The sequence below is a fragment of the Dipteris shenzhenensis genome, chromosome 28, assembly GCF_047967505.1.
Source record: "Dipteris shenzhenensis isolate YYH24624 ecotype China chromosome 28, Dip_SZ_1.0, whole genome shotgun sequence".
Classification (NCBI taxonomy): domain Eukaryota; kingdom Viridiplantae; phylum Streptophyta; class Polypodiopsida; order Gleicheniales; family Dipteridaceae; genus Dipteris; species Dipteris shenzhenensis.
In genome coordinates, this window is record NC_141623.1 from 6,961,096 (window position 1) to 7,027,859 (window position 66,764).

The following is a 66,764-nucleotide window of genomic DNA, read 5'->3' on the forward strand; positions in this document are numbered from 1 at the left end:
AGCACTTGACTAGTAGGCTGCTCTAGAGTCTCATGACCAAGTTCTCGGTGAGTAGGGACCTGGCTACTAGGTTCCTGACTAGTAGGCTAGCTGCTCTGGAGTCTGTAAGGTCATGGTTGAAGAACCATCTATGCCTCTTGGTAACTCCTCCTAGTCATGCTTTGCCTTGTCCATACCTTCTTTGAGTAAGGCTTCATTGCTTGATCCACTTGCCTGTCCTTCACCCAAGATCAAGGGTGCCTTCCGCACTTTTAATAGCCTTACCTTTTCCTATGATGTGTTATTTTACTATAACTTCTTGCTGTCGCAAGCCTTCCCGTATGATGAGTGGAACCTCCTTGACTCTAGTTGACAATTGATCACCCTTATTCTTTGTGTGGATTTCTTCTTGCTGTAAGTCATCGGATGCAGAGCTTTCATCCTCATCATCACCTGAGCTAGAATCATCACCCTCAAAATCACTACCCTCTTCTTTGACATTTTCCTCTTCAAAGAAGGTAGTGCAACTGTGATATGTGTCAAAGAACTCAATTTAATGGGGGGTATCAATGACATTTACATTTCTACCTTGGCGTAGCAATTTCTAAGTAGCAAAACCCATTCGATACAATGCTACTTCCCACCTATCATTCAGTAAATTCTTTGTCATCTCTAGTATCACATCAGGATACATCGGCTTTTTGTAATCCACCATTGCTGCATCAAGCTTAACCTTATTGTCCTCAAAGTAATGAAGCTTGAGAGTCCTTAAAGGAATTTGGATTAGATTGCCACCACCCCTGGATAAGAAGCACATCAAGAAAGGCTGCAAGACTTGAATGGCAGTGCCTTCCAAGACAATCATATGATTACGTAGGACTATAGTATGGTATACTTTTGAAAGTAAATACCCAAATGCAGATGTCAAACTCGCATACAAGGCATCCCTTTGTGATTCTGTCACAAACAGGACCAACGTTGATCTTTTCTTATCTACCATAGGACCTTCTACGATAAACCGCACAAGTTCAACTATCCATGACACTGCAAGGTCTTGCAATTCATGTATGAAAAATATGCATGGCTTCTCCCAAGCATGACCGCTCATTGTTATGAAATGCTCTGTATCAATGCCATTGATGTGTGCAAATTTTGTATCATTCTCTGATAGCAGGATATCATAGGAGAAGCTGAATGGAGAACCACCATCATCTAAACCACCAATTGTTCTACCTTGGGTAGTGGACTGCAAGGCCTTTTTCTTGATGTCCATATATTCTGTCTCAACAACCTTTGGCATTTTAGTTCTTAGATCCTTTTTTGGTGTGGCATCTGCATCCATTGAAGCCAACCACTTTCTAGCCCATGTCTTATCAAGGAGTTGACCTAGGCTAAGTGCTTTCTTCTTATCCACATCAATTGACTTGCTAGCTAACTCATCATTAGATTTCAATAAAAATAATAGTGCCGAGAGAGCAGCCTCACTTTGAATCATTCGGGTGACCACTTCATCCAAGTTGCTATGCTTGCTCTTCTTTCCAAAGAAGCAGTCACCACTTAGGATCTTCTTGCATACTTCTTCTGTTATTGCATCTGGAACAAACCTTAATGCTCTCCACCAAACAATAGACATCGGTTTCTTTATTTCTTTCCTCTGAGTTGCAATGTGCTCTGGTGCCTCAAAGGATATCTTCCCTATTTCATATGCTTGGCAAACATCCACGATGCTATGAAACATTGAGTCCTTGCAAAAGACAATGCAAGTAACATCCCTGTATCTTGCAATGGCGGTGTTCAAATCCTTTGCCTCAACCTTATTACTTGGTATGCCTTGCGTATTGCTTACAACACCTTTCAAGCATCTATAGAACTGAGTCCTCTTTACCATGTACTCAGATGTAGGTCTCCTACCCTTCACTGTTTGTGGCTTTCCACAGCCTATCCATAACTCCCTTGCCTTTATCAAGATCTCAGAAAGAGAAGAGCTTTTTTTCAACCTAAATGGAGCAGAATTCAGCCTTTCTGATTCTAGAATGTACTTCGAGTCATCGTTAAATATGCATATATGACAAATGATCCTTTGAAACTTTTCCATCCACTCAATCTGTGGCAAGTTTCCTTTTCTTTCCTCATCAAGGGCGATCCTGCAAGCTTCACAAAAGTGTTGCCCATCAATGGGCTCAAACCTGCATCTTTCCAAGAATCTATTCTTAGCCAGCATGTATCTCTTCTCGATGTCAGTCCCATATCAGCTTTGGTACAAAGCCTCTCCACGAACAAAGTCACTCCTTCTAAAGTTCTCAAAAGCATCAAGAAAGTCCACGCGCTTTTGAAATGTGACATCAGGCAATGTAGGATCATCTTCTTGAAGTCTCTTAAATGCCATAGGACCAAGAGTGATATTAGTGGCAACTGGAGTTCTTGGTTTCCTCGTATCTTCATACAATTTGCGTGCAAATGTCTTATCTAGCTTTCTTTGATTTGTCAACAACGAAGCTCGATCAATAAGCATTGTGGCCACAGTGAATTGTGAAAATCCCCAAATGTATCCCTCATCCTCTGGAGGATGTAAGTCTGCCACACTTATAGAAAAGTCTTCGAGACTTGTATCTTCTTCTTGCAGATCCTCCTCTTCATCGCTATTCAATTTTTCGCCTAGTTTTAAATAGCCTGTACTTGAATGATCTAGACATGGAGTAGGAGTTATTTTTGCTCTCTTTCTGGGAATAGCTGTAGAACTTGAATCTGCTCCATGATCACTCCTCCTTGTTCTTGTAGTTGCAACAGTCGATGGTGTAGGTACAGTTGGACATACTGTAGTTACTCTTGCTGGAGTTACTATAGTTATCTCCACAGATATTGGTGGTACTTGAGGGTTATATGTTATAGATGGTGTACTTATTGCTGCTGAAGGTACAACATCACCACTTGGAAATGCATCCCACATTTTCTTCAATGCTTCTAAGACACTAAGTAATTCTTGGGATCCCTCAATTGAATTTGGTAAGGGCTTCAAGAAGTGCTTGTGAGTAACTCATAACTTGTAAACCACCTTGTCATTCTTTCCTTTACACACAACTTCTATCAAATTGTTTTCTTTAATGCTGATGTTTGAGACCATGCCACCATTTCTTACTGCCTCTGTAGAATATTTCACGCTTGATACATTCTCTGTAGTGATCACCAAAAAATACTTTGATTTGCGCTCCATAAAATACCAAGCATGTTCAAGGTATTTGAAAGACACCTTGGAACTAAAACTAGAAGCCATAGTTTTCTGAAAAACAATCAAAAATAAAAAATGAGAATTACAATGATTTTCCAACTCAAAATATTAAACAAATTTCTAATTAAATATTATTTTAAGTTTTATTTATTTTTAATTTTTAAAATAAAATAAATTAATTTATTTTTTTTCTTATTTAATTATTTTATTTTAATTAATTAGTTTATTTTTATATTGAAAATTCAATTTAATTTTTTAATTTTTTAAAGTTTTATTTATTTTAACTTTTTTATTTTTTAAAAATAAATTAAGTTAATTAATTTTTTTCATCTGCCTCCCCCTTCCCGCCTCCCCGCCCCATCCCTTCCCCGTGTCCCTCCCCTTCCCCTTCCCTCCCCGCCCCCTTCCCCCTGTTGCGTGCACAACAACTGGGGGGTTAACCCCCCTCCCCTCCCTCGTCCCCGCCCCTGGCTCTACCCCTCCCCTTCCCAACCCCCCCAACCTCCCCTCCCCGCCTCCCCTCCCCCTCCCTGCCCCCGCCCCTTCCCCGCGCCCCTCCCCTTCCCCTCCCACTCCCGCGCCTCCCCCCTGTTGCATGCGCAACAAGTGGGTGGGGGGGAATTTCCCCCTTAACCCCCCTCCCCTCCCTTCCCCCCTGCCTTCCCTGCCCCTTTCCCTCTCGTGCCCCCGCCCCCCCTCTTATTGCACACGCAATAGGAGGGGGGTCCCCCCACCTGTTGCATGCACAATAGGTGGGTGGGGGGGTTAACCCCCTCCCCACCTCTGGGCCGCACCCCCTCCCCTGCACCCTTGCCCCCCCCTCCCCGCGCCCCCCTCCCTTCCACCTCCTCGTGCCCCTCGCCCTCCCCCCTCCCCCCTGTTGCGTGCGTAATAGGTGGGGAGGGCCCCCCTCCCCACCTGTTGTGCACGCAATAGGGGGGGACCCCCTCCCCACCTCCCCTCCCCACCCCCTCCCCCTCCCCCTCCCCCCCCTCCCCGTTGGCTCCCCCTCCCCTGGGGGGAGAGGGAGGGGTAGGGGAAGGGGAGGGGGAGGGTGCGAGGAGCAGGAGGGGGCGGGGCGAGGAGGGGGCGGGAGAGGGGGGATCCCCCCCTCCCCTCCCCTTCCCCTCGCCCCCGCCCCCACCCTGGCCCCGCCCCGCCCCCTCCCCTTCCCCTACCCCTACCCCTCTCCCGTGCCCCTCCCCTCCCCCCCTCCCCGTCGGCTCGACGGGGAGGGGGGGAAAGGGGGCGGGGGAGGGGGAGGGGGGGCAGGGCGAGGGGTGCGGGGGAGGGAAAGGGGCAGGGGGAGGGGGAGGGTGCAGGGAGCGAGAGGGGGCGGGGTGGGAGGGGAGGGGCGTGGGGGAGGGGCAGGGGCAAGGGAAGGGGAGGGGGTGGGGGCGGGGCAGGGGTGGGGGTGGGGGCGAGGGGAGGGGGAGGGGGCGGGGTGAGGGAGGGGAGGGGAAGGGGGCACGGGGGGAGGGGAGGGGGGCGGAGGGGAAGGGGGCGGGGGAGGGGGGGTGCGGGGGAGGGGAAGGGGGCGGGGCAGGGGCGAGGCGGGAGGGGAAGGGAGGGACGATGGGGGAGGGGCCACGGGGAGGGGGGGGAAGGGAGGGATGATGGGGAGGGAGGGGCCTGCGGGGAGGCGGAGGGAGAGGAAGGGAGGGGGAAGGGCCGGTGGGGAGGGAGAGGAGGGGAAGCGAAAGGGAAGGCAGGGAGGAGAGGGAAAGGGGGAAGGGAGGAGAGGGGAAGGGGGAGGAGAGGGGAAGGGAGGGGAGAAGAGGAAGCCGGAGGAGGGAGGGGAGAAGCGGGAGGAGAGGGGAAGGGAGGGGGAGAGAGGAAGCAGGAGAAGAAGGGGAAGGAGAGGGGAAGGGAGGGGGAGGGGAGGGCAAGGGAGGGGAGGGAGGAGAGGGGAAGGGAGGGGAGAGAGGAAGCAGGAGAAGAGGGGATGGGAGGGACGAGAGGGAGGGAGTACCTAAGTGGAGAGGTGGTGGAGCTCCAGGAAAGTTGTGAGAGAGAATGAGGAGAGTTGTGAGAGAGAATGAGGAGAAGTAGAGTTTTATAGAAAATGGGTAGCTTTTAGGTCAAGTCAGCTTTTTTTAGTTTTAAAGGTTTTTTTAGTTCTTTTAGGTTCACTATAAGTAGAACATTCTTCATTCTCTCTTTCATTCAAAGATTATTCGTTTACACTCCACGCTTCTCTCCTCTCATCAACCTATTGCAGGATTCTCAAAAATTTTCAAAATGTTGCAAGAGGTGAGTTCATTTCTAACATATTGCGTATGTAAGAACTTCTAAGAATCAAGTTTTTATAAATTTGAATTTTTTTTCAAATCCGATCCTTTTCTCAAAAACTTGTGTGTACGCAACAACTTAAAAAACCATTTTTGCATTAAATCTTTTTTCCCACAAATTTTTCTCTTTACCTCAAACTCTCACAACCTATTTTCAAAAATTTCTCTCCTAACCTATTCTATTACAAATTTCTCTCTCAACCTCAAAACCACTCAAACCTCCCTACCTATTGCGTATGCAACAACTTTAAAACAAAATTTAATCATAAATCTCTCCAAAAAACTCCTTTAAAAAAAAAAACAATCTATTACAAGTTTCTCTCTCAACCTCAAAACCACTCAAACCCTACCTATTTTGTACGCAATAACTTCAAAACAAAATTTAATCATAAATCTCTCCAAAAAACTCATCAACAAAAAAAAACAATCTATTACAAATTTCTCTCTCAACCTCAAAACCACTCAAACCTCCCTACCTATTGCGTATGCAACAACTTCAAAACAAAATTTAATCATAAATCTCTCCAAAAAACTCCTTAAAAAAAAAAAACAATCTATTACACATTTCTCTCTCAACCTCAAAACCACTCAAACCTCCCTACTTATTGCGTACGCAACAACTTCAAAACAAAAATTAAATCATAAATCTCTCCAAAAAACTCTTCTCACGACACTTTATTACAAATTTCTCTCTCAACCTCAAAACCACTCAAACGTCCCTACCTATTGCGTATGCAACAACTTCAAAACAAAATTTAATCATAAATCTTTCCAAAAAACTCTTCTCACGACACTTTATTAATATAAGAAATCCATTTATAATATTTTTACTCCATAATATAATAAATTTTTATTAACTAATGTTAAAATATAATTTTGCTAAAAATATATATTATTAATCTATAAATTAGTATAAATATTATATAATTATTATATAAATAAATATATAAATACATTAATTAAAAAAATATAACTTGAAAGGGAGGTCTTCTAGCATATGTGCTTTATATAATACTCACTTTTAAAACAATGAAGAATTAGTGAATATATTGCTATTCTATATATTATTAACTTAAAAACTAATATAAATATAAATTAATTATTATATAAATTTAAATAAATATATAAATAATTAATATTATACATTAATAACATTTCAAATTATATAGATTATATACTAATAATCTTTCAATTTTAAAAAGTAGTCAATAAAAGAATTGAATTAATTTAAAAAATAAGAAAATATTAAAATTTACACACTTACTTTTAGCATGTATGCTTTTATTCCATGTGTATAATACTTGTTAGTTAGTCGAAGAATGAAAAATTAGATAATGTATTTGTAAGGTCGGTATTTAAAACCATAGAATCTAGAAGACTACAGTATCATTACATCCGTATCATTTTTTTACTTTAGCAACCACCAGATATCCATGGTATCCATGATATGGAATACATATTTCTTCTGAATATTTCTTATCACATACTTTTTCATTTCTTCTGATACACCATGCAGTATGAATGTAAGAAAATATGAATCGGTGTGCTTTTAGCCTATGTACTTGTCCCTAATCAGTAGGATACTTTGACTAGGTAGACTTATAACTACTTAAGGTAAAGCCTTTGCAAAGGATCGTACCTTCTGATACACCATGCAGCATGAATGTAAGAAAATATGAATCGGTATGCTTTTAGCCTATGTGCTTGTCCCTAATTAGTAGGGTACTTTGACCTTCTGATACACCATGCAGCATGAATGTAAGAAAATATGAATCGGTGTGCTTTTAGCCTATGTGCTTGTCCCTAATTAGTAGGGTACTTTGACTAGGTAGACTTATACTTACTTAAAGTAAAGCCTTTGCAATGGATTGTACCTATAAACAAAACACTTTGGAAAGCATATAACATATAGTCTATATATATCTAAACTAAATACTTTAGAATGCATATTTTATATAGTCTATATATCTTAAATCTTACACCCTAAATCTTAAATCCTAAAGCTCCCTAAATTTTAGGTTATACAATCTAAGCTCTTAAACTTATATAACAGTTATAATCCCTAAACCTTAAACCCTAACCCCCATAACTTAAATTCTAAAACCTAATTTTCAATTTTAAACCCTAGATTCTAGACTCTAAGCTCATGATCTTATATACTAAACCCTAAAACCTAAAACCTAAATCCTAAATCCTAAACCCTAAAACAATAATCATAAAACCTAAATGCTAGATCCTAAACCCTAAACCCTAGATTTTAAACCCTAAACCCTAAACCCTTAATCCTAAACCCTAAAAACATAATCATAAACATGAAACCCTAAACACTAAATCTTAAATCCTAAGCCCTAAATCCTTAACCCTAAATACTAAATCCTAAACCATAACCCTAAATTACAATCAAAATTTTATGATTTTTTTCAATTTGTGCAATAGGTTTGATATATCCTCCAAACTGTTGCAAGTCAAATAGGTTAATGGTGCACTCAACCTATTGCTCAAGCAACAAGTTGGGGTATATCCAATTTGTTGCACAAATCAAGAAAATTCTCGATTTGTGCAACAGATTGGATATTCCCCCCAACCTGTGAGCAACAGGTTGGGGTATATCCAATTTGTTGCATAAATCAAGAAAATTCTTGATTTGTGCAACAGGTTGGATTGAGCAATAGGTTGGGGGGTATATCCAACCTGTTGCACAAATCGAGAATTTTCTTGATTTGTGCAACAATTGGATATACCCCCCAACCTGTTGCTCAAGCAACAGGTTGGGGGATATATCCAATCTGTTGCACAAATTGAGAATTTTCTTGATTTGTGCAACAGGTTGGATATACCTCCCAACCTATTGCTTGAGCAATAGGTTGGATATACCCCCCAACCTATTGCACAAATCGAGAATTTTCTTGATTTGTGCAATAGATTGGATATACCCCCCAACCTGTTACTCAAGCAATAGGTTGGGGTTGAGCAACAGGTTGGGGGATATATCCAACAACAGGCCTCCAACCTGTTGCTCAAGCAATAGGTTGGGGGGTACCCCCAACCTATTGCACAAATCAAGAAAATTCTTGATTTGTGCAACAGGTTGGATATATCTCCCAACCTGTTGCTCGAGCAATAGGTTGGGGGTATATCCAACCTTGCACAAATCAAGAAAATTTTTGAGTTGTAGGTTGGATATATTCCCCAACTGTATATCAAATTGTTGCACAAATAAGAAAATTTCTTGATTTGTGCAAGAGGTTGGATATATCCCCCAACCTGTTGCTTGATATATCCAACCTATTGCTCAAGCAACAGGTTGGGGGATATATCCAACCTATTGCACAAATTAAAAAAATTCATTAAATTTTGGTTGTATTTTAGGGTTAAGGTTTAGGGTTTAAGATTTAAGATTTAGGGTTTAGGATTTAAGATTTAGGGCTTAGGATTTAGAGTTTAGGGTTTAAGGTTTAGGATTTATTGTTTAGGAGTTTAGGATTTAGGGTTTAGGGTTTAGGAATTAAATGTTTAAAGTTTAGGATTTACGGTGGTTAAGATGTTTTGGTATTAATTATTTAAAGTTTAGGATGTAGGGTTTAGGTTTGATGCCTTCTCTGCTAGTTTTGATATAGAAGTTATTAAGTAATAATAAGCTCAATGATTATTTATTATGTTCATTTTGAGTTGCTAATCTACTTTTGTACATAAAACAGGTATTCACCCTAACAGAGGGTATGGATGTGGTGTTATATAAGAAGAATGAAGTGGTGGCTTTTGGACAAATTCATAGTCTTGATCCTATGAATGTGTGTCATTTCCAACGCTGTGGTGAGAGAAGATGTGTAGTGATAATCACCAACGTTATAAATCCTAAAGTACATTTAAAATATCCACATGGAGACTTTGAAACATTGGGAGATATCTTACAATGTGACATATTTGATATGCAAGCACACAGAACACTCTGGGACCAAGACAAAATTGTTCCAAAGACATACTTCCAAGATATCAAGAAAACTTATTTTGAGGGGGAAAAAGTAGACATGTTATCTTGCTCCGGAGAAGTTTTAGCAATTGGCAAATTTAAGGGCTATGCTAAGAGTTTTCTCTGTATAGTGGAGATAATTAAGTTGACTAGTGCAGGTGTCATTCAAAATGCAATGGATAGTACTTCACAATTAGATGTCCATAATAGTACATCTCAACTACAAGTTCATAGTACTTGTAAATTGGGGTTAGCTTTCTTGAAATCAAGTTTTCCCAAGACAGTTTCCTTCAACGTCATGGAAGACACAATGGAATATTATCAGAAGAAAAAGACTATAACACAAATGGGATCCAAATTGATAAGAAGCTATAGTAGTAATCAACAGTATCATAGTGGCATGCTCACAGGTATTGAGGACATTATAGTAACAGATGTTGATGTAGAAAAGGTTTCTTGTGTTACAAGTGACTCAAATATACTCACTGGTATAGAAGACTTGTCTTGTGTTGCAAGTGACTCGAATAGGCTCACTAGTATAGAAGACTTGTCATGTGTTGCAAGTCAATCGAACAAGCTCACTGGTATAGAAGACTTGTCCTCTGTGTTGCAAGTGACTCGAACAGGCTCACTGGTATAGAAGACTTGTCTTGTGCTGCAAGTGACTCAAACATGCTTATTGATATAGAAGACTTGTCTTGTGTTGAGAATAATAAGATGGGACCACAAAGAAAAATACACGCAAAGATCGATGGGATAACTGATGCAATAATAGGAATCGATGATATTAGTGACAATGATCATGATGTTACCACTCGAACACAAGGCAAAAGGGGCAGAGAATCTGAGACTTGTCATGTTGTTCGTAATATTGTTGCTAGCAAGCCAGAGAATATAGATGAGAGAATCTTGAGTTACGAAGGAGAAATAGTTCAACCACAAAAGTCAAGAGGCATTGGCAACAAATTGACATCAATGAACATGTCTACCAGATTGCCATTTCTAAGATATTATAAGGTATCAAATAATTCTTAAGCCCACACAACATTTGATTATAAAGATGAAGATTCAAGGGAAATGGATTCGAGGTTTGATGGTCTTACAAGTAGAAAACGCAAGACACTATTTACAAAAAGAGAGTATGTGAGTGTGAAGAGGCGAAGAATCATGGCATCAATTCAGAACCAAAGAGACGTGGTGCTATCCGAGGAGAATATGAAAAGGATGCTTATGCGAGTTTGTTGCAAGAGAATTTGCATTAGAAAAGTTGGGAAAGATGATTGTGTAGCCATACACCTTGGTATTTGCAGTAAGACAGTGCCTAATAGACATAACTATCTTCTTCAAGAGTTTTCATGTTTTCTTCATCAAGGCACTAATCAAGATTTGAGCACAAGACACTATAAACCTAGATTGAAACCCATGGTTAATGGGAGACCCATTTGTAATTGAGGATATCAATGGTTAATTGGACTATCACATGGCACATACTGGACCATCTGGGCAGAGGTGAAAGAAAAAGTTATTCATACAATTCATGGAAATACCTACAAGCTTAAATGCCATGCAAGCACTATAAATGCAACTGCAACATCAAAGCAAGTTCTCAAAGACCATGCATTACTGCAGCCTCATCTTCAACAAACAATGCTAGATGGATGTGTCAAATGCCAACAACATCTTCCTTTGGGAATGACAAAGAAGGTCGTCCTAGAAACTGTCAATAAAACTTTACAAGACAGAGATGAGAGCATTATTTCACGATCAACCTTGTACAAAATTTGGCATAGATATTTTTGCCATGTCAAGACACCATCAAAGCAAAGGATGTCAAAATGTAAGACATGTGATGAATTAAAAAATGCCATTGAACATAGTAAATGTGAGCAGCAGCGAGGAAGATATATTAAATGGCAATCAATCTATTTATGTCATGTGCAGGATGCTTGAAAGTTGTATGCTTCTTAGAGAGAGGAAGCTATTTCACATGTCAATAAGTCCATGTGCATCACCATTGATGGCATGGACCAGAATACAACCACTTTGCCATGATATAGACGTATCCCACCGGCATTGGAGGGCAAACATGGACTAAAAACACACTTGTGTGGAGTATTAGTACATGGATACCGAATCTTTTGTGATGTATGGATTGATAGTTTGCATGACCATGATAGTAACAAGGTTGTTACATCAATCATGAAAGCAATAAGAAAGGTCAGAGATGCTCATGGATGTTTGCCTAACACATTGTGAATACAAGCTAATAATTGTTGGAGAGAGAACAAGAATAAATATATATTTGCTTTATGCTCTATGCTGGTTGGTTTGAAAATATTTGAAGAAGTGGAAGTTAGCTTTCTTCTTGTCGGCCATACACATGAAGACATAGATCAAATCTTCAGTGTTATCTCTGGTGAGTTGAAGGCAATGGATGTTTTGACAATGGAGGATATGCTATTTCGAATTGGGAAAAAAATTAGAGGTTCTTGCAAGGAAGAATCAGAAGTGGCTATCTTAGAGAGGATGGTAGATTGGAGAGCATTCATAGAGCCACATTTACAAACAGGAGATGATGCCCTAATAGGACACACAAATCCACACTACTTTTGGTTTCACATGCATAACAATATTCCAGTGATGCAATGCAAGCACTACTCAGTAGATGGAGATAATTAATGGAGTGAGTCATATGCTTTATTACAACGAATAATTCCATTGGAGGAAACTAGATTTGTTCTTGCAAAAAACAAATCACTTGACATAGATGAAATGAAAGGCTTGAAAGCCTTCATTAAACATCTTCAAAGTATGATGCAGAAATATCCTGAGCAATCAACTAAGAATTTGGAGACAATTAAATCAACTGAAGCACTTATCCAATCTCTAGAAAGACAAGAAAACTTAATGAGCATTGAATACACTGAATCCTTTTGGCTGGAACAAGCTAGGTCACCAAGTTTTCCTTTGGATATAAATATGTTAGTAGATATGGAGGAAATAGAGGAATGCCTTTCACCTCGAAAATATTGTGGCAGGAAGGGAGACAAACCCTTACTAGAGTTTATACGATCTAATGAGATTGAAGAGGGTCTATTTATTGCAGTTTGGGCATCTGATCCAGGTTCAGAGTTGGATGACCAAGGTGGCCCAATTTGGGTTGCAAAGGTTGCTAAGATGAAAGGGATGACAAGGGAACTCCTATAACATTTACAGCTTTATGGTATGAACCAAAGCCATTTAAAAATTTCCCGAGAAGGTATACAATAAAACAACTCTATGAGGGATGCTTGCAAAAGAAACGTGAATGGGTTCCAAATAATGAGGGATTAATAGAGGTGGAAGTCAATAGCATTATTCATTGTTAGAAATCGAGGACATGAAGTTTTAAAAAGAAGCATGGATACAATGTTGAAAAATGTATCACAATCCCTGATCCAAGTCGTGTCCATATTAAACATCATTTGGCAAGACTTGACCGGGGACGAGCATTTTCTGAGCGAAATCTTCCGAGCGTCCGAGCGAAGGAAAAAAAAAGCTTCCAACTATGCATAAATATGGCAAAAATCGATAAGAAGAAAACATAGTTTCACTTAGAAATATGCAAAGTATTATAGCAATGCCTATTTTATACAAAAATCTTTAGGTAAATCTGTAGGAATGGTGAGAGCATAATGGGATGGCTTTTGAAGAAACCCACATGTAGAGTAGACTTTTCTATGAAAATTCCCTTATGATCCTTCTTACAACTTTTACTTAATAGGGGGTGACATTGAAAACCCTCTCTCAACCTATCTTCATGAAAGAGTTTCTTCAAAGAAAACTCATTGAAGCAAGCCATCCAGGTAGTTTCGCCAGCGAAACCCCTTTGAAGCAAGTCTCCCAAGGTAGTTTCGCTGGCGAAACTACCTTGGACAACACTTTTAAAAGTGACATAACTTTCATATCCAATGTCCAAATATAGTCATTCAACCACTCAAATTGATCGAAACACCCCATTTGAGCACATCTATGGAGTTATATTTTGGAAAATCTTTCATATATAGTATTAAATATTACATATATTTTATGAGAGTGATATATAAGCCCAAGTTAATACTTATTTATAGTAATTTAAACTTCTTTAGAAACATGTCCATAAATATGCTATAAAAACACTAAAAAGATATTGCCATATGATATAAATGTGTTAATAAGTAATTATATATGCATAGTATTATTACATTGAGAGTGATTATGAGGAATGTTTCTTAAAGGAATCAACACTTTTTTAAGGTAATAACAGGGGTACAAAGGGATGTCTCTAAATAAGAAAATTATGTTGTGTTAAAATGAATGAGTGACTAGTCTGTATATTTTTATGATAAAGGGATCTAGTTCTAGTGAAAATAAAAGTGTAAAAACCATGTTTCCTAAAGAAAAAAATTTTTAAAAATCTCTTGAAAAACACGCTCGGATAAACCTGCTCATAGGCTTTTGCTCGTAAAATTGACGCATCCGACTTGACCCATCAAGCACAAATACATTACATGAATCTGATTCAGATGCATAAGATAATGTTTTGTATGCTTTTTTCCATACAAATGGTGTATCTATACACCACCAATAAGATAATTTATTGTATGGTTTGTTTTTCAAAAAAAGGGTGTATCTATACACCACTTATATATTGAATTCAACAAACTCTTTTTTTTCAAAAAAATGGTGTATCTATACACCACTTATATGTTGAATTCAACAAACTCTTTTCATATGGTGTCATATTTTCACTTCATAGTGTTAAAATTGAACTTGAGTTAGGAGACTACTATTATTATTATTATAGTTATTGGATGGGGGCACCATGCATGAGTTTGGGAATTATAGCTTCATTGAGCCATTTTTTTTTAAATTAGAGGTCACCACTTAACTTTTTAGCTTAATAAGGCCATATTTGTATATAAGTGACCCATTTAGTGCTCTAAAAAACCCAATTTTTTAGCTCACTAAGTGAAGTTGAGTGGAGAGGATATGCTCCAAAAAAAAGTCCAAACCAAGAGAGAAAGCTCAAAAATTTTGAATAGTGTGTTAAATACAAATAAAGTAGAGTAGAGGTAATTAAGGATACTAAGTGTATGAGAATATGAACATATGAAAGATGTGATTCAAGTGTATGATAAGGAATGAATTGCAAATGTTACTAAGTGTATAAAGCAAAAGAAATCACCTATCTCGCAGTACTTTGATCGGATGGAAAAAGGGCTAGAGTGTGAGATTTGTGGCCGTTGATGTAACTTGCAGACGCTTTTGTGTGCAAACACTCTCCAATTTATTGCTTGGTGATTTGTGGATCCAGATATCATTCTTGGTTTGAGCTTTTAGATTTGGCTGTGCTCCTTGCCTTTGTTGATATTTTTTTTTTCTTGGAGTGGCCTTGCACCTCATTGAAGAGAGTCTTCTTGGATAAAATTTAAAAGGACTTTTAGGAACCTATGGGCTTATTCAAAGGCCATGAAATCCTTGAGTCTTGAATCTTAACCCTTTGTGTATAGTCAAAGGGATCTTTAACTTGGTAGCATGACGCGATGATGATATGCTTCATGATCTCACCCCCCCGAACTATTGGTGTGAAGAGAAATGAGCCAATTGATGAATCATTGGAGTAGTGGTGCATTCATTAGGAAAAAAGGGAGCTCATTTTGGGGCCTTTTGGCCAAAATGAAAAATAGCTCTCAACCAATGGCCATAGGGCTGATGTAATGTGGGGAAATTCTAAAAAATTTTAATTATTTCTAGATTGTCAATGCAAGAAATAATATTTTATTCATGTACAACTCTCAATAACAAATAAAAAATTTGGTCAAGCTACTCACACGATTCTACTATCTGACAATGTCTTATTCAAAATAGATCACCAACTCAAATGTGATTTCCCTCCCAAACTACTCTCCCCTCCCAAAATACTCTTCTCTCTCTCTCTCTCTTTCTCTCTCTCTTGCTTCCTCATATGCGTTCCTTCAACCTGTAGATTGGGTTGCCTTCTGCGAGTTTTTGGTGGTGATGGCAAACTAGCAACTCGAAGTACCTCTAGGAGCAAGGTACAACAACGAGCTCTTTGCTTTGTCAATCTCTCTCTTTGAATTTTGAGAAGTTTAGATGAACCAAGTTATGCTTTTGTGAAATCGTGTGTTTATCAAAATGCTGCAGACTAGAATGTAACTTTTGTAAGTTTTTCATGGGTATAGATAACCATTAAGAGGATCTCACTCTTTGAGAAGCTTTCTTTATCAAAATATCATGGAGCAAGGTACAAGACCAAGCTCTTTGCTTTTTCAATCTCTCTCTTTGAGATTTCAGAAGTGAAAGTGTTAGGTTGGATAATATTTGTTCAGTTTTTTATGAACAAGAGTGTATTTGTAAAGTGTATTTGATGAACAAGAGTGTATTTATAAAGATGCTACGGGTTGGAATATAACTTTTTAACGTTTTTCATGGAGATGAAAACAAAATAACTGGTCCTACTTCTACGAGAATCTGTGTTAATCATAATATTGAAGAGCAAGGTACTAGAACAATCTTGTTGCTTTGTCAATCTCTCTCTTTGATAATATTCTTAAAGTTTTGACTAAGAAGATCATGCTTATGCAAGACTAGAATATAATGTGTACTCCTTGATATGTCCATTGAGTTTTTAGGTGTTCAAGTATAAGTTTGGATACTAGTCTCAATGGCACGCATTGATAATCAAAACCGTTCTTCTGCAAAACGTTGTGTTGATCAAATTGTCGAGGGCAAAGCTATAGATGTGAGCTCCCTCCCTCATCAACCTCTTTCCTCTATATCTTTCATCGCGGTTTCCAACAAGATTAGTGTGGATGGCTGCTGGCAAAGATTGACTGTATCAAAAGGAAGTTGGGTGCTCATGCAACCAAACAGGAGGAAGAAGCCATGTTCAAGTCATCCCTTTTTGGCATCTTGGAAGGGTAGGGTGAAATATTTTAGAACCAAGAAGGGGATGAAATTAATAATGGAAATATTGGTTCAACATGTATACATGCATAGACAACTTGTGTTCAACATGTATACATGCAAGAGAGCTTGTGTTGTGAGAGAATTATCCAAATTATCTTCCACAACACAAACCAAATTGTAAGTGACTTCATTGAGAATTCATATTTCATAATCAGAGAATTTCTTGACCCTCAATGTCTTGATTTTTATTTTCAAATATATACCCTTCATCTTATGAGCAGTGGCAGCCTACTGAATGCATTTTAGGATTCATGGATGTGTTACATGGGTCCATAGGAGAATTGCAATATCAAAGTAGATCGGCAACATAGTTAGCTTAGTCAGGAGTCTTTTCCTATGATCATCTTTACCAACTATTGGATAAGGCCAACACACATGGTGTGTTGAAGAAACTAGCTCTCCTAGCATTTAATACCATTGACTGGCCAATTCCACATGGTACTGTAATAGAGTCATATAGAGCCAGGTCGTTTTTAGAAGTACAACGATCCTTATAGCTAAGTATTGCAAGTAGAATCAACAAAATAACTATTTGCATGCCAATAAGGGTATTTGTAGATTTATTCAATAAAATTTCTATCAAGATTTGCAAGATGATGCTCACTTATAATGCAAATGGTGCTAAAAGAATTCTTGACTTCTTGGATTATGGTTGGGACATGATAACATCCAATAAAGTATAGTATGAGGTTTTACACAACTCCATTAAACTTAAGTACATGATTTCCACTCACCATTTCATATTATCCTTTTACTATAGATGCAATAGAATGATTGGGAACCAATTGGTTCCAATGGATCAAGATTTGAACTCTTTTGGTCCTGAGAATGAAGCACTTGATATCACCGTTAACGAGAATGAAAATCTATTGAGAATTATATCACTCAGACAATGCTACACACACTCAATTATGCTAGGACTTTAGGTGGAGATAGCGGGTAGTGTTGCAAAAGGATTCTCATTCATTCTGAATAACAAGAAGGTAAACCAAGAGTTGAATATAATTCAATGTTTTTTCTTTATTATTGAAATGAATCATTGATCAACACTACATGTTGACAGGTATTGCAACAAAAGGGAAGGAGAATTCTGTGCAGAGACATCCCAAATGGGATTATTGAGATAATTCATAACTTATGATTATAGATACTATATTAATACAATACGCAGGTACGAAATGATTATTTACATAGTATACAATTGTGACGGAACAGATGAAAATTATACATTATAATGTCAAACAAATGGTTGATTCTCAAGCAATCGTTGCCTTAGGCAATGGTGGCAGATGCTGTGAAGGGTTGGCATTCACAATGCCTAGGATCCTATGAAGAAGGTTGATCAAGGAGCTTCTCTTGTGCCTTTTTCTCGTCCACCACCTCTACCATGTTTTGATCCAACATCTCTACCAGAATAGCCTTTGCTCTAGTTGTTGAACTTTTTTGGCTCTACAAGTTGGTGTAGAAAGAGCACGTCAGAGAAGCTCTACAATAATTATGGCTCTAAAGTTATAGCCATAATTTGCATTATAACTGTATTTTGCATCATTTACAAACAACAATGGAGACACAATTTCTTTGATATTGTAACAATTTGTCATAAAAGTTTGTAATAGATATATCTCTATTCATGAGCCTCGCACACGCACACACACACACACACACACACACACACACACACACACACACACACACACACACACACACACACACACACACACACACACACACACACACACACACACACACACACACACACACTCACTCACTCACTCACTCACTCACTCACTCACTCACTCACTCACTCACTCACTCACTCACTCACTCACTCACTCTATGTATTACAAACCAGAGTCTCATACATAGATAAATTTAATTAGACGTCATTATGTATTACAAACTTCCAAGATTACAATGCACCTCAACTCACATAGGAGGCTCTAAAGTAGTTTAAAAAAATTCAGGTCCAACCTCAGTATATGGATGTGTAAGGGGATGTCCAAATTTAGTAGTTAGAGGAGGAATTTTAGTGGATGGTGGAGGCAGTTGAGGTTGGGCCTCAGGGTTCTTAAGTCCCATCAGAGAGTCCTCATCCTGCTCTCAAGTGAAGTCCTACATCAATTTTGAGCTTTGTCACTGATATAATTTCTTAGAGCTTTCCTCCTCCCTAGTTTTCTCTTGTGGTAATGAAGAGGCATAATGAAGGAGATCTACAATCGTCCTAGCTTTGGAGTTTAACACAAATTAATAATCACAAACAAAACTTTAGTTTCAAGTTTACTGTTAAGATTAATGTTATGTATAAATTTTAAATGGATCAATAATGGTGCTTACAGGACCTAGTGTATCCTCTGACAAATAAGCCTCAAAATTATACTTGGTGTTTATAAGGACCCTATATCCACAAGAGTGGGCAGCATATTATTGTGGTGTCTCTGAACCATCCAGTCACGGTTGCAAGCTTAAAACTATTTAAATTAATTTTTAAAAAGTATTGATAGCGCAAAGGATTTTTTGTCTTATGTCCAAGTGCAGTGGCTCAATTGCACCCAACTTAGATGGTTTTTTTTAGTAGAAATTGATTGCAAAAGCTAGTCTCTTCAGAGCACAGTAAGTTGCATATGTCAATGTCAACAACTTTCTACAAAATAAATCCTTTGTTATTTCAAAAAAATAAGATAATTCTTTAAGGCAATGCAAGTTCACTTATAGATCGATCTCTTGATGAGTACATGTAAGTAAATTGAAGCAGAAGCATGCTTTTAATGGCAGATGTATTATAGCTAAACTCCAATGTCAACCTCATTTGACAATTCCTATAAAGATTAGAATTTGTGGATTGAAAAGAGCAATTTATCTCCTTATACAATGTACTCTACTCATCACTTACTCTGAAGGCAATATGTACCATACCTTGAATCTCTTCATGTAACTTTTTTTTGAGTAAGTTGCAAATCAACAAGGTAATTCAGAATAGTATTCAAAATAAGTGGTTGTCTAAAGAGATATATAAAAATACAAAATTACTTGATTCCTGCAAGGATGATTGTGTTGGTAACTTGTCCTACTCTATTTTTGATTTCTTTGAGACAATCATCTGATAGGGTAAACTCTCTTATTGAATTTGCATTCGCAAAACTTATTCTTACAATAGGTCCTAGTGTATTTAGACGCTCAAAAACATGTAATTCTAGCTTTGGAGTATCTAGATTGGTGGAAGAGGTACAAAGATGCCTGGTGTCCTTATATTTTAGGAAGGCTGTTTCACTCTTGTTTTTTTTCCATGAGTCACTTCCTCTATAGTCACTTCATCTTGTTTTGGCATTCGTGTAGGTGGTATTAGCAAAATGTCTCTCATCTTCATGTCTGTCATATATGTAGCCTTCAAGAGGATCTCCATCTAACCATCTTTATGCCATCCTGTGGCTATGGGCTATAATAAAAAATGTATTCTAGAAAAAATCTATGAAAAAGTCATCGGCACCCACCTATAATGCCCAAATAGCTATTCTTTTCCATCAGTATCCAAGGCCCACAAAGTTCATATCATTACAAACTTACCTAACTAGTCTTTGAAAAGAGCCTTGGGAATACACAGTCCCATGGCTTTCTGAGCCCTTCTTATCTCCATTAGTACACTGACCTTTTGTGTAAATATTTTCTTTTTTGCTTGTTTGAGAAGATGCATTGGCTTTCCTTTTCTTGGATGTGAATCTCGTCCTCTTGATGCAGCCAGTTTTGCTAGGGGTGGAACCTTGTCTGTCTTCTTGGCAGTAGCCTTCATCCTTGCCATAGTAATTGATGCTAGAACACAAAAAAAATTCCTAGTACTCTCTCTCTCTCTCTCTCTCTCTCTCTCTCTCTCTCTCGCTCTCTCTCATGAAAGGCATGATGTAACACAATGCAGGCATGATGGAACACATTGCAGGGAAACAAGCAGATGGGATTTGGGGAAAATACTCTTCCACACAAAATGGCCCTACTCTAAGTTAATCACTCCTACCTTGAAGTGCTACTTGACAAAATATGAAGAGGGGAGAGGAGAAAAGTGGAGATGAGGAGAGAGGGCACAGCTAGAGAGCACACTGCAAATGACTAATTGTACACTAGATTTAGTTAAAAATGTAGAATATATACAAACCCATTTAGGGTTAGGGTTAGGGTTAGGGCATCTAACTCTTTCCTTTATAGCACTCTATATGTGTTAGTGCTATGCACATGTAATAACATGATGTTGAGTGTTGTGTCTTCACACCTTCCCTGAAGATCAACATCATGAAGTAGGCCTTCCCTCAAGATGATGATTCTAGGGAATTGAAGAAGGATTGAACATTACATTCCATCACACCTCTTTAATGGAAATGTCCTTCCTCTGTGTTAAACCAAGAGCTTGTCAGTGTTTCTCAAAAAGCTCTTTACCAAGTGGTTTGATAAAGATGTCTGCAACATTCTCTTTGCTCTCACAATGCTGTAGTGTGATGTCACCAAGTAACACTCTTTCTCTGATGAAGTGCTCTCTGACATCAATGTGCTTTGTCCTCGAGTAATATATTGGATTCTTGGCCAATGCTTGAGCCGATTAATTGTCACAATTATTGTTGTTGGCTTTGATTTATCAAAGTAGTGTGTTTCAGACAATAGTCTTCTCAACCATATAGCCTCACATACACCTGTAGTGAGTGCTCTATATTTTGCTTCAATCGAAGACAAAAAAATAGTTGGCTATCTATTTAATAACCATGATATAGCACCTTGACCAAGGAAAAATGCATATCCCTATGTCAATCTCTTGGTCTCAGTATCACTATCACTATCACAGTATCCATGCAACCTTGGATGACTTCCTCTGTATTTTGTCCCAAACTCTCTTGTACCTCTAATGTATCTCAAGGCTCTTTTAGCTACATTCCAGTGAGACTATTTTGGATTTTCCATAAACCATGCAAGTGAGCTTACTATATAATAAATATCTGGCTATGTGATAGTTAGATATATAAGAGATCTAATAAGCTTCCTGTAGTACCTATCATTGACTATAGGCTTTTCTGAATCTTTAGTTAGTTTTAAACTCTATTCCATGGGAGTGACTGCAATCTTGCAATCTGCCATATGAAACTTCTTTAGGAGATTGTCAACATACTTCAGCTGACTCATAAAGGTGCTGTCTAAATCTCTCTAGAACTCAATTCTAAGACACTAGTGCATAAGTCCAAAATCTTTCATGTTAAACTCTGTAGATAAGTCTTGTTTTAGCTTTTTGATAAAGCTATCCTTGCTTCCAGTTGCAATCAGATCATCTATGTACGAAAGTGTAATAGCGATGTCTTCCCATTCAACTTTGTAGTAGAGAGTATGATCCAAGCAACATGGTCAGCCTTTGTTGGCTGACCAAGCTAGCCAGGTAGGTGACCAGATCTAGTCGGATGGATAGACCAAAAGTTGGCCCAATAGGTCCTTATAAATGGCAGTTCTAGACACTCTTTGCAACATGCATTCTAAGCAGGTAGCACATACAATCTAGCCTTTCAACTCATAGCTCCTAGTAGATTATCCAGCAAACAATTCAAGGGAAGTTCTACAATTAACCCATGCAAATAGCCTTGCCAGTTGAAAACCACCATATAGCAGTTCAAGCCCTTAGATTTAGGGTTCATTCTACTGCAATGGTTGTTGCAGTAGATAGTAATGATGTCAGCACATATTTACATCAATCATCCACAAGAGGAATCTGTAGCTTACATAAAGTAATCTATTTCTGACAATAGTCTTTTGAGCCATATATCCTCACAGGCAATTGTAGTGAGTGCTCTATATTCTGCTTCAGTCAAAGACAAAGAAACAAATGGCTATTTATTTGTGACAACCATGATATAGCACCTTAACTAAGGAAAAATGCATATCCCTATGTCAGAGTATCAATGGAGCCTTGGATGACTTCCTCTGTATTCGATTCCAAACTGTATTGTACCTCTAATGTATCTCAAGACACTTTTGGTCGCATTCCAATGAAATTGTTTTGGATTTTCCATAAGCTGTGCTAGTGAACTTACTGCATAACAAATATCTGGCCATGTGATAGTCAAACATATAAGAGATCCGATGAGCTACTTGTAGTACCTGTCATTGACTGTAGGCTTTTTTGAATCTTTTGTAAGTTTCAAACTTTGTTCTATGGGAATGGCTGCAATCTTGCAATCTGCCATATGAAACTTCTTCAGAAGACTGTCAACATATTTGAGTTGACTCATAAAGGTGCTGTCTGAATCTCTCTAGAACTCAATTCCAAGACAACATTGCATAAGTCCAAGATCTTTCATGTCGAAATCTACAGATAAGTCTTGCTTCAATTTCTTGTTGAAGCTATCAGATCATCTACGTATAAAAGTGCAATAGTAATGTCTTCTCCTTGAACTTTGTAGTAGAGAGTATGATCTGCATTCGATTTCATGTATCCCAGATAAGCAAAATACTTGTCAATTCTATTGTACCAACTTTTGGGTGCTTGCTTTAAGTCATAGAGACTTTTCTTAAGATGGCAAACGTGATTCTCCTTTCTTGGTTCAACATAACCTACTGGTTGTTGCATGTAGACTTCCTCATCTTGGTAAGCATTGAGAAATGTGTTCTTGACATTGAGCTAATACACATTCCACTTGCTGAGTGTCACTAGTGATATCAAGAACCATATGGAATCCATATTTGCTACTGAAGCATAAGTCTCATCATAATCTTGACCATGTTGCTATGCAAATCCTTTTGCAACTAGTCTAGCTTTGTATCTTTGAATACTTCCATCTGGATTGTACTTCACTTTGTAAGGCCTTCTTTCTTGGTGGAAGGTTGCATAATTGCCAAGTATTATTCTTGTACAAAGCTTCCATTTCTTGATTCATAGTAGTTTGCCATTCTGGCTTGTGAACTGTGTCTTTACACTGGCTCTTCTGTAGCCATGATGGTAGTCATAAGAGCAAGTTGGTGGTTTTAACCTGAATTGGTTTGCCTTTCTGAGCATATGTCAATCTTATTGTAGTAGACCGTCTGAGTTGCTGTGGTTGTTCTCAGGGTGTTTTTGGCAATTCTTTCTCTTCTTCATCAACCTTTTCTATAGATGACTGAGTAATTGGTGTGTCTATCTCCTGTGTAATTGAGGTTTTCAATTCTGATTCCTGATCAAAGATTACATCTCTAGAGATAATGAACTTCCAGTTGATGGGATCATACAACGTGTATGCTTTGCTTTCTTCACTATAGCCAACCATGATGCATTTGTGTGACTTCACATCCAATTTCCTGCAATGATCATCATGTATGTGGGCATATACTATGCAACCAAATATGGGAAGATGCCCAATGTGTGGCTTGTGTCTAGTGAATGCTTCACGTCATACCCTGAATCAGTTTGGTCGGAAGCCAATTAAGCAAATAGTTTACACTAGCTATCGCTTCTTCCCAATACTGATTTGGAAGATGCTTCTCACTAAGCATTGCTCTAGCACAGTCTGCTGCTAAAGTACCATTCTTCCTTTCAGCTCTTGCATTCTTGTGAGGAGTATCTGCATAAGTGAATTGTCTTCGAATGCCGTGACTTCTGCAAAAGTTCATGAATGTTGAAGACATGTATTCATCTCCTCTGTCTGATCTCATGACATTGATCTTTCTACCTGTCTCATTTTCTACCATGGCTTTGAATTCTTGAGATTTGGAAAACACTTCAAATCTCTCTTTCAAAAAGTAGACCCAACAATATCTAGTCGTCAATGAAAGTCAAGTATTAAAGTGAACCATTGATGCTGTAGGTCTGGGCATAACCCCATACATTTGTATGTATTAAATAAAGAATACCTCTTACTGGAGAGGTGCTTCTACCGAAGTTGGTTCGCTTTTGTTTGTGGAATCAGCATGGTTTGCAAACTTTTCCAAGAATCTGTAGCTTAGGGATCCCAATTGCCATATTCTGATTGATGAGATCTATCAAGCTCTTGAAATTGACATGACTATATCTCTTGTGCCATTTTGCGGATAGTGGCATCTATTGCTGTTTAGGTGACATGGCAACAAATATAGTACTGTAGCTAGCATTTGGTATAAGCATCCTTCGTTGACTCCTTTTCCTATTAGCTAAAATCTTCTGGATTTGTCTCTGATAGTGCATTCATCTCTGACGAAGATGACTCGATAGTTTTGTTCTGTCATTTGACCTATTGACAAGAGGTTCTTGTTGAGATTTGGAACATAGAGTACATCTTTCACCAATCCTTTCATACCAATCAAATTGTTCATAGAGATAATGCCTGTCCCTTGAACTGGATTTGGTGTATTATGTACTGTGTAGATGACATTCTTTTGACCTTCTAATGGTTTCATCTCTGTGAACCATTCCTGATGATTTGTCTTATGAGATGATGCGTTGTTGTCGATGCACCAAGGATCTTAATCTGCTTGGTCGACTTGATAACTGAAATCCTCTTTTGAATTACAATCAGTGTCTAGGTACACTGTCTAGGTACACTGTATTCGTCTTTTGGATTTCCTCATTTGCAAGAAACATATTCCCATGTTCATTTGCAGAGAGGCGTGTTGGAAGAGCCACTGTAGTTGGTGCGTTAAAGGCCCATGGACTATTGAAAACACTACTCAAGTGTTGTTCTTGTAGAGCCAAGAGCTACATGTTGTTGGAGCCATCGTGGCTCATTGTGCATGCGTGTTTGGTTGACTGGATGAGCCTTGGAGTGCTGTCATTGGTGCTAGTCAATGACTAAAGCTTTGGTCATTGACAGGAGCTACGTTAGGAGTTAGCGTTTCGTGTGTCATTGATGCTAGCCGCTGGGAGCCAACTGAGAGTAGGGTATAGAGGCACTATAGAGGTCGTTGCTATCGACCATTTTGCAGGAGCAGAGGAGCTTGGTGGTGGCGCAGGAGCTTGGAGCCTATCTATCACTTGGAGCGATTGGTGGGAAGAGGCGATGAAAGAGCAGACAGTCAAAGTTGGACCACTGCCAGTGGCTCCAATGGATCAATGATGCTGCCAACATTGCTCCTTGCTCCCTTTGAGTGATTGTAGTGTTGGAAGAAATTGATGCGAGCACTCCACAACATTTGTGGAGTAGCCAGTTGGAGTTCATTTGCTGATGATGTAACCTTGTTGTAGGAGCGCTGTGTGAAGGAGAGCAGCATTGAAGGTGGTGTAGAGGCTTGTGAGTCATTAAGGGCTAGAGGTGCCCTATGGTGGAGAAGCTGCTTAAGGCTTGTTTGATGGAGAGTAGTCAGTGGAATGCTGTTGGCATGAGGCAGGCTTGCGAGATACAAAAGCTACCTTAGAAGTCGATGGAGCTGGTTGCAAAGGCGCTGGAAGCTTGTTTGCTTGCCTTGAAAAGTCAAAGCTGTTTAGTTTTTGAAGAAGCTCAAAGCTGTCGAAGAAGCTCTTGAAGGTCCTTGCTAAGGACCTTTGAAGGCCGTATCTCTCAGATACTAAAATGAAGTCTCTCTCAAACTGGTCTCTTTCTCTCAATGAACTCACAAGCAATTTCTTTATCACTCATCGAGAAAGTCTCACTAACACTCAATAAGAGTGAATGGAATGAATCGAAAAATGGACGGAAATTCTCTCAAAGAACTCTCAATGAATGGAAATCCTATGGATGGAAATTCTCTTTCATCAACGGAATGAAAGGATGCTCAATCAATCGTTCTCAATCTTTCAATCTCTTGATCGATCTCTCTAGTCTCTCTTATCTGCTCAAAAACCCACTCTTCCACTGACCACGTATATATCCTCAATATAATTACAATGAAGAAAGAAATTCAAGCAGTCACAGATTGTTTCTTGATAGTTTCTTTGTGAGTCCCTTATTGTTTCTTCAGCATCTGCATCAAATCACCCATACCGAGTGCTGTGATAATGAAGGTTACTTAAGAAGTGGAACAGATCTTGTCGTGCTTTTATAATATTCCCTAAAAGTCTTTCGCTCTTTGCTATCTTCAGAGTCTCCTCCCTCTCTACATGCCTATGTGCATCAAATTCCTCTCTCTCCATCTATGTCAATGTAGAGCCTTGTCAAATTCTAGCCTCTCTCTTTGAGGATCGATCAACAATCCACTCTTTAAGACTATTAAAGTTTTAGAGATTCTTGCAGCAACCAATTGTGTTAAAGTCAACATGCTTAGGCCAATTGTAATGCTTGGGCATTATAAGGCTGGGCTAGAATCACCATATTTGTGGATGCTAGACTGGAGCTGCAATGTTAGCCCAACATCCTCACCTAGCCTGGCCTTGCATGGGGCTGTAATACTATACTGTAGTGGTGTTGCTTCAGCACACTCTAATGTTTTGGATTTGCCATAAACTGTGCTAATGAACTTACTACATAACAAATATATGGCTGTGTGATAGTTAGATTTATAAGAGATCTGATGAGCTACCTGTAGTACCTGTCATTGAATGTAGGCTTTTCTGAATCTTTTGTAAGTTTCAAACTCTGTTCCATGGGAGTGGCTGCAATCTTGCAATCTGCCATATGAAAATTCTTCAGGAGACTGTTAACATATTTGAGTTGACTCATAAAGGTGATGTCTGAATCTCTCCAAAACTCAGTTCCAAGACAATAGTGCATAAGTTCAAGATCTTTCTTGTCGAACTCTACACATAAGTCTTGTTTTAGATTTTTGATGAAGCTATCCTTGCTTCTGGTCACAATCAGATCATCTATGTACAAAAGTGCAATAGTGATGCCTTCCCCTTGAACTTTGTAGTAGAGAGTATGATTTGCATTGGATTTCATGTATCCCAGTTCAAAAAAATACTTGTCAATTCTACTGTACTAACTTCTGGTGCTTGCTTTAAGCTGTAGAGACTCTTCTTGAGATGGCAAACCTGATTCTCCTTTCCTGGTTCAACATAACTACTAGTTGTTTCATGTAGACTTCCTCATCTAGGTAACCATTGAGAATGCATTCTTGACATCGATCTAGTACACATGCCATTTGCTGAGTATTGCTAGTGATATTAAGAACTGTATGGAATCCAATTTTGCTCTAGAGCATAGGTCTCATCATAATCTTGACCATATTGCTATGTAAACCCTTTTGCATAACTAGTCTGGCTTTGTATCTTTGAATGCTCCATCTCGATTGTACTTCACTTTGTATACCCATTTGTTTGCTATGGCCTTCTTTCCTAATAGAAGGTTGCATAATTCCCAAGTATTGTTCTTATACAAAGCATCCATTTCTTCATTCATAGGAATTTTCCATTCTAGCTTGTCAACTACATCGTCGAAGTACACTGGCTCTTCTGTAGCCATGGTGGTGGTCATAAGAGCATAGTTGGTGGTTTCAACCTAAATTGCTTTGCCTTTCTAAGCATATGTCAATCTTGATGGAGGTCTGCTTTCCCTAGTAGGCCGTCTGAGTTGCTGCGGTTCTTTTTAGGGTGTTTCTACTGGCAATTATTGCTCTTCTTCATCAACCTTTTCTATAGATGACTGAGTAATCAGTGCATTTATCTCCTGTGTATTTGAGGTTTGCCATTCTGATTCCTCATAAAAAATTAGACCTCTGGATATAATGACCTTTCGGTTGATGGGATCATACAACTTGTATGCTTTACTTTCTTCATTGTAAGCCAACCATGATGCATTTACATGAATTTGCATCCAATGTCCTACGATGGTCATCATGTATGTGGGCATATGCTATGCAACCAAATAAGCGGAGATGCCCAATGCATGGCTTGTGTCTAGTGAATGCTTCATAAGGTGGCATACCTTGTATCGGTTCGGTCAGAAGCCGATTCGTATGTAGCTTGTAGTGGATATTTCTTTTGCCCATTACTAGTTCGAAAGATGCTTCTCACTAAGCATTGCTCTAGCACTGTCTGCTAAAGTATACCATTCTTCCTTTCAGCTCTTGCATTCTGCTAAGGAGTATCTGCACATGTGAATTGTATTCAAATGCCATGACTTTTGCAAACATTCATGAATGTTGAAGACATGTATTCAACTCCTCTATCTGATCTCATGACTTTGATATTTTTGGCTATCTGGTTTTCTACCATGGCTTTAAATTCTTGAAATCTGGAAAAGACCTCAGATTTCTCTTTCAAAAAGTAGACCCAACAATATCTGATGTAATGATCAATGAAATTCAATAGTAAAGTGAAGCATTGATGCTGTGGGTCTAGGCATAACCCCATACATCTGGATGAATTAAATCAAGAATACCTCTTGCTGGAGAGGTGCTTCTGCTAAAGTTGGTTCGCTTTTGTTTGCCGAAGCAGCATGCTTCGCAAACTTTTCCAAAAAATTGTAGCTTAGGAATCCCAATTGCCATATTTTGATTCTTGAGATCTATCAAGCTCTTGAAATTGATATGTCCATATCTCTTGTGCCATTTCGTGGATAGTGGCATCCATTGCAGTTGAGGTGACATGGCATGCAAATCTGGTACTGTAGCTAGCATTTTGAAGAAGCGTTCTTCCTTGAATTCTTTTCCTAGTAGCTGCAATCCTTTGGATTTGTCTCTGATAGTGCATTCATCTTCGTCGAAGATGACTCGATAGTTATGTTCTATCATTTAACCTATTGATGACAAGAGGTTCTTGTTGAGCTTTGGAACATAGAGTACATCTTTCACCAATCCTTTCATACTAGTGAAATTGTTCATAGGGATAATGCATGTCCCTTGAACTGGATTTGGCCTATTATCTACCGTGTAGATGACATTCTTTTGACCTTCTAATGGTTTCATCTCTGTGAACCTTCTTGATGCTTTGTCATATGAGATGATGCACCATTGTCGATGTACCAAGGATATTTGATCTGCTTGGTCGACTTGATAGCTGAAATCCTCTTTTGAATTACAATCAGTGTCTAGATACACTCTAGATACATTGTATCAGTCTTCTGCATTTCCTAATTTGCACAGAACATATTCCCATGTTCATTTTCATAACGACTATGACTAGAATGTCCACCACGATGATTTTCTCTTCAGCGCAGAAATTCCCTCGATTGCTGCTGGATTGACCTCCTTGGTCATATTGCTTCTTGAGGCAATCTCTTACATAGTGTCCAAATTTATGACAATAGTTGCATTGGATGTTTGACATGTTGGTGGATGCATTCCCTCGTCCTTGGAATCTTCCTCGATTGGAATGATTTCCTCTTTGATGATTTTGATATTGTTAATGAAGATGATGCTGATGCTTATTCTGACTTTGATGATGATTTTGTTGCTGATGATGAACGACTTCACTAGAATGATCTTCCTCTGCTTCTATCTAAAGCTGTGAATGCTTGATCATTAGAATGACCTTTGTGTGCATGAATGGCATGAGTCCTGAGTTCTTCACCAAGACTGACTGACTAAAGTTCTCCCAGTTTTAGAATTTGTTGTTGGATGGAAATACTCTGGACTAGATTCTCGTATCCCTCTCCTAGTCTATTCAGGATGACTTGAACCATTTTTGCGGGATTCATAGTCTCTCCTGTTGTGTTGCTGTGAGTTGATTGTTGTAATCTTTGATCCTGACTACATAAGCATGATTGGTTTCACAGCTGTTACGAAAACTCTAGCTGATTTGCTTTATTAGTGTGAGAATCCTGGAAGTGTTCTTGGACTCATAGAGAGCTGCGAACATATCCCATGCTTCTTTTGATGTCTTGACGGTGGTATTGAGTTGTCCTAGCATGACATCTTGCACATTCTGATTCTGCAACGTTGCGAAGTTTTCTTCTTGTAAGCCTATCTCCTAAAGGGGTTGCTTTTGATCTTGTTTGACGTACTTCTCCCTCGTCTTTGTATGTTCTTCAATTTCATTTTGTAACTACTCTTTCAATCTGGAGCTTTTGGCTATCTGTTGTTCGCCTCTTGCTTGTATAAAGAATTATCCATGTGCAATGTTGTTGGATTTGAGAATGGCAGCGTAGAACTTCAAATTAGACATTTTGGATAAATCTTACCATCACACCATAAGTCGATATGTTGTAAACCTTCTCTCCTCATGTTTTCTCTTTGCATGTCACCTACGTGTTGTCATTTTGGAAGAGGTGCATATTCTTTTGCTAAATCAATATGAAGATGGTGTTACCATCTCTTGTTGGCTTGTTCTATAGAGTTGTAGTTTGGTGTTGCCATTTTGAGGGCAGTGTTTTTCCATTGCTTCACAGTTTCATTACTCTTTCATAAGGAAAATACTCTTGATGGCGGTAAACTTTGAAAAACAAGCCTATGGTGAGATTATTTATGGAGTTCATACAGAGAAGCTTAACGATCATGGAGATGGCTAGAAAATGATTGAGAGAAAGACGTGGCTTGTAGGAGCATTGAATGTAAAAGCTTGTGAGATATGGGAGTGAATATAGAATAATATCTTTATTCTTTCATCCTCTGACATGTTTACAGTACTTATGGATATTTTATTGAGTATTTTATTATTTTCCCATATTTCAAACTCACATCAAGGCCCCAAAATGAGCTCCCTTTTTTCTTAATGTGAGACTCCGCATAGAGTTTTCTTTGTAGCAAATAGGCTTCGCTGCACGCTTAGACACGCTTAGACTCTAGAGAGGTAAAGGATGTGTTGGCACACAGGCTGAGTTGCAGAGAGAGGTAGGCGTTAATAAGCCAGGGCAACTAAGTGCTGATTGCGATGTTGAAAATAGTAGGCTGTGTGGAACGAGTCAGTGGTGCAGCTACTACTCGTAGAATTGATTGCTATGGCGGTTCATTGCTTCCTGCATAGTGTGAGTAAAATGGCTCCCCAAATTTCGGACCCTAATAGAATAGATGGGTAGAGCCTTAATGACCATTAACTGATAGGTGCAAACATGGCAGTGGCAGAGTAAAGAAGAAAACATGCATGGCACAGTGGTGGCTTGGGCAAATAGAGACTATGGGAAAGGTTGGTACATGGTTATCACACAGAGTTAGAGTCCCAAATAGACATGCAAATATTTAACCAAGACATAGATCATAGTGTGCATAGTGGGAAGAATCACGTAAAATATTTACCATGAGGCCCCTTGATTTTCCCACAGGATTTCTTCTTGAAAGCCTTCTTGGATCTCCTTTGAGTTGACACCTCTTCCAAATCATACCACCAATTCCTTCTTGAAATCCACACGAGAGAGAGAGAGAGAGAGAGAGAGAGAGAGAGAGAGAGAGAGAGAGAGAGAGAGAGAGAGAGAGAGAGAGAGAGAGAGAGAGAGAGAGAGAGAGAGAGAGAGATCACTTTCTTTTCTTCCTCCACAAGAGTGTGATCTAAGCTCTTATACCACTGAAACCAAAAGAGAAATTCTTCCACACAAAACACCACTTAATCAATTGGAGAAGATGATAAACAAACAATGATAGTGACAAGTAGACACGGTACAATCTCTCCCTCTAGATGAGTGGCTCACGCTTCCTCATCTAGAATACTTATAATATTTAATTAAAGCACAAGGAGCCAAAATTATCCCTCCCTTCCAAAATAAGGGATTTTCTTTACACATCCTCTTTGGGCCCAAAATTGATTTATGTCTTCTCCAAAATATTACCCAAACTTTACAATATTAAGAAAATACAAAACTGGCCCATGGCCATATAAGATGTGCCGTGCGACACCTTGATCGATACCCTCGCACTAACTCCAATCCTCGCCATTACCTTCATCACTTGCACTCAAGCCATCGATTACATTAGTTGTTAACAATCAATTGAATAAATCACTAAATTAACCATCCCAATATTACTGTGCTCAAAGTATAATAATTAAGCACAACACCAATAACATTAGCGACATTAGTAGTAACATGGAATCACCCACAATATCAACCATCTAGCATGGCAAAACACAAGCTAGTTAGGCATCCCCAACTAAACCACACAAGGCATCCACCAGGACTGGTGCGCTCCTATGGAATGTTTTGCCATAGTCACACTTGACTAAAATAATAAAATAATATCCAAAACAAGAAATATCAAAAATACAATTTTCGTAACAGTCATTCTCAGTTCCTATGTTGTCAGTGATGCCTTTTTCAAGTTTATGCCTAAAAGAGGTTGATAGGATATGCATTTCATTTGGAACAAAAGTTGGCATGATTTTGCATGGTATTTAATGGTAAGCCCTAAACAAGAAGGTGATCTCGAATTAGAAAACATGAGGGATAAAAATGATGCATTATGTTCAAAATGGCTCTTGAGATTGGGTTGTGATAAATGCTCCCATATTGGTGAGCCATGGCAAGATGTGATATTGTCTCATTTCCCCATTTGTATCCCTCAATCGAACGTCTTGTCTAGACTGGCACAAATCTGAAAAAGTAAAGTCATTGGTTGCTATTGGGTTGGTTTGAAATCCTTATACAGGGATGCCTCATTAGCCAGATCAATTCGGTTAATAGATTGGGCCTTTAGGGAGAATGATGCCTTGCTTAGAAGACACCCAATGCTCGCTACCAGTCTCTTTTACTATATCTAATCTTGGTGCTCCCTTGAAAACCATGTCTGCTACAAGTATGCACAAATCCATTAAAAGAATGTTATTTGCTCTCACCCTTCCCCATGAATGTAAACTCCTTTGAGCAATGGCACACATGCATGCAGTGGAAGGAAAATTCACCTGTGATCCCGATTGCTTCATCCAAGTCCGACATAATTAACTTCAATAACATTTATGTAGGGAAAAACACCCCCTTGAATATGGATATGTTTGAACTTACATAAGCGATGGGCCCATCGGTCTTGAAAATACTCTAAGAACTTCGATTCCTCGGCAAAGTCTTCTATGAATTGGTTAATCTCCATCTCAGCCTCAACCATCAATTGCTAGTCAGACCATGATTTATCACGTCCCATATGCATGATTAATCCTAGCCTCTTAAAAATCTCGACACGCTTGGGCCAATCGTTGACCTTTTTAATGGCATCCTTTATCCAGCAGCATTGAACATGCCAAAGGCATAAATATATAGGTACATTGAAGACACTTCTATATGCATTCAAAAAAAAAGTAATGCTTCTCCTAATATCCACTTTTTGCATTCTCTTTAAATGAGGTTTTGCAAGTTGATTTGCAAAGCAACCTCTTCACATGACAATGCTCTAGAGAGGAGGGAGGAAATATCATGCATGAGGTGGAGATGAAAGGGGGGGTATGCACTTGCTAGCCTTTTTTTTTTGCAGGAAAAGGTAGAGCAAAATTATATTAACAGGAAAAAGAAAATACAAAAGACTTCTGCCACCCACAATAGGTGGTCAAGGACTATCTACAATAGATGCTAACACTTTATATCTATCATACTTCGTTCCAAAATATTGAATAGTTCTTTGAATGTCCACCTTGATCTCATCAATATCTAGTTGATCAAGTTTGACCCTGTGAAAGACCACATTGTTCCTTGACTTCCAGACATGCACCACAATCATTGCTCTTATCAGCTGTCAGGCATCATACAAACCGCCATTACGACTGTTTTTATCACTAAGAATAGCCATCTTCCAAAAGGGTCAAAAGTAAATTTTAATAGCCTCAAACCACTTAAGCATTTTCCTCCAAATATTCCGACTAATTGAACAATCCCAAAGAATGTGCCTGTGAGTCTCAATGTTGGCTTTATAAAACGAACAAAAGGGTGAAACCTTGGGATGCCACTTATAAATTCTTTCCTCACAGATAGCTTGCATACAAGCACCCTCCACATAATCAAATTCAGCTTAAAAGAAGGCATGGCTTTGAGACTTCTCTTCAATCTACCAAGCCATACTTCATGTTTATCAAAAGCGTTAACCGACTTCCAATGAGTACGATCCAATTCTACTATAGAAAAGGAGTGAGGCTCTTGGAATATTTTAAAGAACACCACTGCATTAACTTTCCCGAACTTAATGCAAACCCCTTAATGTCACCACTTAGTTTGTATATGTGACTTGATGGCAAGTCATCTCTGATATCTTGTAAAAGGTTCAAGACCAAACCCTTTTCCAATTTTGAGAGCTGGAATCTATGAGCAATTGAGTCAATGGAGCACCAATTTGCTATCCCTGAATCCCAAATATCTCTAAAAAACTTTAGGCCCTTTCTGTGCTTGGAGAGAGAGAAATAAATATATTAGATTATATATATTTATTTGAATATATATTAAATAATAGATAATAGATAATATTGTTAGTAGGACTGCACTATTGATGTGCTAACACGCAGTGATATTGATCTATCGATCTATCTATCTATATATATATGTGGAGAGAGAGAGAGAGAGAGAGAGAGAGAGAGAGAGTGAACAAATAATGCCAAGCTACCATTAAGGAGCCTATGAGTACCTTCCTTTGGATAACCCTTGCGTACTCCAATGGTAGGACTCTTGCTTTATTAGCCTTTAATGTGAGGTTTGAAGGATGAAGGGACAATCAATACACTGTCCCCTCACTATGTATCTCTTCCCTTGGCATCTTCTTCATTTCCCTCATTTCATCTCTTCCCTCCATGGTCGCTACCGATCTTTTCCCACTATCGATACCTTATTCTTGGTTCACCTACTACCTTGCAATAGACCATCCACATCCTCCTCCTCTCTTACCCTAGTCTGCAGCTCCCTCTCTCACCTGTAGTGGCTAGATTGATTATAGCATCTTTTCTCTCCTTGACCGGTACCTCCTCAGGTGCCCACTTACTTATCACGCTACTTGCCTTACGAGTTTTCCTCAAATCACCACTCGAATCCAATCCCTCTGGCCAGTTTGCTGGTGTCCCATCTGAAGGAAGTAATTTTTTGGAGCATTCTCTTGAGCCTTTGCTTCGTCATTTGCCTCACCAGTTCCTCCCTGTTTCTTGTCCTCCGCTCGTTTCCACATTTGCTCCCTCTACGCTTGATGCTCACCTCCATTATTTAGCTATCTAGTAGGCATCATTTCTCACACTTATTTCCTTGAGAAATTTTCTCAAGCACCCACTGTTATATTGTCCCTCTTCCTAGTTTACAGATGCTCCATTTCCCATTCCTTACCATTCTACAACTTTCTCACAATTGACGATGACTTGATACAGTTGATAATGCTTCCCCGACCTCTCAAGTGAAGTGGCCTTGATGTAATCCCCGACAAAGTACAATTGACGACGTAGTGGGTTTCTTCTCACTCTCTTATTATGGATCAAAGTAACAGTCCGCGACATTGGAGTACGTTTCTAGTACAGTCGCTCAATAAGATCAATACCTTCAATGCTCACATTGCTCTTCATCTCTCCAAATGGAGAGTATAAATGCTAAGAATTTTCTACTTTATGGATTTTGTACTTCATTCCAATACAGAATTGTGTTTAATATTTATGTATTTTATACCTCATTCCGATGCAAAATTGTGTTTATCATTTGGATACCAATTTGCAGAACCACTACTTGTTCCCAAGGAGGTTCCCTATAGGCCTAACACACACACACACTCTCTCTCTCTCTCCTTTTTTTTGGGTGAAATCACACACACACACACACACTCTCTCTCTCTCCTTTCTCTCGTATGTGTGTGTGTGTGTGTGTATGTGTGTGATTTCACCCAAAGAGAGAGAGAGAGAGAGAGAGAGAGAGAGAGAGATTTCTCTCTCTCTCCTTTCTCTCATATGTGTGTGTGTGGGTGTGTGATTTCACCCAAAAAAAAGGAGAGAGAGAGAGAGAGAGAGAGAGAGAGAGAGAGAGAGAGAGAGAGAGAGAGAGATTAGATTATATATAAGATATTGATTTATATTTAAATATTTCATGTTTTGTGTGTGTGTGTAGTTAATATACTATACATGTATTATGTATGTATCGATACACATGTATGCATGTATCTATATAGATACATATATACATATGTATGTTTATACACACACACACACACACACACAAAAGGATGCGTACATTCACACATACCTCTTCTTGAAAATAAGGTTTTCTAAAATTGTATTTCTTCAAAGGCTTTATTGTTCAACTGAAAACTCTTGAGTTTTTGTGTATGTGTGTGTATGTTAGTATGTATGTATATGCTTTTCCCAAATGTTCTTAAAATTCCTCAAAGTTTGTTATAAATGAGACCTTAAATTATATTCTTTGAAACTAAAGGCAATCTATGATCCCAACTTTGAGACCCAACGGACAGGTCTTTAACCCACCATAGACGAGTGATGCTACTCGTTATACTTTAATTTAATCATGGCCTTCCCCTCTTCTTTTTAATCCGTCTTCCGTTCTCCACAAGTAATTAATAGGACTTTCCTATTTTTCATCTCATAGGGCACCTATTTGGGAGTGTAGGAGGTCAAGATCTCGGAAGTCTATGAGAGGTAGGTAGGCCATTTATTCAAATGGTACAATGTTGCAATTGTCCATAGGGACAGAGAAAACCTACACATGCAATTTACTTATAAAACTCTCCAAGTTCTCAGCAAAAACCTTCAAAATTCTTGAAACCCCAGTTTTGACTTTCAGCGAACACTGCACGGACCAGGGAAGGGCCAAGGGCGGACAGGAAGCCGGCCGGAACGAAGGATCCACACGTGTACAAGGTAAGCGGGGAGGTGCCACGTTGATTTCATCTCACGGATTTCAGATTTCGTGTCACCCGATTTTGGCCAGATTTTAGAGAGACTGGGTTATGGGGGGTGGTTCGCAACGAGAGCAAGAAAATTCCTGGATTGGGCTGGGCACAAATTAAGGAAATGGGTCATTGATCTGTTGCTCCATCTCGACGTGGCTGAAAGCAATCTTCGACCAATCTTACAGTCATGGTGGAAAATTGGGTCCTGTTGGACAGGATCGAGATATGGCCCAAGATAGGCCTTTTTCGTCCAACTTTCGGACAGAGGTCAAGGGTTGCAGGGAATTTCTCTAGTTTAGCCAGAAGTGATCGCGTGCTGAGATCAAGCAGCAGTATTTGCGTGATTGCTGGGCCTCAACCTGGACCATGTTACACAGATCTCAATTTGAACCTTTCATGCTTCCGTCTCTGTATAGAAATGCGTTACTGGCTTTATGCATCACAAAAGCGAGGCTCTCAAATCTTTGCGTAATGACCTTTTAAAATGACGGGCCAACAACAGACATGGGTTTTGGACGGTGGGTGCGAATTCAGCAGAGGAGCTAAAGAGGGAGTACACTTGTCTTGGAACCAGTCATGTGGCCGTATTCCAAGAGAGGCTTTCATGCTACTAAGAACCTGCTACACGAGGCTTTTGCAGGTTCTCACCGCCGCATCAAAGACCTGACAAATGCAGACTGTGAAACCTTGAATTTTGCTGTTGTAACCTCTCTTCTAAGAATTTACGGCACAGCTAAGGCTCTCTGTAATGGTAGACGAATGCATGCACACATTAGCAGATGTGGATACGATAGCAACACATTCCTTGGGAACTGTCTTGTACAGATGTATGGAAATTGTGGGAGCGTACAGGACGCACGGGCAGTCTTTGACAAAATTTCCCTTCCCAATTTGTACTCTTGGAATATACTTCTCAAAATATATGGTCAGAATGGGAAGTTGGACGATGCAACCCATACCTTTAACAGGATGCCTTCTCGAGATGTTGTTTCTTGGACTGCCATGATTGGAGCATTCTCCCAGAATGGGCAGGGCAAGGAGGCTCTCAAGATATTCCATCTAATGCTGCTTGAGGGTGTAAAGCCAGACAAAATAACATTTGTTAGTGCCCTTGATGCTTGTGCCAGCCAAGCTGCCCTAGAAGACGGTCAGAAAATCCATGCGACCATTGCTGATAACAGGTTTGATCAGGATGTACTACTGGCAAATACCCTCATTAACATGTATGGCAAGTGTGGGAGTCTCCTTCATGCAAGGATCGTATTTGACAAAATGCCTTGCCGAGACAGTATCTCATGGAATGCAATGATTGGTGCCCTTGTCTGGAATAAGCATGACAAGGAGGCTTTGGAACTGTTTCAGCGCATGCAGGTTGAAGGTGTAAGTACAGACAAGGTTTCCTTTCTCTGTGTTCTTGAGGCATGTGCCAGCCTACCAGCCCTTGCAATGGGACATGAAACCCATTCTGCGATTATTGAAAGCGGGTTTGAGAAAGACACTCTTATAGGGAATACCCTTGTCAATATGTATGCCAAGTGTGGGAGATTTTGTGATGCAAGAAACATCTTATGCAGAATGCCTCCTCATGATGTTGTCTCTTGGAATGTCATGATTGCGGCATTTGCACAGAATGGGCATGGCAAGGAGGCTTTGAGTCTTTTTTACCAGATGCAGCTTGAATGTGTACAACCCAACAAGACAACTTTTATCTGCAGTCTTGATGCATGCACCGGCCTGTCTTCCTTGAAGGAGGGACAGGAGATACATGGTGCCATCATCAACTATGGATATGAGGAAGATCTTGCAATTGGAAATACCCTCATCAATATGTATGGTAAGTGCTGTAGTGTACAAGAAGCGAGAAGTGTGTATTGTAGGATGCAGGACAAGAATGTTGTCACCTGGAATGTCATGATTGCCATTCTTGTCCAGAATGGGCATGGCAACGAGGCTCTGGTTCTATTTGATGAGATGCAGCTCACAGCTATCAAGCCTGACAAGGTTACCTTTGTTTCTGCTCTTGATGCATGTGCCAGCCTAGCAGCCATAAAAAAGGGACAGGAGATTCATGCAGCCATATCTGATTTGGGATGGGGGCTTGATCTTATTGTGGGAAATGCCCTCATCAATATGTATGGCAAGTGTGGGGTTCTGCATGATGCAATGAAGGTGTTTGGGAGAATGCCTTCCCAGGATGTTGTCTCTTGGACTGCCATCATTGCTGCATTTGCCCAGAATGGGCATGCTAAAGAGGCTCTGAATCTCTTTTCCAGAATGCAGATCGAAGGCATCAAGCCAAATAAAATCACCTTCATTTGCATCCTTAATGTGTGCAGCCATACAGGACAGGTCGATGATGGTAGGTGTTTCTTTGATTCAATGGAAAGAGATCACCGGGTCCCACCTACTGGAGATCATTTTGTATGCATGGTTGATCTTCTAGGTCGTGCAGGATATTTGGATGATGCAGAAGACCTGATCAAGCACATGCCGCATGACAAGGTAGATGTGGCATGGTTGTGCCTACTAGGTGCTTGTAAACTCCATCGGGATGTTGAACGGGGTGTACATGCTGCAAATCACTGTTTTAAGCTTGATCCAAAGAACGCTGCACCATACGTAATACTGTCAAACCTTTATGCTGCAGCTGGTAAGTGGGATGGTGTAGCAAACGTTAGGGCAGCCTTGAAGGAAGTGGTTTGAAAAAGCTGGCTGGGCGTAATTATATTGAGCTCAACAAGAGGGTGCACAAGTTTGGCGTTGGAGATGCACTACATTCTCAGATCAAGGAGATCCGTGTAGAGCTAGAGAGGTTGACTGAGAAGCTGGCTATTGGTTTTGGTCTAATTTCAACACCCCCTGGGATACCTTTGCTTGTTACAAAAACCCTTAGGGCTTGTTCTGACTGTCATGCTGCCATCAAGTTCATCTCAAAGCTTGAATCAAGGAAAATAATTGTTAGACATGCTAAGCGTTTACATCACTTTGAGCGTGGAATGTGAGCTGTAGGGACTAATGGTGGATCTGCTCAAAAACGTCAAAAAACTATGAAGTGCATTGCAGTGTAAATACATTGATTGATACCTGTGTGTGCTTATGCAGGGACTAATGGTGGATCTGCTCAACAATGTCAAAAAAGTATGAAGTGCATTGCAGTGTAAATACATTGATTGATACCTGTGTGTGTGCGCACGTGCGCATTCACAGCCCACACAATTCATACTGTGTTGAAAGGCTTCAACTTGCGTGCACGTGTGTGTGTGCATTCACAGAGACCTCCCATCTAACACAATTCAATCTGTGTTGAAAGGCTTCAACATTTATGAAGGACAACATTATCAAACTGGAGCTAGTATAAGAACTCTCCTATTAGGGCTTTGTTTTCACTTCTATTTGTAAGATTTTTTCATATCAAGAGCTTGGATTTCCCTTCGATTTGTATTTTGAAGTGGAGGTTAGACAGGGATGACTTAGCTATAGTGAATCCTCAAGAATTGCATGTTAGAGCTAGTACTTTTATTTTAGCTCTAATTTGAGGCTTGATTGTTGTTGCCAATGTTGTGGGCACTCCCCCCCCCCCCCCCCCCCCCCCTTCAAAGAAAGGAGCCTTCTATTAATGCTTGAAAGATTTCATACAAGACAGCAGCCCCGAAGGTGCTGGGTATGGAAAAAACTGAAGGTGTTATGGAAAAAAACTGGAAAAGGCTGAAAGAAATGGGCCTGTTCCAGAGAAACCCAACTCACTACCTAGGAGATCTCTGGAACTAGGGCTAACAGCCAAGTGGGGGAACTATACAGCCAACGAATCCCTCGCGGAGTGAAGATGTAGAGAACTCCTGCATGCAGAAACGAGCACGCCTCGATAGTCGCCCTAAAGCCTGGAGTCCCATGCTCCCAGGTGGACCGTAGAGTGTAAATGATATTCTGTCAGTAGGCCTGCAGGTCCTACACGGAAGAAGCTGGGGTGCGTGCTGTCGTGCTGCATCAACATCCTCAAGGGAACACCAGTACGGAAAAACTGTCCCAACCATCTGTTGTGTCTTCAAAAATGAAGTCCTTCCCCCCAGGGCTCAGGAATGGCTAAGTCAATCTCGCCCATCCGTTGCCCTACCCCTCGCAGATGCGCTAGGGCGTCAAACCTCGCCTCTGCCTCCATACGTAATCTACTCCAATGGCCAAAGGACCCTGTTGGACCACTGTCCCACTGTGTCCAACCAATGTGAGTCCGTTGCGCCCCTTCTGATCTCTGATCTCTAGGTGCCATAGAAGGGGCTGGTGGTCAAACTCCTCTCTGCATCCGGGCCGAGCATGAATGAGACCTGCTGCCAGTCTCTGCCAGACCCTGTGAAGGCTCCTCATCAGGGGGAAGCCCTTCCCCGTAAGGGGGGCCTTTGAGAAGATCCATCTATGTGAAGGGTGCCACTGTCCCCCAATGCGTGGGGTAATGTTGTGGGCACTTAAGGCACAAACTGAGTATACTCTAGTCTAGAGAGTGTTTTGAGAGAGGTACACTCTAATCTAGAGAGCGTGTTAAGGCTCATGTTTGGGTATACTCAATCTAGAGAGTGTTGAGGCTCATGTATAAATACCCGAGGAAATGAATCCCGTACTCTTTTGGGCATTGTGTTCAACTCACTAGTGTGCATGTCAATTGCATCCATGCTCTCTTTGCACTATCCATGTGTACTAGCGTATCTCTAGATCTCACATTCTGAATTTCTAGCTCTTCTCCCAAATCCCTCTCCCTCTTTTCGTACTCTTTCCTACTTCTCTCCTACAATTGTCGACACAATTATAGAGAGCGAGTTGAATCAAACATTCCTCCTTTTTGTTCCACGATGATTCGAGTTGCCGATGGAGAGTTATAGAGTTTCTAAGATATATAATTTTTTGAGAGAATTGGACCTTAGTCCAAGAGAGCTCTCTCTCTCTCTCTCTCTTCCCTCATATTAGACATTCCAGAACCCCAGTATTTTGGTCTACCCTTAGAACTTTTTTCTCTTGCACTTAGTTGTTAGAAGTATTAATCTTCCTATGCCTTTCTTCTCTCCTCGACCTTGTAAATCTTAGCCCTTCATTGCGACATCTTAACTTTTTTCCAGACAAGCATTCAGGCGTGACGTCGCCATCATCCTATGAGAGGGCCTCCTCACGCTCATGCTAAAGCTGGAACTCTAGCATAGTGATGCTAAGCCAGCATTGCAAAAGCACGTCCCCATGAAAGTTTTGTGATTCCATCTTGTGAGTAATGAGGACCTGACAAGGTTGTTGCAGGTTGTTTCAACCAATCAAAAAGAAGCTCGAAGTTTGTGCACCAATCGTAGGGCTTGGGTAGTAGAATGCTGGGCTCAAATTGGCAAAATCCACAAAGCTAGGTCAGCGATCAAATGCCAGGGAAAATGCTGGGCGTAGCATTTTCGAGCCATGGGGATGCAAATCCTCCATGCCAGTCTGGCTTGAAAAATCCATTCGCAAGGACATGAAAAAAGTCAGCAGCTATGCCCATTTCAGCAACGCTCATGAAGCTGCAATTGACACTGAGGATGGCATGACCAATTTTAACGACAATGATGGCTATAAATCAAGTCATCGCGACAAGAAATCTTCAAAGAAGGAAAGCACTTCCAACAAAGATCGCAACATTGAGGACAGAGTGGAAGTTATGGCCCTAAGAGTAAAAGATGAAATGATGCAGGCCATCAAGCAAAATTTTGTGTCTCTGAGCCACCACAGTACCCACGGAGAGAAAATGTTTGGTGCCCACACGGTACGGCCAACCATATAGCCAATGAATGCCCAATCTTGAGGAACAGACTAAACCCACCGGAAGTGGCTCAGCCCCCACGGTTATGGTGTCCCATTTGCAATATTGCAGGGCATGATGTAAATACATGTTTCTACAATATGAGGGTAGTACAACCCCAACCCCAACAATACCAATAGTCGCCAATCCCAGTGTGCAAACAATCGGCACTAGCACCTAGTGCACAAGTGCCACGTCTCAACCCACTCCTGGTGAGAACACAAGTGCCTCAACAAATGAGCAATCCCAATCCTCTGCGATATCCACGGGCTCCCAATCTTGCTCCAATAGTTCCGATGCAACCACTCCAACCTGAAGAGGTACAACTTCACTGTGAGTATGAAACATAATACCCGATGTACTACATGGATGGTGCCAAAGGACTCATCCCGGTGTATGCTAATCAAGTTAGGCCCAGCACATATCGAACACCCATTAAGTGTTTTGGTTGTGGAGAAAACCACCGCATAGTAGAATGCCCACACAAGGGTAACCCCATTACATTCCAACGTGTGTGTAGGGAATGTGGAGTTAGGCATGCTTGCATGGATCTAAATGCAACCTTATGGGCATACCAAACCACACTCAAGGTTAGTATAGGAAATACACCTTTTCAATTGGTGTACGGCCTTGAAGTTGTGGTCCCACTGGAATTTGTAATACCCAGTCTACGCATAGCAGTACAAGAGTGTATGGGAGATCATGCATCGCTAAAAGAAAGACAATTAGAGAAGCATACAGAGACCAGATTAGTTTCCTACCGCTCTACACCCCTCTCAACACAAGATATAGAGGACTTTGAAACATTGATATTATCGCCAGAAAGGGAATTCGACCCTCCACCTACTCTCAATGCAGATAACGTGGATGGGCAACGATCTTGGAAGATTCCAGAGAATGACACTGTGAACTCTACCAAAGAATATTGCAACTCGGTTCAGTCTTACTCCCACAGCAGAAGGACTCGAGCGTGGAAATCCCATGGCGTCATATGAGGAGGAAAGAGAAATGGAAAGGCAGATGCTCTCATCACTCCAAAACAAGTTGCAAGGTGTTGAGACTGAAATTATTAAGCTCACGGAAAGCATGGTAGAACAAATGGAGCAACATCTCCTTGCACAAAATGCTCTAGCAAAAAGTAGAAAGGATGCCCTAAAAGCCATGGTTTCTCTCCAAGAAAAACACTTACAACTATTTGACGCCTTAAACCAAAAGGAAAAGGTCGAATTATCCCTCTCCCAAATGCAACCCACTTCTGATGATATCAAGAAGGAAATGATGCACTTAAATGAAAGATTACTACTTAAATAGGATCAACTCCATGCCACATTAGACACAAACAATGAGTTGTAGAACAGCCTCAAAGAAGGTAAACATCAAATTCAAGCACTAGAGAAGGAATGCATGGCATCAAGAGAGATACTTATGAACACCAAAGCAAAACTAGACGCTCAAGAGCAAGAGATACTCCAACTTTCTAGGGCATCTTCAACAATTCAATAGTCTAAAGCTTGCATACACCTCCACACTGGGTAAGTATAAAGACAAGTGCATGGAGTGGCAAAATCAAAAGGCAATAATTTCCAAGTTGGAAATTCAACCACTAGGTCAAGTCCATGATGATGCGGAGGGGTCAACACAAGATCTTTTGATACAGGGCATCACTCCATTATACCAAGAGCTTGTTTTAGTCCTCCAGTAAGAGGGTCACCTTGAAGGAAGAATACACATACTGTGGAAACACTTGCAAATCAAAATGTATCTGGTCTTGATTGGGCTAGACTAGTAAGCACAAAGACTCTCCGAGATCTATGCCACATATGGAGGAAGATGAGAAGAATGTGTTATGTTTCTCAGTGCATGCAAATCTCGTATGGTTAAAGGTTGATGCCATACTACTATATGAATGCTTGATGGAAAGCCCCCCTCTTCGGGTAGTAGCTGGCATCCTACCCTTATTGCAACAATCACCAACAACTTCCATGGGATATAACTCCTAGAAAACTCCAACATTAAAGCTGTTAATGCCTACTAGAAGCGACAAGGACCTGCTAGAGTAATATGTGGTCTAGCTTCAATCTAATCTCCCCTATCTTGGCACTCTCTATTCTGATCTACTCACATCCCTCCCTAACTCTAGTACTATCCTCCATACCTTTCTAGAAATCCACGCTAACCCATATTCCTTTCCATGCCTCTTTGCCCATGCCTAATCCAAGTATCTAACTCCTATCATCCAATTACACCTAACTTTTTTCCCACACTTGGCAATCCATCCCTTGAGGACTATTAAGTTGCTAAATCAATTTGCCCTGCTCTCCCTCACATCCCTACTTCTACCTTCTCAAATTCACTACTTGCTTCGATGTCAAGCTTTTCCCCTATTACCTCTTCCTCTCCCCCAAGACCACATATTCCTCCAATCTCCCTTGAGTTTTCAATGGAAGACACCATTAATGATTCAATCAATGAGCTTCAAGAATTGGATAATCCAATTTGCACACCCAGAAGGGAGTTGCAACAAGATACAGACATGATTCACATGCCCGGTAGTCCCATTGGTGAATTTTGGAGGCAATACCCAAACATGCAGTCAAGAGCATGGGACATCCCACATTTGATGCGGTACCCTGTCGCTACCGGTTGGATGCCGATCATCATGATCCAGATAGTGTAGATGCTCCTTGCAATTGGCCATTAATTAATAGAAACTCTAAAATCAAATGTACAAGCCAGGAAACACTCATCAGAGCCTTGGACAAACATGTATCAATTATGCAAGGCAGTTATGACAAAACACTCAAGGAAAGTGTAAAATATAGTGAAGCCTTAGTAGTAATCCTAGAGGTGTCCCTCACCATTGATGACCATTTGCCCAACCTCAGCTTCAATCCAAATCAACAGATAGATGCTCAAACAACAAGTCACCTATTTCAAAGAGCCATCTTTCTTTAAGGGCGTTATGTGTGTTTGTTCAAAGAAATGGTTGACACTGGCTTCTTAAAAATTGAGCAAGCAATCTACGAGCTTCGTGGATTACAAGGAAAAGATCGACCGCTATTGCCATCTTTACCATACTCATTGGGTCAAGACAACTACGGCACAACATCATCTGTAGACTCAACCATAACCCGAGGATGGGTAATCAAATTGGTCCATGGGAGTTGTTAATGCTGTGGCAACAAGGGCTAGAAGTGCAATCTAGAACAACAACTATAAGAGCATTGTGTGTAGAGTAGTGACAAAGCTCTGCTTGTAATATCTTGAGCCTGAAAGATGGTATGATGAACCTTAAAGGATGAGGATAGCCAAGATCCTCTCTAGAAAAGACCCAATCATGCCCTCAAAATCAAGATCTAGAGAGAGAAATACTAAATCTAGAGAGAGAAAGACTAAAAGCCTACACTTTTGGAGGTCCCCCCACTTTGTGTAGAGACTCAAAAGGTCCCCCCACTTTATGTAGAGACCCAAAAGGTCCCCCCACTTTATGTAGAGACTCAAAGGTCGCCCCACTTTGTGAAGAGACCCAAAAGGCCCCCCTGGAGGGACTTCTATCCAAAAGGTCTCCTACAAAAGAGGTCCCACCACGGAGGTACCTACCTACGGATTGTGTAGAGACCAACATGTATAAATATCTCTCAATGGAATGAAGCTCCCACTCTTTGGGGTTCAGTGTTCAAGCTCACTATTGTGTTCATGCGATTGATCTCCATTGCATCCATGCTCTCTTACACTATCATGTTCTAGCATGCCCTTACCCTTGCACTCTCTACCCTTGTACTCCCTCCTCCTCCTCCTTCTCTACCCTTGCACTCCTTCCACCCTCTTCCTCCTCCTCCTCCTCCTCCTCCGCCTCCTCCTCCTCCTCCCTCCTCCTCCTCCTCCTTCCTCCTCCTTTCTCCCTCCTCCTCCTCCTCCTCCTCCCTCCTCCTCCTCCTCCATCTCCCCCTCTTCCCTCCTCCTCTTCCCTCCTTCTCCCTCCTCCTCCCCCCCCCTTCTTCTCCTCCTCCCTCCTCCTCCTCCTCCTCCTCCTCCTCCCTTCCTCCTCCTTCCTTATCCCTCCTCTCTCTTCCTCCTCCTTCCTTATCCCTCCTCCTCAACCCTTACCCCTCAGATCTGCAAAGGAGACTAGCTCTCCACCCCTCAACCTTGGACTCCTAAAAAACCCTGCAACCCCCTCTGAAACCTAGAACTCCTAGTTCTCTCTCTCAACCCTATCCCCCTTTCAAACCTTAAAATGCCCTTCTAAACCCTTGAACTCCTATGGAGGTGAGAGCCTCCATCAATCGTTATGATCAAGCTCTATTTCTCATTCACATGCACATGAGAACTGCTTTCCATGCTTTAGCCTACACCTCTCACCGGAACATGACCCGAGGACCTATGCCACACTTGGGAACACCTATGCTACAATGACCAATGACACGTCTATAGGTCACCAATACCCTCAGAACCTGCACTTGGGAGAAACAGTGACAATAGCTTACCACTCTTTTCCTTTTTATAAGAGAATTTGGAATGTCGTGACAATGCTTGTTGTATATATTAAGTATTACACAGTGTTAGTCAAGCTTAAACACAACATGTCAAACTAATGAATGGTCTAGGATTCAAGTAGAAGAAGTGGGTGGAAAGTAAGAGGGCCTCGATGAACTCTAAATGGGTTAAATAATGGCCTGGGTATTAACAAAATCGAGCACAATATGGCTCCTATTTTGATCACCGAGAAAATTGATCAGCTAGGTGTTGAACTAATCTACCATAGCTGGGATGTATAAGCATTTGTACTAAGCTTTTGATTAGAGTTTCGACATAATACTAGTGGGGAATGAAATATTTCTTGGATTGAATAATGAAGTTATGATCTTCTTCACTAAGAGAAAACCTTGGAAATGGTGTTTGCTCCATCTATATATAAGAAGTGATCTACAGTCTGGCTGTTGCTATTGCATTGTCTAAAAGGGGTTGTATGAAATATAAAATATAGGCCTTGAATTGGTTTGTTATGGACATATTTACAAAAAACTTGGATATGTAATATTGATTATTAAATGCCTAGGCATTAACACTTTACCTTGCTTATAGGATATGGGTATCTTTATCTTAGAGTAGGCATACATGACTCGGACAATATGTTTTTCTGATTGGATAATTGGCTACTTGAGCACTAATTTGATAAATAATAGCACTGGCTACATATGTGATTTGATCTCCATACCTTGTTCACTAGCACAACATATTTCCATAAGTTAGAGCTCATAGGTCAATTTTTGGGATTATTGTTGCAAACGAAGTGAAGGGGTAGTGAAACTTGTCTTCCCAATTTGGGCTAACTATGATTTCTTTTGTTGGATGGTGGCTGGTGAGTCCCTACACTTCTGTGCATAGTTTTTAGAGGACACCTATGAAGGAGCTCAGATGTTGAATAATGGAGGAAGAGGGCAAGAGCCATAGCTAGAATATTCTACTGGAAAAGCTCCAGTATTGCATTTCTGAATTTCTAATACTATAAAAAGTCTTGATGGAGGCTCGGTTCAGTTTATGATGATGGCGTAGTAATAGTTTAAGTTTGCTATGCAGGCACTTGCTTGACATATAAAAATGGAGACATTTATCTTTTTGGCTTGTGAAGTATCAGGGTTGATATAGAAACTACATCCTAAGCAATGTGAACAACTTTGATGGTTGATGAGATGTTGAATGTATGAATCCAAACACTAATAGGATAACCATTACGAATTGGAAATACATGGGATGATGTTGGGAGTTTTATGTGGTTATTAAACCTCCTAAAAATGATAACCTTTTTGAGCTCATGCTAGATTCAATGTGGCATCATAGCATTAGCCTTGAATGTAAGTGGATTAAAGGAGTAGAGTAATAGAAGGATGAACTTTTTTACTATATTTTTGGAAAGAAAAACTTGTGGAATATGAGCTATCATACCCTAGTTCTATTTGGATATAATGGTAAAAGTTTAAAAGGCTGCTTTTTAAAGGGTATTTGGAAGGTTGCTGAGATGGAAAAGGGGATGAGAAGTGAAAAGTGTAACCATTCACTGTAGGAATCTTCAAAGAGAATTATAGAAATCTGAGAATGGTTGGATTTGGCTAAACAAACTTGAAAAAGTTTGGCATATTATGAAAAGGAATAAAGGGTGGGTCGTACAATGAGTGAAATGGAAAAGCAAATAGTAGATAGGATCACACACACACACACACACACACACACACACACACACACTTCCCCTCGGCGATCTTTGTAGTCTGGGGATGTGTCTATAAATTCACAACCACTTAGACTTCCCTTGGGGATCCTTGGCACTTGATCAACGCTTTGGTGACCCTTGATATTATTATTGACATTTGACAAACACACATAGTCTCCTCCCCTTGGGGGAGTGGATAGTGAAATCCAATGGAAGGTGACTAGTAGTAGATGTAACAGTGGCAAGTTGGTTAGCACCCACCTTGATTGCTTTCTAAACTTGCATAGGGTACCAAATTATGGGCCTTACATGGAACATCGGATTTCACCCCACCAAAAACATTAATTGGACCACTATTTGGGCCAAGAAGACATTGAAGGCACAAAGTCCATCCCTCCCAAAAGCCAAATCCCTCCCAAGGATACCCTTGTATGATAATAGTGGCCTAAGACTTAATCGATGGAATGTGGGTTATGCTAAGGGATTTATGGTGATATACTGCTCAAACTCAAAGTTAGTTTCGGATACTACCAAAATTGAAAAGGTAGAAGCCTAGGTGGTTGGCATGAAACTAGAGTAGAGGGGAAATACCCTAAGTATTGGAAGCGTGGATCTGTGTGAGAGATCCGCAACTGATTATATTGGCAACAAAGATGCATGGGGAAATGCCCCATTTCATGCATTCAATGGACCAATAAGTGATCCAAGCACACTATGGTACATTGAAATGGATAGGTAGTCACCACACAGATGCATTGAATAGACCAAGTACTTTTGGATATCTATACCCTTCCATTATTGACATTCATAGAGTGTACTAAACCATTAGGGAAAAAGGGAGCTCATTTTGGGGCCCTATAAGAAATTCACTATTTTCTGATTTATTTCTCTCCTAAAAGACCTCAAAAATAGTAAAATACGGAAACGTGGCTTTACTACAAAGAATTAGCTCAAGTAATGGATTCAAAATGGTGGAAGAGAGCACCTAATAGAGATAAAGTTGACCCTGACTTCAAGGCCATTCTGGACATTCCACTATGTAATGTTCACATCTGCACATTGCATGGTCTATGTCGAATTATTGAGAAATTGGTATTTTTATATATTGGATTTGCTTGGAAACTCCGTCCCAAAAAAAATAGAAAGGATGCTCTTCAAGCATTGGAAAAAGTGTTATCCGATATAGGTCTACATGGAGGAGATGTTCAAATCACAAAGGATTTTAAAAAGTCTACCAATGGCAAGGAGGTACCAATCAAGCCCTCTATTGGTGGTGTTAAGGCAAGAATATACTTGTCTGGACCTAAATACAGTAAGCAAGTAAGGCAAGGTAGAATAGTTTCAAAGATTAATTTTGGATTGTGGAAGCAAGTCCATAATGCTGTGAAAGATCATGAGGCAGATGGGGAAGCACGAAATGTGAAGGCAGAGGTGTGGAGGTCTCTTGATCAACTCTTCATGTTCTGTGACAAAGTAACATGGACAAAGAGTGATTACAAGATCTTTGAGGAGGCAATTAAACATTTTGGGAAGTCAATGAAAGACACGTGGACAGCCTGCAATACAACTCACTACATGGTAAGGGTTTTTTCTTCTTCTTTTACTTAAGTGTGATCCTCTTTTTTTAATTACTTACTATGCATTCTTATGTCTTACAAAAAGTATGGATGCCCAGCAATTTGGTCTACCCAAGGCATGGAGAAGTCTCACTACATGGCACGTAATGCATTTTTTTGACACACACAACACTATGGAGGGAGTCAAAAGGCAAATAGCCTGAAGGAAGTCTTCCAATGGTTTTACCAAGGCATACTATAGAGGCTGCATGCTAAAAGAAAAGTTGATAGCTCCAAAATCAAGCTTGCTTTTCTTCTAGCCCAAAAGCAAAGACGAAGACAAACTCTAGACAATTCAATGGCAGCAGAGAGACATAGACAATGGAGGGAATCGAAGATATTTAGAAACCATAAATGGACAAGTAAACATGAATAGGACTCATTTGTAACTTATTGGTGTTATGTCCACATGTTTTCAAACTCAATCAATAGAATTTTTTTTTGTGGAACAAGTGACTCTTGGTGTTATGCCTATATGATTTGAGACTCCATCAACAGTATTTCTTTTGTGAAACATATGATCTAAACATAATACAATTTGTTCACAATTTCAATATATTGTTTGTTTAATATTTAACGACACCACTCTATCTAAATGTACAAATCATTTCATATTCAGCTTATTGTTCATTTATACAAGATCATACTAGACATCAAAGACTTTGTACAAATCAGTTCAACTTCAATATAATGTTTGTGCTATATTTGATGACTAAATCCTATTTCTCCCAGGGCCTGCCGATCGGAACTCTCTTTTTTATCTTGATTGGAGTCTTTTTCTTCTTTATTGGCTTGATGTCGACTGTCTGTTTATCAATGCTTGCCTCTGTTGCTTGTCTGGGAGGGGTATCCTTTTCTTCAGCTATCTCCACGTGTTCTTCTTCTTGGATTCTGTGGCCTGATGCAATCATGGGTGGCTCTCGAAACCTTATGAGCTTGTGTTTTCCATAGCCCTTCAGACATTTGGGCTCCTTAACACCACATGCTAATGCATAAGAAGTGTAAGACAAAAAGTAAGCGGCCCTAGAGGCCTGCTTATTCACATAATCTCCAAATATATCTATGGCAGACAACCTCTCTATCAAAATGATCTTTTCCTTTTGCCATGAAAGATCATGTCCACCTAAAACCCTGGACAAACATTTTAAGAAGTAAACAATGGCTTCTCCATTGTTGCTCAACTGCCTATGGTAAATCAAGGTCTTAGCACTGCCTAGATCATGAATATAATGAGCTAGGCTTGACAGTTTGCGAAACCCAACCGGCCTGCTTCCACTTGATCTCTGGAGGAATGTGTCATCCTCAATTTGTAGCTGCCACATATCAAAAGATTGGAGTGAGACAATACACAACCTACGAAACATTTAAGCAGAAGACAAAGTATTTGATTTGAAGTACCTTCTCATTTTCATCAGCAACAAGCAGTTCATCTTTCCAAAGATTTATTCCTCTCCCCTCCAGTCCAGCCTCTTCTTTAAGCTTTTCCGTGTATAGTGCTGAGAGATTCATAGCTTCCTGTGTGAGCTGGAAGGCAGCTTCATCTGGCTCTTGGAACTTTTCAGCCTCTTTGAAACAAAAAGTAAGGGCCTCTGCAGGATCAAAAATTGTTTCCAAAGCCAGTAGTGAATGGTCATCCTCTATGCCAACCTCCTTGTCAAGCCTTGAAGCTTGGGCAATAAGGGAAATGGCATAGTCCTCCCTCAAATTGAACATACACTCTATATCATGGAGAAAAACATAATCTTTTCCACCAAACAAGACACCTGGAAGCATGGGCACTGCATAGTTGCTGCTCTGAACATCAAAATCTTCAACTGGCTATGCTCCCCTAAGAGTTTCTATCCTCAGTTGAACAAGGTCAAGAGCAGCCACTTGTAGCCCCTCATCGTGAAGGTTGATATCTTCTTCTTGCTCTGCCATTTCTGTTACCAAAGAAACATCCTCTTTTTCCTCTGCTTCAGATGTGTCTTCTTCTTTAGTCTCCTGCCCTTGTTCATCCAAAGAGTCCTGATTGAAGACAATGTACATAAGGAATGCCATGGTTTCCTCAAGCACTCTGCACTTTCTGGTGTGCAAGTTACAGTTGAATTTATATTGATCAAGTAGGCTATCAAATCTTCTATTCAAATGGTACCTCAGCCTGTCAATGGAGACAATATGATTTATATGCACAAAAACCTTTTCACCTTCCACAATTCTTCCTGCCTCTGTCAGTTCTTTGAAGGTATCCCAATGGTCTGAAAGAAAATCTTGTGATGCTCCAGTACAGAGCTCATTGTGAACTCCATGTTGAAAATAATGTGGTAAATGTGGAAGTTACTCCGAGCCTTGCATTTGTGAAGAAACTCGAATAGGAGCAAATCTGGAGACTTGTCCTCTTCTAGTTCCTTTTGTTTTATGATGGAAGAATCAGCATTCTGCTCCAGTCTCTTCCTTTTGCCTGTTCCAAAATTTATATACATTGAATTCTATATGCTGACATATGCAACCAGTGAATGCATAGGATATCACCAGATAATTCCTTCATGAGCTCTCATGACTCACCTGGTGATTGCTGTGGTCTAATAATAGCAGCAGAAAAGTCCAGCTTCCTCTTGAAAGGTGGGGCCTGGGAGTCAACTGTTCCAAAGCAAAGACATTTCTCATCATCAAGGAAGAATTCCACAGGGCCAAAGATAGCAAAACAATGAGGTAGAAGTGAGAACCAAAAGAGACACAGGAATTTGCAGGAAAACGCGATGGGGGACCATTTGGAAAATACAAAGCACTCTCCTCGCATTTTGTTGCAAATTCTCCAGTTCTGTTGATATGCATGTCAAATCAAACACTAGGTTCATCTCATCGATTCCTGGACAGTATGAGTTGATATGCAAGAGAAAGGCTGGAGCTGAGTGAAGCTTTTCATGAGGAATGTATCAACAATAGGAATTTGCAGCAAAATGCGATATGGGCTACCTAGAGATGTATAAAGCACTCTCCTCGCATTTTGTTGCAAATTTCTAGGTTCTATTCATATCCATCTCCAATCAAATTCCTAGATGATTTACCACATTCTTGGACAGTATCAATTGAATATGTAACAAGAAGGGTGGAGCTGAGTGAAGACATTTGGACATAAAAAATCCAATGGATGGAAGAAATATATGTCAAAGAACATTGAAAACAATCTAGAATTCTGACCTTTTTTTTCCTTTTCCATGCTGTTGGAGTTGCACTGGTGAATCTCCTGCTCTTTCACTACCTTGAACTCTGCACTCTAGGTAACCTGGAGATCTGGCAGTGGTAGTAGTCTTCAGGCAGGTTGCAGTTTGGATGGAGTGTGCTGGGTAGGAAAGGATCAAAGAGAGAAGGAAAAGGAAGATGCTAGGGTCCTGGCAAGGATGAAAGATTGGGAGGCAAGGGAGGGAAGAGTGGTTGTGGAATTGATTATGAAATCATGAATGGCACAAGTTCCAAGGCATAAAGTGTAACTTTCACATGTGCCAAGTTTCAAACTCCAAGAGATCTGGGTCCCATCCACACGTGTGAAAAACAGCTACATTCCACCCGTGTGGGATTTAGTAGCTGCCTTATTTGTATTTTGCACTTATTTGTGGTATCCTGTCTCAGCCCTCTTGCCCTCCAGTCTTAGCTCTCTTGCCTCCCTACCTACATACTCTGCAACATCAGCATCCTGACTAGCAGCATAGGTTCATCCCCAGCACAGGGGGTGGTACTCATCAGCAGCACAGCACACCCACAGATAGATTTTAGGTCAGTATTAATGGGTTCTTCCCTCAGCCTCTACAATCTTCTTGCCTACCATAGAAACAATCCATCCTGCATGGAAATGTATAGATTCAGTCCATATTTTATTTAGTTGTAAAGACAGAGAAATCACTGTAGGAATGCAGATCTTCAAGTGTGATAATTGCATGTGAGGGTAAAACTGTACTTATGGGTTCTTCCTTCAGTCTGTGCACACTTCTTGCCTTCCATAGACTCAATCCATCCTGCATGGACATGCAAACACCTTCAAATGACTAAAGGCATATTCCAGCATGCTGCCTCATGAATTTGCAGGAAAACGTGAGGAGAAGGCCTTAGGAATTTCAAACAGCCGAAATCGCATTTTGTTGCAAATATTGAAATGTTGCTTCATCCACCCCTGTCATTCTGGTTTTATGACTTCCATAGTTATCCATGGCTGTACTCTTCTTGCATAAACTCCATTCATATTGTATTTAGTTGTAAAGACAGAGAAATCACTGTAGGAATGCACCAGCATGTCACTTCAGGTATTTGCAGGAAAACACGATTTGAACCTGTTAGGAATTTCAAACTCCTCATATCACGTTTTATTGCAAAATTTTCAATGTTGCTTCATCCACCCCTGTGATTGCCTTTTTGTGTCATACCATGTTCTCCATGGCTGTAATCTCTTTCCATTGCTTTGTATGCAGTTTGTCACAGTGATGGCAAGAACCAAGTCAACTGCAAGGAAAGCTGGCAAAGGGCCAGGGCTTGTAGCAACAGCAGCTGGGGCAGGTACCAAGAAATTTAGTGTGCCTCCAAAGGGAAGAGCTGCACATGGTAGGAAGGGTAAGCCAATGAGCCTGATCAAGCAAAAGGGTGCAAGTGTGCTAAGGGAGATCAGGAAGCAACAAAAAGCTATAGGCTTTGCAATCCCCAAGGCACCTTTTCAAAGACTGGTGAAAGAAATATGTGATAGTTGGCACCTTGGGTTCAGGTGGAACAGGACTGCCATTCTTTCCTTACAGGAAATGGCAGAGGATTACTTGGAAAAATATTTTGAAGATGCAATGCTAGTAGTAGCCCATGCTCACAGGGTGACTTTGATGGCCAAAGACTTCAACACTTTTTCCAGAGTGAGATGGAGGTATGACAAGCTTGTTCATCCTGTGGAATGGCAGGACATAAAGATGAGAGACATATTATTAATTCCACCTACAAGGAAGTTGAAGGTAGATGAGGTTAAGGTTGTTGAAGTAACCCACTCAAAGAACACCAGAGGGAAGGCTACTTATGAGGAGTCACTAAAGCAGTAAATAAAAGAAACAAAATCTGTTATAGATGTGGAGACTGGAAAGAGGGTGCTGCAGATACATAGAAGGTTGCAGGAGCTGGGCCCTAATCTAGTTGTCCATATTGAGGATGAATTTTCAGTGAATGATTTTGACTTGACAAAACCATGCTTGGCAGCATTGGCTCATAAGAATGAGTATTGCTCAGATACTATCATTCTCGCAATGCTCTAGTAAGTGTCTATTATTTTACATTTTTTGCAAAACAATCCTCCTTGTACCTCCTTTATACCCTACCCTAATTATTTTTTGGTCCTATGCAGCATGATGAGAAGCTAGCTTCACCCCTCTGTATAGCATATAGTCCATATTATTGATCCTACCATTTCTTCTAAGTTAAGAGATGCAAAGGAAACTCCCATCGGTATTTCCAATTGGTTCAGACACTGCAATTTTGAAGTTATCGATGTTTTGCTACTTCCATACCATAACAGGTATGTGGGTGACTGCTTCTTTTAAGATTCTTCTTTAAGATTGAGAACTCTTATAGCCTTTGATTTCCTAATGCTTTTTTCCTTATGCAGTGACCACTGGAGTTTTGTTTCTATTGACATCCAGCAGAAGCAATGCTTTATATTCAACTCTCTTAAAGCCACACACAGAGGGCTGAAATTGTAAGTGCTGTGTGTGCTATTTGAACTTAAATCTTCATTATTTTGATATCATACTAACTAAATTATATGTATTGTAGTTGTATTAGAAGGCTTCTAGATGCATTGGATCACTGTCCTCCTAATGTCTCTCTTTTGGATTCAATAGAGCCAATAAATCTAGAGGTAAAAAGTCGTTCCCTCTACTGTCAGTCTATTTCATGCTATGCCTTTGAACTTATTGAATAATTTTATTTTGTTCAGATGTTAACAGTTTCTAACATATCTTTCCAACTATACAGACACCACAACAAGATGATTCAAGTAGCTGTGGATGGAGAGTGCTGATCAGTGCCAAATATCTACTTTCAAGCTATTTTGAGAAAGAACAGGCAGACCTTGTAAGAAAAAATAATTTTCATTTAGCTTGAAGATAATTGATAGTGATACAAAGTGTTCTAAATCATCATATGCCATTGCAGATGAAAGAAGATAGCTTCAGCTCAAACTATGTATATAATTTCAGAGCTCATACAATTTGGAGGTTTTTGAGCTATGCCTCCCCCAAACTTATTGTACCAGCTACTGTTGAGTTGGGTGAGAGCTCTAAAGTACAAGAAGGTGTCATACACCTTGATGCCACAGATGAAGCTGATGTGGTGCCACAGGAACAAGGACCTAGTGCTGATGAGGAGAAGCCATAGGAGCAAGGACCTACTGCTGATGTTGTTGAGGAGAAGATGGAGCAGTAGCAAACAGATGCTCCTGGGGTAGTAGAGGAGACAATGGAGTAGCACCAACATATTGTACAGGACAGGATGGAGTAGCAGAAAACAGATTCTCCAAAAAATGATGATAGGGAGAGCTTGGACCATGTAGAGTAGCCTCTGGATCAAGCTATACATAAATAGAAAATGGATGTCAGGAATATGTTCTACATGTACAACTAAACACTTCTGTACAAAATTTTACTTGATTGAATACAAAACCTTTGTTTATGGAGTCTGTGTTATCTCCATTTTCAAATTTTCAATGTCTTTGCATTTTATTGAGCTCTCTCTTCTTTTGAGCACCTGCAAAAAAGTAATATGAATCAATAGGGTAAAGTAAACTAATAGTAGTGCTTAATGAGACTAGGATAAATCAGATGGTGTACCTTTTTATTGTTGTAGATAAATAAAAAGTCGTTTGAAATAGAACCTTCTGTCTCAAACAGAATGTCATTGCGCAATTGAGCTAGGGAGCAACATTCTCTTAATGAGATATTGACTAGCACATCACCATTCTCAACAACATCAATATCAAGAAGTTTATTTTTTGCACCAAAAGAATCTTCATCTTGATCCATTGGGACTAGTTTTGTGCCTAACATTCGATTGTGCTTATAATAAAAAGAAAAAATAAAATTTTGTGATGCAACCATGTACTTCAGTTGCATAGAAGGTTGGACAACCTCACAAAACACTGAACTACATGTCTTCTTATCCCAACCTTTATCCAAAAATTATGGCATGCATGCCGAACTTGTTGCTTTAACTGTGAACATTGTTTTTGAGACCTTCACTGGAAAGATATTAAACAAGTCCACAAAAACTGTGAGAGGCATGCATAAAGAAATTTTTATTATCCTTGTGGCAATATTGGGCCTCAGAGCTTTCTGTACTTCTTTGAAAAGCTTGGCCCTATATGCCTCTGTAACACTAGAATGTGGGTGAGGCCAATCCACTGAATTCCATGCCAGAAGGTCTTGTTTCCTTAACACACCATGTGTGTTAGCATTGTCTAGCAACTGATAAAAATAATCAGTAAAAATTATACCCGATTGAGCTAGCTCTATTGCACATCGACCTTGGTATTGTTGTTCTCCTATCGATCCATGCAGAACATCTATAAATCCCAGAATACAATCGATGTTTTGCCATGTCTCATACGATGAAGGGTATAAATCTGAAATAAAACAACACAAGAATGTCAATAAGCAAAGAAAGAAAGCTTCATCTTAAAAATCCATACACCTCGTAAAGAAAAAAACCACAATAGAAAAATATACAATTAGGCCTGTGTCGTGGAAGATCATTTGGATAGTCTCGCAAGACAAGTTCTTTATGCATGTACACATGCTTAATCAAAACTTCTTGGGACATGAGAAAGCACTCAATGCAATCATTGAACTACTACTTCTCCAAAATGCCTATCTCCAATTCCCTTTGAGAGTATATAGAGCCCTGCTAGTCCTTTGTTAGGTATGCTATTCAATAGAGATATGTCAATTCATGAGGCTATGAGGAGCTCATTCACCGATATCTTCCCTCTGGTGATTTCAAAATCTCGTACTCTTCCCTTCCATGACGCCAAGAAAATGTTTTTTGTCTGGGGTCTTTTTCTTTTGCTAGGTTGCATGAGCACCCATGCTCCTTTCAAAACACTAAACCTTTCCCAAGTTCCTTCCGTTTTGATTGTACTTGAATTCTCTATCGAAGAAATAGAAGAAGCAGGTCGACGGGGTAAGGATGTGTGGTATAATTCTGCCTTCATAGCATTATCATCCACAGAGCGTCTTCCACAAGAACAGCCATGGTTTTTATTCACCATGGAGACCTTCTAAATCTGTAACAATAGCAAAGTAATGTAAACAAGATAACAAATTGAAGTTTCAAGAAAGAGAAAGTGGGCAGATAGACATTTGACAAGAAACATCTTACTCTACGCCAAACAGGATCAAGGGAGTAGTTTTGGAAAAGAACAGGCTGCTACACAATGAGGTAGTGGTGTAGAATGGTAGACCTTTCGAAGGAAAGGCCGCACAACATTTCAAAGTTCAAACGAAGGTGGAAGCAAGAAGGCCCTTGTCAGATAAAATGTCAGACTAGATTCTATCTTCTTGTCCAAAGATCTTGTGAGAATAAAAAGCCAATCTCCACATTAATGTAGCACGCTTGTACCTACATAAAGTATTGTTTCTTTTTTCTATTTTCTCTTATTTTCATGAATTTCCAACGTTACATTGGCCCTCTATTGATTGGTTGAGAGCTTATTTTTCCAAACCATAAAAGGCCCCAAAATGAGCTCCCTTTTTTCCTAATAACCCATTGAACCACCATGGGTAAATGTGAAAACCCATTGAACAATGAAAAGACACACACACACACACACAGCCACACCCATCCCCTTGGGTTTGGTGACCTTTCTTGTTAAAGGAGAAGGATTGATATGTAATGGCATTGGAGAGTACACCTCCTCCTATAGTTTTGGTGGGAAAAACTGTGGTACTTGGGGGTGAAGAAGGAAGTACAATGTGCCCATTTCTTTTCCCCCTTTTGTTGCCTTGGCCCATTCTTCACACTGCATAAACTGATGTCCAGCAGTAGCTGAGAAACCTTTAGACTAATGGAGGAGCTAGAGTGAGCCTAGCACTACAACATAGCTTGCACTTAGCTCAAGAGAAGGGCAACAAGCTCGATGACCAAAAGCTTCACACAATCTTGCAATGAGTCCTTGAGCGAATGGAGGATCCACCATGTATCTCATAATACACTGTAGCTGGCTATGCAGTTTAGTATTGATCATTGGAGCTGAGAGTATACAAATTTGTGAACGTTACAGTTGAGTGTTTTCTACGCTATATATTTCATGGCACTATTGATGATAGCTTGTAGCAAGAAGAAGAAAACCCTTGTCTCATGAAACGTCCTCCACTTGGAGAACTATACTCAGCTGCTCACTTGCCTCATGAAAAACCATTATCCTCCAAGGACACTTGCCTCTATGGACGTGGTTACTTCAAATTCTTGCCAAGAACCAAGTGCTTTAGCCTGGATGTAGTTGCTACACAGTTCCAATACACATTTTTCTCTCTACATAGAATGTGTGCTACATCCTTCACATAGTAATGGGACAAGAGCCTTTGGTCTTTCCAGCCAAGCGCTCGATGGCTAACCGTAAGTAGCTACCTCTTCTTTTACTATGCACACCGTATATACTGACTAAAGTCATAGATAGCATGTTTTCCCCGTTGTCCCTATGCTTACAAATTTTCTCAATTGGACCTTATCTCTCGCGAGAGCATCAACAAGCTGGATGTGCCTTCTCATTGAGATAGCTACATATCTGCACTTTGTAGAGAGCATGCTACAATCTTATGGTTGCATATCCTCTAGAACATGATCATCCTTTGGTCTACGGAGCCTTTGAGATATGTCTACATGCTACCACTAAAAATCTGTATGGTATTAGAGTTTACTGTTCACGGTTACCTTATACAATTATTATAATAATAATAATTTTAATAAATTTATAAATGATTTTATGCATTTTTTTAAAATATGACATTATTTTAGATTTTGAAAATCATATATAATATTATTTATAATATTAAACTATTATTATTTTTTAGTATTAATATTTATTATATTATATACTAGTATTTTAATTGTAATCATATAAGTTTAATAATTTAATTTGATTATAAGTTTTTTTCTAAAAACCAAATTAAAACAAGTTGTTGTTTATGTAATAGGTTAGAAGAGAGTTGAAAAAACCCTATACCCTTAGCCCTAGACCCTAAACCCTAGATCGTAGACCCTAAACCCTAGATCATAGACCCTAGACCCTAGAACCTAGATCATAAATTCTAAACCCTAGACTCTAAACCTTAAACCCTAGACCCTAGACCCTAAACACTAGACCATAGACCTTGAACCCTAGACCCTGAACCCTTGCCCCTAGACCCTAAAACCTAAACCTTAAATCCTAAACCTTAGACCCTGAATTTTAAACCCTAGCCAACCTAAAATGCAAGCAATAATATGTAAAATATCTTAATTTAAGCAACAAGTTGTGAGCAAACCCAAAAATACAAGCAATAGTTTGTAAAATATCTTGATTTAAGCAACAGATTGTGTTGCACACAAGTTGTTGCTTAAGTAACATGAAATTTTCAATTTTCTCAACCAAGGAGTTGAGGTGCATACAACCTATTGCTCAAATCATTATAAAATATTGATTTGAGAAATACGTTGGGTCCACCCCCAACCTATAGCTTAAGAAATAGGTTGGGGTGCACCTACCTATTGCAAAATACTGATTTGAGTAATAGGTTGGGTGCACTCGAACCTGTTGCTCAAGCAACAGGTTGGGGGTGCACCCAACCCAAATCACTACAAAATATGATTCGAGCAATAGGTTGGATTCACTCCAAAAGGGGGTTTGATTATTATTATTTTAAAATAAAAATAATGTTTTATTTTATATTTTAAAAAATTCTTTGTATATGAGTAAATTACTTTTTTTTAAATATATATAATATTATTTATTTTGGTCACTAGCTAGTACATGCTCAATTGGCTAATTACTCTAGTGCATAGATCCTTCTCTAGCTTCAGAGATTCATGTTTTAGAACTCCAAAACATAAATGGAACTACGGCTATCTATGATATGTAAGATTTAGAAGGTTGGAGGTCGAAACAAAGTTTCCATGCTTACAGATTATCATCTATACTCTTAGAGACTTTGAGAGAGCAATAATCCGCTATGACTTAGCATTACAAGCATTGTGCCCTTTAACATACTCTAATGCCTTGGGAGAGCATAGTATAGAAATTTGGCTACGCAACATATAAATATAAAAATTGTGAGCACCCTAAAAGCATGGAATACCTCGAAGCTATGCTAGAACTTTGCACAATTAGTGCTTTGTGATGGAAATGTAAATCTAGCTCACTCAAGTTAAAGAAGAAATCAAGTTACTCCCTTGAACATGGATTGAGAATATAGATCCCTCTTGGTACTGTCCCTCTTGAATGTGAATTGAGACGAGATTTTTATGTGAATGTTGGATTAAACTAGAGTCATTTTGGACTAGTTCCTTCACATTACTGTAATAGTCTATACAAGAAACTATCGTGTCATTTATGAGGCTATCAAGATCTGCTTAAATGTATTCTCAAAGCATAATCACGATCTAGGCATATTCAATAGCTATTGTTGCACCATGATCATCCTTACTTGGAACTAGTTGATCCGATTGACCGATTGCTAGGAGGACGACTGATTGACCTACATATCAATAATGGTCATCCTTACTGGAAAACATTCAATGTATATATATACATATCTAAATTCTTTTGGGTTCTCTAATGGACTGTAAATGCAACTTTCTTAAAGTTTATTAAATGCCAAAACAAAAAAGAGGACTTTAAACCTAATGGTGTTTATGATGTAGGGATTTGAATCCTCAAGAGAGTACTCATTTTTTTGTAAGAATCTCCTTTTCCTTAACTTATTATTAGAAAAAGGGATTCCCCTTGAAAAAAGATGTTAACTTTTATAAGGCCTTAAGTGGTATTTTGAAGGAAAATTATTTTGCATATTACTAATGGATTTTATATGGAAAAGAGGTTTGGCAACTTTATGACACTCTTGGCCAATTATTTGCTAGAATTGGAAATAGTTAAGCCTTCCATTTATTCTATTGGAATGCTCATAAATAGGTATTAGGCAGATTTAATACTCGAAGATTTACTTTTAATTGGAGTAGATGTCCGTTGTTGGAATCTTGACTATTAACTAGGATTTTTCTTTAAATAAAAGAGGAATGTTGCCAAGAGTTCTTGGGCAATCTCCTTTATGGTTTGAGGTTGCTTCTTGAGGCAATATCCTTTATATTTTAAGGTTGCTTCTTGGGCTATTACTTTGGCCAATGAAAAGTGAATTTTCTAACCCTTGTCTCGATTATTTCCTTTATTCTTTGAGATACAAGTATAAGTATTTCCTTGTCTCGATTCCTATACTTTTGACTACCATGGGCCCATTATAATTAGGAGAATTGGACTTGAAATTGGACCAGGGGATTTTACTTTGACTTGGGATTTTATGTGATCCCATTGAACATTTTTTACCTTATGGGATTTCCATTGGGATTTTATCTATAGAGGTCAAGAATATAGCATGATTTTATGTGTGAAATGATGAAAAGGCCATATAGCATGGAGCATGTTCTTCAATTTCAACATTCTCAAGGACCGTATCGCACTTTGATGTGTGCATAAATTTAATTGTGATATTGATAATTGGAAAATGCCAACAGGAGATCAAGGAAAGGAATAAGTATATTGATGTTATATTTGGATATGTTGACCTTGGGAATTCCCTTAGACTTGGTTGGAACACCCAAATTTATGGTTTACTTTTAAGATTCCCACTTATTACTTGGATTTTACTAACATTTTTAATGCATTTCTTCATATCTTTAATTGCCCACCTCTGATTACTATTGAATAGTAAAATGCCAAGATTCAATTATGCTAATCTAGATTAAGCACGACATGGATAACAACTGTGTGTCGGCATTAAAGCCTACAATGCCACAATTCATAGTGTGCATGTTCTAACGTGCTATGTTTGTGGATGGATGCAGGTGAGTCGGCATACCTCTCCATCATATTTGCATTAAAAATTCTAAGGCATGAAGACGGTGTTGGCAACTTCGAAGCATACTCTACAAGAGATTACCTCCAAGTACTATTAAATAAGATTGAACATTCTATTGGAGACTAGCCATCAATATTTTTGTACTTTTTGCAATGTTTTAACATGAATGTGAGTATAAAAATTGACTTTCACTTTGTAACTTTGTCAAAAGGAATGGTATGATATGAATTATTCTCACAGGCAGTACTAAGAGATTGGTTAACAATGGATTACTCTCATTAAGTGTTTGAAAAGGGCAAGAGCGGATGTTTGCATTTGATTTATTTTGACACTGGAAACTGGTCCAATAGTGTAGTAGGATAGTTGTTTGATAGGACAAACACACACTAGTATGGCCATTGTAAGATAAGACAAATCTTATGACTAATGGCTATACTTGGGTCAACTGATTTAAGTTTCAGGCCTTGATTGTGGCATGGGGACCATGCAACCAACCCCTTCCCTTGGTTGCTAGGCTGTGATGCTTGGACCAACATCAAATTATTGGATGCATCCATTGCCCATGATATGGAAAGTCTACAAGAAGATGTAGTTCCTCTTCACATATATGATATTCACAATTAGTCTCCATATCATGACCAACCCCTTCCCTTGGTTGCTAGGCCGTGATGCTTAGACCAACATCAAATTATTGGATGCATCCATTGCCAATGATATGGAAAGTCTACAAGAAAATGTAGTTCCTCTTCATGACATATATGATATTCACAATTAGTCTCCATATACGAGAGATAATCTAGCTAAAAGCTCAAAGTGTTTATTCTCATAAGAAGATTGTTCTTTCCATACTTGGGATTAATACCCTTGACCAACTGGTCGAGCGTCTTGCACTTGATACACTCTACGAATGTCCCCGACCTATTGGTCTAAGGATTGAGTCCATGACTATGGAATTTTGGTCACCCTCCACCAACTGGTTAGAGAGGAGTGATATATTTATTTACTTACTTTTCATTTACTCGTTGGAGAGAATTGAGACACTAGTATATCCATTCAAATTTAAGTTTATGGTTATGACTTAATCTAGGGCAATAGTCCGATCCAATCCATTGTGATGGGCGGACTGTTGCCCTCAATTGGATTGTGTGTCAGACCTGCAAGAATGCAATCAATGGGAAACACACATACACACTTCCCCTCGGGGATCGTTGCAGTCCAGTCTGGGGATGTGTCTATAAATTGACAACCACTTAGACTTCTCTTGGTGACCCTTGGCACTTGATCTACGCTTTGGTGACCCTTGATATTATTATTGACATTTGACAAACACACACACACTCCTCTCCTTGGGGGAGTGGATAGTGAAATCCTAGTAGTAGATGTAAAAGTGACAAGTTGTTGAGCACCTACCTTGGTTTCTTTCTAAACTTACACAAGGTACGAATGGGCCTTACATGAAACATTGATTTCACTCCACCTAAAACATTAATTAGACCACTATTTGGGCAAAGCAGACATTGAAGGCACGAAGTACATCCCTCCCAAAAGTCAAATCCCTCCCAAGGATACCCTTGTATGATACTAGTGGCCTAAGACTTAACCGATGAAGTTAGTTTGGGATACTGCCAAAATTGAAAAGGTAGAAGCCTAGCTGGCTGGCATGAAACTAGAATAGAGGGGAAATACCCTAAGTATTGGAAGCGTGGATCTGCGTGAGAGACAACAACTGATTATATTGGCAACAAAGATGCATGGGAAATGCTCCATTTCATGCATTCAATGGATCAACGAGTGGTCCAGGCGCACTATGGTCCATTGAAATGGATAAGTAGTCACCACACAGATGCATTGAATAGACCAAGTACTTTTGGATCTCTATACCCTTCCATTATTGACATTCATAGAGTGTACTAAACACCCATTGAACCACCATGGGTAAATGTGAAAACCCATTGGACAATGAAAAGACACACACACACACACACACACTCACACCCATCCCCTTGGGTTTGGTGGCCTTTCTTGTTAAAGGAGAAGGACTAATATGTTATGGCATTGGAGAGTACACCTCCTCCTACAGTTTTGGTGGGAAAAAGTGTGGTACTTGGGGGTGACGAAGGAAGTACAACGTGCCCATTTCTTTTCCCCCTTCTCTTGCCTTGCCCATTCTTCACACTGCATAAACTTATGTCCAGCAGCAGCTGAGAAACTTTTAAACTAATGGGGGAGCTGGAGTGAGCCTAGCGCTAATGATTTAAATCATTTAAATGGATTTCAAACATATTTTTAGAACACATAATGTTTTGTAAAAATCCTCAATTTTAAGGATGAGTACATCCTTGATCCTTTGGTGGGAAAGACTGTAAAAGACCCAAAACCCATCCTTGAAGAAAGAGAAAAGAACATGACCCCATAGTAATCGGAGGTAGTTGTGTGAATGTGCTTTAAGCATATATGTTGGACATGCTTGATTAAATTTAATAATTTAATCAAATGATTGATGTGACTAATGGATAGCATGTATTTTTGGAAAGGGACTTGATGAAGTGCCTGAAGGATAGTAGAGGAACCCACCAGATGGATTCAGGAAAGGACTCATGTGAGGTGGAAGCATGAAATCTATAGATGTGGAGAGAACTTGTGTGTGGTCTGAAGCTTCAAATAGAAGCAGGTTCTCCATGAGAGGATAAAAGTAAGAAGACGTTTCATTCTTTGCTTAAAGAAGATTTCCTTTCACACTTTTTGAGAGAGTATTCCTCTAGACAAAGGAAGAAGAAACAATTAAAGGGCTAGACACCCTTGCCTTTAAAGAAGTGTGTTCTCACTTTCAAAATCCATTGAAGCTAGCTGAGACTTATTATGAATCCCTAGAAAGGATTCACACAAAAAGAAAGAGATCCATGAATATTGTGCCTGAACGACCATGGTAGAACAAAGGTAGTGGGATTGTTCTCTAGGGGACTAGGATGCTACACCTTTACATGGTTGCAGCTAACAATTCCCTAGA

At 39.7% G+C, this 66,764-nt stretch overlaps 1 protein-coding gene across 1 annotated transcript; it reads left to right on the forward strand.

Annotated features, from left to right (window-relative positions):
• Nucleotides 1–37,603: 37,603 nt before the first annotated feature.
• Nucleotides 37,604–39,730, forward strand: LOC147883114 (pentatricopeptide repeat-containing protein At2g13600-like). The gene has a single exon (XM_087399249.1). It carries the CDS (start codon nt 37,604–37,606, stop codon nt 39,728–39,730), a length of 2,127 nt encoding a protein of 708 aa, XP_087255375.1.
• Nucleotides 39,731–66,764: the final 27,034 nt, after the last annotated feature.

What these genes read in the sequence shown, in the direction of transcription:
- LOC147883114 (XM_087399249.1), top strand. Translation starts at nt 37,604, where the DNA reads ATGTGGCCGTATTCCAAGAGAGGCTTTCATGCTACTAAGAACCTGCTA.